This window comes from Dermacentor andersoni, chromosome 4, assembly GCF_023375885.2.
Source record: "Dermacentor andersoni chromosome 4, qqDerAnde1_hic_scaffold, whole genome shotgun sequence".
NCBI classification, from domain to species: domain Eukaryota; kingdom Metazoa; phylum Arthropoda; class Arachnida; order Ixodida; family Ixodidae; genus Dermacentor; species Dermacentor andersoni.
In genome coordinates, this window is record NC_092817.1 from 181,685,048 (window position 1) to 181,744,905 (window position 59,858).

Consider the following 59,858-nt stretch of genomic DNA (forward strand, 5'->3'; position numbering starts at 1 on the left):
ATGCCGTTTCAACCGTCTAAACACGTCATGTCTTTTGTAATTTTCTTGCATTTTTTCTAAAAGGTAAAGAATTTCAGTGGTTCCAATTTCTTTACAATACTTACTACTGTATAACATGCAAAAACGTTTACAATGTTATTATGCTATTATGTTGTTGTTTACCATTTATTGTTATTGCTCTACATATTGTATTTGCTTATGTAATAATTTTCCATGTTCTGTGCGTACTCCTTTCATTATGCTGATGTTTATTTCTTTCCCGATTCCATACTAATATGTTACCGTATTTCCCCATTTACACTATACCTTCTCGAAGGCCTGTAAGGTACATGTAAATAAATAAATAAATATTTAGGATGTTTGCAGATGACTGTGTAGTATATAGGGTCATCAACAGCGAATCTGACCAACAAGCACTACAACACGATTTGGATTTGATTGCCACATGGTGTGAAAAATGGAAAATGTCACTGAATGAGAAAAAGAGTGTCCACGTCACCTTTACCGGGAAGAGCTCATACGACAGCAATCGTAACACTATAAATAATGCTACTCTTGAACAAGTGTCAGAATATAAATACTTAGGTGTATTTTTTTCTGCTGATCTAAGGTGGAACAGACACGTTACTCATGTTAGGAACAAGGCTGTCGGAGCATTAGATATTTTGAAACGTAACTTTAGTAGCTTGCCACAGAAACTTAGGGAGCAACTGTATTTCACACATGTGCGCAGTACACTGGAGTATGCGTGTGTTTGCTGGGATCCATATGCTACGGAACTTGTAGATAAACTAGAAAAAGTGCAGAACAGGGCAGTTCGGTTTGTCCTTGGCAATTATGACAGGATGCTTAGCATGACAGAAAGCAAAAAAGCATTAAATTGGCATCTTCTTGAACACCGTCGCCGAAATCTCAGATTAAAATTTCTTCATAACATATACCACTCTAATACGGGGATAGCCAGGTAATTGTATTTTCAGCCGCCCACATATGTTTCTAAAAGGCGAGATCACAAATTAAAAATATGAGATTCCTTTTGACCCTCTATTGCATGAATTATGAAAGTCATTTTTTCAGCTTTCATTATTGATTGAATGAACAAACACGACTGTAATAATAAAGATAAAGCTTTGTGCCAAATATGGCGCACCATGAAGATGGCTGAGCGCTCTTGCTGCCATGGGCGGAAAACAAAGCTTCAGTGACGGTGGTCTTTTTAGTGCGATGTGGGGAATGAAATGAAACAGTTGTTTGCTGCGTTCAGGCACAGATGAATGTTTCACTTCCTCTATCTTACCAACGACTTGTTTGTGCAAGGTGGCCGCTTACATCTTTGTTTCTTCTCGTCAAATTATGGCCAGTGGCTGACTTGGTCAGATCGGTCGTCTTTGGGTGGCATTGCGGGCGCTGGTCCCTGTGCTTTTTTGACTTGAACATGGAATTCGATGTCCTGACTAGAAGTCCTTCCTGGTCGCTAGTTGGGTAGGCACTTGTTATGCGAGGTAAGGCATTCTGCAATTTCTGCTTTTAATTGAGCCAGCGGTAGTACTTGTCTCCTCCTAAGCTGCTCCTGCACCCTCCTGTACAATACCCATGCTGTTACTACCGATAAGTCTAGCATAGGCGTAAAAATTCGAAAGTGGCATTTCTTCGACATCTTATATGTATGCAGTAAAGTCCAAACAGAGAGTCCAGCAGGTCGACACCACCCGTGTGCCTGTTATGGACCTTTACTACGCTGGGGCAATCAATTTCGCGAAACACCTTGGCGGAGGTAAACCAGCGCTTAGTCTTTTGGACTGGATCTCTCCCAACAAAGCTCGATAGAAATGTCACGGCGCGGTTATCGTATGAACGCACACACGATAACTCTACGTCATCTATCGCGCTTGTGAGTGCCTCTGAAGCACCACGTCCTTTACATTTCAGTTCCTTTTCGCTTTTCAGGCGGCTGTTTGGTAGACAATTCGCCCTCACCGTACCGATCGTCAAAATTACATGTTGTGATAGAGTGACCTGCAGCTTCGGGCTATTGAACAGATGGCAGCACGTTACCATATTTTGTATTTCAAGTTCATACTGTGCCAAATATGGCACACACCGATTTTGGTTTCTCTGCTGTAGTTGCAGGCACAATTGAGAAAACTAGTAACTGCCTTGAATTGGCGAGGCCAAAAAATATGCCAAAATAATTTTTCTGTGTTTCTGCGGTCGATCTTTTCAGAGAAAAAAAAAAACAATTGCTCGTGTTTGCCCCCTCCGAGTTTCACGTCGCATCCCAAAATCTACTTCACCTCTGTTTTGCGTATCACTCAAGAGATGGCAGCACTTGCCCATAATAAGTGCGCATAACTACGAGATTTACTCTGACGGTATCACATTCTCAACTGGGAATCTCACACACGCGAAAAAGAATGGTAACCGGTATGTGCCAAATATGGGACGCCATGCAATAGAGGGTTAAAAGCGACGCTTTCCGCTACTCTTTCTATGTTCGTAATATAAGAGACTGGAATACTCTACCACCTGACACTGTCCGTATTTGTTCAAATGATGATTTCTTCCATGCTTTATGAATGTAATTTTGAGTGTTCATTTATATGAGTTGTACCCTCCCTGCTGTAATGCCTGAATGGCGAAGCAGGTACCCAATGAATAAAATAAAGAAATGTTTCATTGTCATGATTTTGTTTATATTGTGTTATAGCGTAGTTGCACCTTGTTAAGCAGCAATTACGAGCATTATGTGAAATCATGCGTGAAAGAAATGCAATGTTGAAGCAACTCTTGAGTTTAAACAAAGCAGTAGTAAGCATGAGTGTCTGCTATTTAAAAAAATCCTGCTCCAAAAAGTGCTTGGCATGTCTCGTTTGTTGCTATAGGTTTTAATATGTGCTATACAGATTGCTCTGAACGACATTTCAGTTGCTGTGTAACTCGTGCTGTGCTTGCGTGTCACACATGAACAGACATTTTCAGCTTTGGAACAATGCATACTGCACAGTAAAATAGGCATCGCAAAGCAATATTCAACAATGCAAGGTTGGTTGCCATTCACCTTGGAAATAACCTTTATTTAAAGAAAATTCCCTGGCGAGACAATATTCAAAAGCACAGTGAACAAAGCAAAGGAGTAACATAATGGCACATGGTTATTTGTCACTGCATGTGTGTCTGTCATGCTCAACATAGACAAATCATGTGCTTTTCACTACTGCAGTATGCAGCATACTACGATTAGCCACATGTGAGCACACGCAATGTGTTATCTTGAAGTGCACGGCCTATTTACTTCATGAAAAGAAAAATAAAACATGTTACACCAGCACACGTCTCCGCCTCATTTGCCAGCGAATGCGCCGGCGCACACTTTGCAGGTAGGCAATCCGCAAATTTCTGGGCAGCCGAAACACACCAACTATGGATTCGCGCACCACACGGCCTCTTTGAAACAAAGCTTGAGAAGGCTGTACAGGGTGCGCCTGCGGTGGCACCTGTACTTGAAGCGGCACTTGTGCCTGGGCTGGCCCCTGTGCGCTGTCGTCATGTGCACCGTCGTCATCTGGGTCGTCTGGCAGAGGCACGCCTGCTGCAAGGCAGAGGTTATGCAGCGCTGCACAAGCTGCAACAATAGTGGCTGCTTTCTGAGGCGAGTAGTGGAGCGCCCGATACCTCTGCAGGCATCGGAAGCGGCTCTTGACGACTCCTATGCACCGCTCAACGGCATTTCGCATTGATGCGTGTGCCTCATTATAGCGCCCCTCTGCCGTGAGGCGATTTCGGTGACCAGGCACAGGAGTCATGATCCATGGCTCTAGCGGGTACCCAGAGTCCCCTGTAAAGTGTTGCATCTCAGTGAACGAAATGGATACATTAAGGCACAATGCAAGAACACAGTCTACGCCAGGGCCCTTTTACAACAGGAGCGGGTCTTGGATTTATTGTTGCAATATCTATCAAACATTGACCTTCCCGGAAAGTTGTAAAGAAAGTTCGACTCATTTTAAAGAAAAGCCCAATTTCACCTGTTGTCTTGGCTGCAAATCTCATTCTCAGGTTAAGTTGGACATGTAATATTTATTTCATACTCGTGGTTTTCTGCTCCGTTCATCCCATTTGCCCCTCCCTAAATGTACATCCTCCGCTAAAACTTATTAGCTCTTCTCTCTTCAGAAGTGTTATTTTATAAAACACTTCTAAGGTCTACTCTCGAATATGCTGCCAGTATCTGGGATCCTTGCTCTACCTTTCGTACCTCTTCTCATGAAGGTACCCAAAATCGAGCTACCCGTTTGATCCTTTCTAATCACTCCAGCACCACATGTCGCTGCAAGAAAAAGAATCGCACACATTGCGACACAAAGAAAAATAGCGCAACTTGCACCATTCTACAATATATACTCCACCGATCACTAACGTCGATGCCGAAAGTTTCACGCACACGCTTATTCCTTTGTTCCAAGGACAGTGACCAGGTCCCCGAGTCCATTGTCACCAACCCTTTTCCACCATACTTGAAAACTGCCATTTTGACGTGTTCTGTAGAATTCCACTCCTGCCTGAAACGCTCCACGTGGCATTCAGTGTATTGAAATTAATCAATAAACAGCATAACATGTCAGCTGTTGTATACATGCTGGTACAAATATCTGCCTTTTAAGAGAGACTTGTTTCTCTCGATAGTCGCTGCAGGTTCATTAGGTACTGCTGCATTCACAACACATTTCTAGCAAATCACGCTTTCTTAAAGCTTGCTAGGATGCAAAACTATTTGTCTGTGAATGTTTTACATGTGGAAGAAGCACTGCTACTTTAGGTGCACTTACCAAGCAAGACTTCTCCATGAAGTAACAGGCCACGAGTGAGGCGGCGGCGAAATGCAGAATACCTCCAGACGAAAGAATCGTGGCACGATCCCGGAAACCGTGGGTCAATTGCCAGGATATACAGCTTCGCGTCGCACACCTCATAAGGGAAAGCAAAGAGAAGGTGTCAGTGCCACTGCAACAAATATCTGGCACAACCTTTTGCTTACAACACTACTTGCCAATCAGTTACTGTTCAGTCAGCGAACACAATTACAGAAAAAGAGATATCAACATACGCAGTAGGCAGTTGAACTAATGATCAGCATAACAATGTCATCTTAACCTGCAAATGCAATGTTGGCATGTGTACACATGCTGATGTATGGCGTGCGGTCACAACACAATGTGCAAAATAATTCCTTTGGTTTCTTCCGTACATATTGTATAAGATTCTGCTAAAGAGTGCCACCTGTGTTTTTTTTTTTTTCAGACAAAGTGCCTATTACAAGCGAAAGAACGCGGAAACAGCATGTGCCGTATTAACAGCTAGTGCAAATGGGTGTCCACATATTCTCATTCTCCCTCACACCATTTTCATTGATGGGATGCTCCTTTTCACGTTTACAGTCTGTTGGCCACAATGCTTTAGTTTTACGTCGAATAAGAATCACAAGGGCTCGTCTTCTGTTAGGATCGCTCGCAGACGAAGACTCCCTTCACTGCTACGGCGTCTATTCCGGTTTAAATCGCGCGCAATGTGTTTACATTGTAGCATCGAAAAGGCTATTCAACTGTGATCGGAGAGCACTGAAAAAGTGCGGCCGTGTTCTATGCAAAGATCAAAGTCGTCATTACACAGACAACACAAACGCTACTTTCTCTCATAGGAACGCAAGTATTACCGGCAATTGATGAAAAATAACGAAACGAAGTTTTTTACAACGTGCACTCGCGCAATCACATATCGAAAATATTTGTCAATGAACAATACTCACGACCATGCAGTTGAGGGCGTAATACCCTTTACGGCTCCAGTACGATTCCGTTTCGCCGGGGCCGAGCTTCTTAGGGCGAACGATGGCTATCAGACTCCCGTCCACACATCCTAGAAATCCTGGAATTTTTCCACGGCTAAGAAAGCCTTCCTTGACGGCGGCTTTCTGCGCCGTGGATGGGAATCTAAGCCATCCTTTTTCTTTGCCCACAACCGTAATGGCCTTGGCGACGGCTGTAATGATCCGGCTGACCGAAGGCTGCGACAGTGCAATCGCTTCTTCATTCCCGACGCACTGTTCAAAGCTCCCGGTGGCAAAAAACCGCAGCGCGCACAGCACTTTCATCGTATCGTCGACACCACGAAATCTTTGAGGTCCGAGATGTCCTTCCAGCTCATCGCAAAGACGTCACACTATGTCTTTGGAGAGCCTAAAATGCCTTCGAAACTCTTCTTCGGCCATGCCGAACGCGTCGCGTCGTTGTCTTTCGGCACTCGCCAGCAACACAACCAAAGGAGCCGCCATTGCCGTCTCTGTCTCGTCTAGGTGCCGGCTCGTCAGCTGGCGCGAGATTAGCCGGCAGCCACGGTTGCCCTAGCAACCCTCGACATCATGCTCGCCCCCGCGCGCGACCCTCGAGAGAACCACTTCTCCGCGGTTCCTCTCCTAGCAGGGAACCGGTTCCTTTCCAGAAGATTGGCAACCTGTGTGACGTCATCAAAATTTGTCGTCCCGCCCACCAGGGATGACGACAACGAAGCGCCGACCAATGGCAACAGCCAAAAGGAACCGGTTCCAAAAGGAACCGCTACAGAATACGGCCCCAGGTGTTCGTCTAATATGTCAATACGACCCGGCCCAGTGGCGTTCGCGTAGCTACGCACGCATTGCGTCTCGTCGTGGCCGTAGCGGTGACGCAGCCCACAGCGCGGCACGCGACATTCGCGACGTATATGGCCAGTACAATGACACCGGAGGCAAAGCGGAGGCCTTCCTGGTACGATGACTAGTGCATGATCCTCCCCTACTCGCACCTTGTGCGACAGGTCTTCGACTGACGTCCCTGCCTTCAAATGCAACGACACTAGGCGTGTATGTGACCCCTTATCGTTGCAACCGGTAACACGCCATTTTTCTCTGGAGATTTCGGTCACGGTTCCGAATGGTGCCAGGGCTGCTTTGACACCTTCATCGGGCGTGGTGTGGAGAAGCCAGTACAACTTCATTCTCACATCTTGGTTGCAGGGGTCTATCACAGCACAACGGTAGTCTTTCACGCAGAAAGCTTTGGTAGACAAAAGCTTCTTCTTGCCTTGAGCGTCTTTGAAGGTGATGGCCCAGACGTGCTTCATTTGGTAGGCCCCGAGGGCAACCACTTCCGACGTGAGCTGATGGCGGACTAGTGCATCGCGCAAATGCTCGACGCGATAAGGCCTTGCCTTCAAGTCACCGTGTGAGAAGACGGTAGTAAGAACAGTAGTTCCTGATGGCAGCTGTGGCAAAACAAGTTGATAATCCTGTTGGGTCGTTTCCGAAAACCTGATTCCGCGGCTCGAACGGGCCGCAACAGCCGCTCCTGCGGAGCTCGACATTCCACGACCGTACCGGACGGAAGCCGGAAGTAGAGTCTGCTATACTAACGAGGAGCCATGGGAGGCGTCAGTTAAGGCACTATATACACAATGGGAATAAAAGCGCGAACGTTTTCGCACAACCTTACTCGCAAGCGCGCGAAAGATACAGACCGATACTGCAGATAATTGTCGCGGGTGCACCTAGAGCCATCCTTCGACGAATCGATCCTTACGGGGCAGATGCATTCTTCTTTGACGCCACCAAATATGGCAGCGAAGACAGGTTTGCAATCACGGTCGTTGACGCGCGCGGAACACTTATCAGCGCCGCATCAATTTACGCTAAACACGCCAACGAGGCGGAGGAAACCGAGATAGCCTTGGCTCTTCAAGCCGCAAAAGGCCCGGCGTCCATTTTCTCCGTCTCGCGCACGGCGGTCAGGGCTTTCTCGTCCGCTCTAGTTTGTAAACAGGCAGCCGACATCGTTAACAGATGCTTTCATATTAATACGCGAGAAGAAACCGCAGGTCATACTATAGCATGGTTCCCGGCCCACATGGATGATGTAACTAACCGAGCGGGTTGCAACCCTAACGAGCGGGCCAACTGCCTGGCGCGTGAATTCACGAACCGCGCCCGAGCTAGTGGTCCGGCTCTCCCGCAGGATTGCCCCTTCAAAGATATACTTACAACCTTTCACGAAATTACGTCACATTACAGACACAGCAGGAGAAAATTCCTTCCCCCTCAGCCCGAAACTGAACAGGGCTCAGGCTGTTACTTTCAGGCTTTTACAGACGAGATCGTACCTCACCCCGAGAGCGCTTAGTTGGATAGACCCGAACTTTCCGCAATCGTGCTCCAAATGCGGTCACGCGTGCTGCTCCTTCGACCACATGCTCTGGCTGTGCCCGTACAACGCGGGCTCCGACTTTCATAACCAGTCCAGGTGGGATGCCTTGCTGAAGAGCTCGGATTTCCCGAACCAACTACAGGCCGTCCAGAGGGCCCGCGACGTCGCGGAGAGTCACCATCTCCCTGTCCCGTCGTGGGCGGAGCCACCAACTTGATCGGGGAACCTTCGGTTCCCCCAATCAAGTTCCTCAGGACACTCTTAATAAAGTTCTTGTCACTGTCACTGTCATCTGCGTGTGTCTAAAAAAAAAAGAAGTAAAAACATTACTCCCCGTCGGGGAATCGAACCCCGGTCTCCCACGTGACAGGCGGGGATACTGGTCACCATAGAGTTTCTCACTATAACACCTAAAGGGTAATCTGGCGCCACAGTCTATGGGAGTTTCTTAAGGGGGCACCGTCCCGTCATGGGAATGACGGTATATGTGTCTGCGAGGCTCGTGTTGGCTGGTGTTGTAAGAGGCTTCGTCTAAAACGCAGATATGGCCACGTAAATAACGCGTTCTCAAAGTAAAATCTTCATAAAATATTTTCATTCATGCATATTACATATTTACTCACCCACGATGCACGACCAAGCGAAGAAAAGCAAGAACAGACGACCAACTGTTTCAAAGCGAGCGCGAACCTTGTCGTCTGTCCTCCAACTTTAGCAGCCCGCTGATACTTCTTACGTAACTTGTAGTTGTACACACAATAACAAGTTCTCATAGTTAAACAAAACATGTTTTCGCGTAATAATAAAGCTAAAACAGCTTTTCACGTGCTGTTCTAGTAGAAAACGAATCATTGTGACAGACGGAACGGTACTTGCCAAGCGCGTCTTCAAGGTGTCCTGTCTCTACGAGAACGATGCCAATACGAATCCACAATATACCGGCATTCCCATGCATACCACAGCGCAGCAGCGCCAGATTTCCCTCTAGGTAATGTAGTCAGAAACTCTATGCTGGCCACTATACTAACGAGGAGACATGGGAGGCGTCAGTTAAGGCACTATATACACGATGGGAATAAAAGCGCAAAAGTTTTCGCCCAACCTTACTCGCACGCGCGCGAAAGATACCGACAGATACAGCAGGTAATTGTCACGGGCGCACCTACGTGTGTCTAAAAAAAAGAAGTAAAAATGACCAGGCTTAGCTTGGTTAAGCTAAGAATGCGTTGCCAATTGCGCGGTCGGGTAAACTCATAACTTCTTCCTTCGCTTCCACCGTTGCTTCAGTAGAGGAACGTTGCCGCCGAGCTACATACTGAGCGCGCCGTTTAGCGAGTCGTTCTTCCCGTTCTTCTTCTGTCTCCGTGGACCGCTGAAGCTTTCGCTTTGCGCTCTGTCGAACTGCTTTACCCGTGGGCGGCATCTGGCTGTAAGACTGTCCCGGCGAAGGGGCGCAGCTCTTTTATGCGTATGCCGTGACGTCAATCATAGCGCAGCGCCCCTAGCGGGAGGAGCGGGAGTCAGGTGGTGGCTGCGGCCGCGCGCGACCACGCCAGTTGGGGCCCAGCTTTTCCTCCGTGACGTCACGCGCCGGCGCAGCGCCCCAAGCGGGAGGAGCGGGAGTCAGGTAGTGGCTGCGGCCGCGCGCGACCGCGTGAGTTGGGGCCCAGCTTTTCCTCCGTGACGCCACGCGCCGGCGCAGCGCCCCTAGCGGGAGGAGCGGGACACAGGTGGTGGCTGCGGCCGCGCGCGACCGCGCGAGTTGGGGCCCAGCTTTTCCTCCGGCTGTCGTGACGTCACGTCACGTGGTTGCGCTAAAGGTCAATAGTGGCTCAGCCCGGCTGTTCAATAGTTCAGCCCGGCCGCGCCCAAGGGCTGAACTGAGTGATTGCAATATGCAACGCATAAAAACATTACTCCCCGTCGGGGAATCGAACCCCCGTCTGCCGCGTGACAGGCGGGGATACTGGCCACTATACTAACGAGTTTTTTTTTCTTTATTGCCTGCTTAGACATTAACACACACACAAAAAAACAAATTCATATACACAGTGCACCCATATCACATCAGGTGGGATGGTCGCTAAAATTTCTTGAGGCACACCAGCTCATCAAGGATGCTAACCCAGTCTGGGGTTTCGCCTTGTGCACGATACACTTCTCGTAATAGTGACATACTTTCAATGAAGTTCTCTCGCGCAGAGCACACATTCACATCAGCATGACGTACAGCCATTCTTGTCTTCCACAAACTGTGGAGGCCCAGCAACATGAACATGTCGAACCGTGGCCCGTCATCACTTTCAACTGGAAGGAACCGAATTCCATAGGGGTTTATGGGGAGTTCTTTTTTAAGAGTGCGCTGCAAGATGTCCCAGTGAAAGACAGCGTCCCAACACTCGATGAAGGCGTGTTCAATTGTTTCAGTCTTTTTACACAGCAGGCAATTGGTAGTCCAGGGCACGAATATTCCTTTCTGTTCTAACCATACTTTAACGGGGAGGGTGTTCGTGTGTAGGTGGAAAAAGAAAGTTTTCGCAGCAGGTCTTACAGGCATCCTTTTGACTCGTTTCAGCACATCTTTTCCTGGGCCTCCACAGTGAACACTCCTATACAGTGGGATAGGTAGCATGCTGTCAACTAAGTCTGCGTACAGTTTCTTTCTTCTCACTGAACACGAATACTCCAGCGAAAAACGTGCGCAGAGTATTCTAAACGATGCAACGACTTCACAATAGTAACCAGTCGCTTTTCTACTGATAACACTAGATGTGGACACAACAAATTCAGGCAGTTCTGTTGCCATTCTCGCCTGAGTTACTGTACGGAGAAAAACATTTCTTTCATCTCGCAGGAAGAAGAACCGCGATACGATCTGTCTAATGAACAAGTGTGAGAGCCCAAGGCCCCCATTTCGAACTGTGCGAAAAAGATTTGTTCGGCTGGATCGCTCCCAAGTGGAGTTCCAGATGAAGGTAGCAAAGACTCGATGCATCCTTTGTACGTTTACACGGGACATGAACATTACTTGCAGTATGTACCAAACTTTGGCAATGAAAAAAACATTGCAAGCTGAAGCACGTGCAAACACTGACAATCCCCGGCCCTGCCATCCTTTTATCTTTTCTTTCATTGATTCTATTTGTCTGGTCCACAACTGCGTCGAGTCCCGATAGTGCTCAAGGGGCACTCCTAGATACAGTGAAGGCACTGTAGTCCACTGCATACCGGCGAATATTGTGGGTGTCGCGTCCCAGCTTCCATGCCATATCCCAACACTTTTTTCGAAGTTTATCTAGGTACAGTGTACCTACAAAAGGATCTTGCAAGGCCGACAGCCTCGACCACGCTTTCCCTGTCTTCACAAGAGACGGCGACGTCATCTGCGTAAGCTAGCATTTTAACTTCTGCGGCGTGCAGCCTAAAACCACGAATGTTTTCATCCCGTATGACTGCCATACAAAAGGGTTCGAGGTAAAGGGCAAAAAGCAAAGGAGACAAGGGACAGCCTTGCCGTACAGACGAGCGGACTGGTACCCGCGAACTAAGACACTTATTAACTATAAGCTGCGTGCAACAGTCTTCATAAGCCATTTTAACGCCATCTACAATGATGCTCCCAACATTACACTACTGCAGTATAGCGAAAAGCACCTCATGTGACACCCGGTCGAACGCCTTCGCAAGGTCTAGCTGCAACATTACCACCCGACCCCCAATGGCATCACAACATTCGAGCACATTCCTCGCAATGTGGGTGTTCGTGAAAATGGTGCGGCCTTTAATGCGACACGTCTGGTGTGGCCCTACAAGCTGCTGAATCACGCTTTGAAACCGTCGAGCCAGTACCTTCATAAATATTTTGTAATCTGTGTTGGTCAGACTTATCGGTCTGTATGAACCTACTGAAAGGAGCTTTTCCCGGTCATCAGTTTTCGGAATTATTACTATGTGTGAAGTCTGGAATGAGCGTGGTACTTTTTTAAATTCATACGCCTCTGAGAGTAGTCGGTGCCATATACACGCAAACTCCTGACTGAATGCCTTGTAAAAAGCGGCGCCTAGGCCATCCGGCCCTGGCGATTTGCTTGACGGCAGCTCCTCTATCGCCCTTTCGATCTCGGAAGCAGTTATTGGTCTCTCAAGACTTTCTCTAACGTCGTCATCCAACCTTGGCATTTCGCTCATGAATTCACTCTCGAGGCCCAGCCGCGAACGTGTCACATTGCCGAACAATTCGCGATAATGCTCCACAAAAGCTTTCTCGATCGACGAAGCGTCTGACGTCACCTCGCTTGGAAGACGTATCTGCTTAATCTCATTTTTTGACGCGTGACGCTTTTCATCGCTCATTGCCCGTTTGTTAGGTATCTCACCCATTCACAGGCGTTCGCTTCTAGCGCGTATAACTGCTGCTCTGTATCGCTCGGCGTCGATAACTTCAAGCTCGTGTCTTACTTTCTTTACGTTTTCAGCTAATTGATCGTTATCCGCATTTTGTGCGCTTGACAGATATTCTAGTTGTCTTTGCAGCTCTCTTTGTTTCTGTAATTTATCGTGCTGGGGGGAGGCTGCTTCCTCTTTCTATTGCAATGAACTTAACTTGAATCTTAAATTCCTCCCATGTAGCCATAAAATATTCATCCTCATTTGTCATCAACTCTGTTATCTTTTCCTTAACTCTGCGCACAAATGGTTCATCATCAAGCAGCTTTTCGTTGAATTTCCACATGTTCCAGTTGAGTCGTGTTCTTTTAACTTTTTCCCCAATCGAGAAGCTTACCAAGCTATGGTCCGTGAACGATTGCGGTGCGACGTTATAACTATTACAAAGGGTGATCAAGTCGTCAGAAACATACACTCTGTCCAGCCTTGCTCGGCTATTTCGCTGAATGTGCGTGTACTGCGGAATCATACCATCAGTGAGGACTCGGCCCACATCTTCTAAGTTGTGGTCTTCAATTAATCTGCTCAAAAGCAGAGCACTTTTATCGCGAACCCTTTCCCTTTTTAGTCGGTCTTCCGGAGAACACACACAGTTAAAATCACCAAGAAATATGACGAAGCGATCACACTTTAGATATTGTTCGATACATTCAAAAAACAAAAATCGATCATTCACATTGTTTGGCGCATAAACGCATACGAGCCGCCATAAATCGTGCGAAAAAGAAACATCTACAATAAGCAAGCGACAACTTTCACAAACAGTTACACTTTCTTCAATAATACCAGCACTCTTCCGTATTAACAACGCACATCCGCCTGATGTGCCATTCGCATGGCACACGCACACATTGTAATGCGCCGGGAAAGGCATCACCATGCGATCGGTCTGCTCTTGGGTTTCGACTTTAGTTTCTTGCAAGGCAACTACATCGAGTTCCTTCTCGATACACAGGCGGCAAAGTTGATATTGCCTCCTTCGCGCTCCAAGGCCCCGAACATTTAGCGTGGCAACTCAATGTTCTCTCTAGTTTTACCGCCATTTATCTGCAAAAGCAAGCCGATCGCATGGTGCCACTGAAAAACAAGCGATCCGGACAGGCTGAACAAGCGCCTGAACAAGACCCTCGCCGACATGCTAGCAATGTACGTCGACGTCGAACACAAGACGTGGGACGCGGTCCTGCCGTACGTAACCTTTGCGTACAACACGGCGGTGCAAGAAACAACACAGATCACGCCGTTCAAGCTGGTCTACGGCAGCTTGAACGACAGCTCGCCCGCCTGCGAATCAAGAGCCAGCAGAGGACCGACAGCCGACACTACAACCTCCGACGACGCTTCGTCGAGTACCAGCCTGGCGACCGTGTTTGGGTCTGGACCCCGATACGCCGACGAGGACTCAGTGAGAAACTACTCCGACGCTATTTCGGACCCTACAAGGTCATCCGACGTATTGGCGCTCTGGACTATGAGGTCGTGCCAGACGGCATTTCGCATTCACAGCGGCGCCGCGCACGATCTGAAGTGGTCCACGTGGTGCGCCTTAAACCCTTTTACGGACGCTGATTTTTGTTCTTTTCTTTGCTACGAGTGCTTTTGTTTATTAACTTCGTTTGTTTGCAGCATCGGGTCGATGCTTTTTAAGAGGGGGGTATTGACACGTGTACTTATCTTTATCGGGCGACCACGTTTCGTCGCTTAACAACTGTAATCGCACAGCGCGGGACGCGCCTGCATGTATCCGACATTTCTGGAAAGTTATCGATGCTTCTACCCGGCTGTCTGTTGTCGCCGAACCTCGCGTTATCTGATTTCATCGCTTGACGCGAATTGTGTAGAACTTTGTAGAAGGCATGCGGGTCCCAACGATTAGTCTGGAACATTCGCTGACTGCTGTATAAAAGCCGACGCGCTTGACCCGCTGATCAGATTTTCGACGATCGCCGACTGTGTTCGCCGTTTTTGTTGTGCTATAAGTGTAGCCTGTATTGTGGGCACAGGTTCGCCCAATAAAATCTAGTTTTGCCTTTCACAGTATTGCCACTGTGTTCTTAACGTCACCACCACGTGACAATATTGCATGCATAACTTTTCCACTGAAAACCGCTCGATCCACACGCGTACCTTTAGAGCGTACGCGAAGCCCGATTCCAAAAAGGGCGCCATCTCTTCACGACGTTAGTCCGGGCGCCCCAGTAGGCGCCGGGTCCTACTTAGGCAGTTTTGCCGCCGGCCGTCTGTCCGGCGGGATGTTTGGTTTCAGGCGCACGGGAACACGACGACCCGCCTGCGCTTTTGGCAGCGGCTCGTCTTTGGCCCCGTTGTCAAGGTTGCCGTCCAGGTTGCCGGTCGAGTCCCTCGCTCTTTTCATAGCCGCATTGCTTGCACTCGATTCTTCGACGCCCATCCAGGGAGTTGCCGGTCCGTGCTCCGTGGCGGTCTCCTCGGCAGTGGCGGATTTCGTGGCCGATTCTTCTTTGGTTCCTTCGTCGCATGCCCTTTGCACTGCATCTTTCGGGTCCGTAGGCAGCACATTTGCCACCTTCGTGGATTTAGCAGCCGGCACAGAAGGTGTTGCAACTGTGTCCACCGGTGATACTAGCACGCGGGAAGCCTCATCAACGTCAGCCTCGTCCCACTATACTAACGAGGAGACATGGGAGGCGTCAGTTAGAGCACTATATACACGATGGGAATAAAAGTGCAAAAGTTTGCGCACAACTTCGTTCGCAAGCGCGTGAAAGATACAGACAGATACTGCAAATAATGGTCGCGGGTGCACCTAGGTGTGTCTAAAAAAAAAAGAAGTAAAAAAAACATTACTCCCCTTCGGGGAATCGAACCCCGGTCTCCCGCGTGACAGGCAGGGATACTGGCCACTACTAACGAGGATTTTTTTTTTCTTTCATGGTATTTATTATAGTTGCATTCAACCAGACGTTCACCAGTTCTGCATAGTCAGAGAATGGAGGGCACAATAAAAGTCACACACAGAAAAGGCAGCGTTCATACTGTGAGTAGAAACGTTCTTGTCACTTTAGAAGGGTGGCAAGGATAAGCACCTCACCAACATAGGGTACCAGTCCGGTTGTACACCGAGTCCATCATAAACCTGCTTTAGGTGCAGTGTCATTTGGATGAAATTTGCCCTTGTAGGTACAACCGTTTCAGCGTTTCTGTCCATCATTCGCGTTTTCCACAAACTGTGCATTCCCATGACAAAAAACATATCGAAAGGTGCACTATTATCAGAGGTTGGCAGCAGGTATCGCACAGTATGAGCGTTAATTTCAAAGTCTTTCTTTAAAGTCCGTTGGAGGACATCCCAAAAAAGGATGGCGTCAGTGCAGCTAATAAAACAATGTTCAATTGTCTCTGGTACATCACAAAGGCGACAGTTAACAGAAGAGACAAAGATACCTTTTTTTTGTAGCCATGTTTTAACCGGTATGGTTTCACTATGAACATTATAAAAGAATGTTGTGCAGCAAGGGGATAAATACATTTTGCGAAATCGCTTTAGCACATCGTGGCCTGGCAATTTAATGTATATTGATCGGTAAAGTGGAGGTGGGAATAGCATGGATAGTAAGTCTTTGTACAACGTTTTGCGCGACACAGAATACAAGTATTCAGTGGAAAACCGAACTGTCAGGAAACGAACCGCCAAGTAAACTTCTTGCATGAACCCCCACAAGCATAAGCGTGAAGAAAAACTTGAAGAAACAACTAAATCAGGTAACGCATTAACAAGTGTGACTTGCATGTATGAACGAATTACAGGATGGGAAGTATCGCGAAAAAAGAAGAAACGAGACACTATCTGCCGCTCATAAAGATGTACTAAGCCCAGCCCACCTTCAATAACAGGCCTAAAAATATTGTCTCGCCTCATGGGCTCAAAAGTTGAAGACCATACGAAGGTTGCAAAGATACGGTGAAAGCGTTGGATGTATAGCCTAGCACAATGGATAACTTGCAATACATAGAAAATTTTTGTTCCCAAGAACTTATTGCAGGCTTCGGCTTTCCCAAAAATAGAAAGTCGTTGTGGAAAGAATGTCTGGGCGTAACTTTGCAGTACCGAAACCCGTTCTTTCCGATAGTGTGCGCTTAATTTATATGCGTTTAGCGGCACGCCAACATACTTTGGCGGGACATCAGTCCACTTAACGCCTGCAAACTGTTCTGGTGTATAGCACCATGAGCCAAACCATAAGCCTAAACTTTTTGAGGAGTTCATTCGCGCTCCTGATACGCTGACAAATTCTTCTATTTTCGATACTACTTTTCCAACACTGGACTTATCCGTGCAGAAGAACGCTACATCGTCTGCATAAGCGAAGACTTTAACTTCATTACCCAGTATATTGAAGCCATGGATGTGACTCGACTGAATTACGCTTAAGCATAGCGGTTCTAGGTAAAGGGCGAATAGTAGTGGGGACATCGGGCATCCTTGTTTTACTGATGAGCAAATAGAAATGGGTTGGGTGAGTTGGCCATTAATAACTAAACGAGTAGTACAACAGGTGTAGCAAAGCCTAACGCCTTTAAGCACAATCGAGCCAACATTGACATGCTCCAGAAGAGAAAATAAATAGGAGTGATTGACACGATCAAACAAAAGCTTTAGCAAGGTCTACCTGGAGCATTGCAAGCTGCTCAGTGAAACCATAACAGTATTGAAGAAGGGTACGGGCGATATGTATGTTGGTTTGAATTGATCGGCCCCTGATTCCACCCGTCTGATGGGAACCAATTAGAATTGACATCGCAAATTGCAATCTATTGGATAGAACTTTCGCAAAAATTTTGTAATCCACGTTTGACAACGTGATTGGTCGATAGCCTTCAACAGAACGCAGTTCCTCTTTATCTGAACTTTTGGGAATTAAAACTGTGTGGGTTTTGCAAAAAGACTGCGGAAGGGCGTCAACCTCTAAACTTGTAATAAAAATATCCAATAATATGGGGTGATAATTGATTTGAAAGCTTTGTAAAAATCACTTGATAGTCCATCGGGGCCGTGTGTTTTCGACAAAGGCAGCTGATCAATAGCTAGCTCAATTTCTTGAATCGTAAGGCTACCACTGATGACGGCACAGTCATCATCCTGTAATGGTTTGACAAGAGATACAAAACTCTCTAAAACTTTTGCATCGTGATCGTCCGGAGGTGCACTAAACAACATAGTGTAGAAAGTTTGGAACTGAGAAATTATGTCATTAGTATTTATTAGAAGACTACCTTCGGAGTATATTTCCGGAATTACTTTGGAAATACCGTGACGTCGCTCGTCAAGTAAAGCTTGACGTGTTGGTTGCTCAGATTGCAGAGCACGCCTGTTTCGAGATCGAATTCGCGCACCTCTGTAACGTAGTGCGTCATACTTTTGTAACTCACATTTAATGTTTTCTCTGTCGACAATGTAAGTGCCTGGCATTTCGCATTCAATCTCATAAAGGCTACATAGGCTCTTAAGAAGCGTTTTTTCTTCATTCTTTCTATAGAATGATTTCACCGATCCAATTTCTATAGCCACTGTACGAACCTCTTGTTTAAAGAGTTCCCAAGCAGCAAATAATGGCAAGTCACCAGAAAGGAAATTGGTTAGAGCCATGCGCACGCGATTAATAAATTCCTGATCATTTGGGAGCTCAGAGTTAAGCTTCCAGAGTGCCCACTGTGGTCGGAAATTAGTTACAGATTTTTCACCAATGTTTGCGATAACCATACAATGATCAGAGAATGAAACGGGGATAGTAATGCAGGATAATCCTCGAGAGAGGAGTGATGAAGAAACATAAATCCGATCAAGGCGGGCGTAGGAATGACCTTGAATTCTTGTATAAGAGCGAGCTCCCTGTCCCGACACTCCTACATCAGCGAGCCCTGAATTTTCTATTATGTTAGACAAAACTTCACCACTCCTGTCCTGCTGAGTGTTAATGCCGCTTCGATCGTTCGGATCACATACACAATTGAAATCTCCCATTAAAACAATGCAGCGATCACATTCCAATAGACTAGACACAGTATCAAATAAAAGAGTTCGTTTTGCAGCGTCATTAAATGCATAGAGGTTGACTATGCGCCATGGCACACCCTGCAACACAAAATCACAACATATATATCGACCTTCAGTGTCGACATGATAACTAAGTGCTGAATAAAGTAGGCTCTTTTTCAGAAACAGGAAACAGCTCGCGGATAAACCAAGAGCGTGTGAAACGCAAACATTATACTCAGACAGAAAAGGTCGCAAAGCCCTTTCTGTCTCGTCGTCACTCTCAATCTTCGTCTCCTGCACGGCGACGAAGTCGAGGCGCCTCCTAGACAAAAGCCGGCGAAGCTGCGCCTGTTTCTGCAAAGACCTAAGGCCTCGTACGTTCAAGGTTGCGAATAGAAGTTGCTGGGACAGGGCCATTGTGACTACCAACTATTTGGACCTAATGATCTATGTGATCGGTCCTAGAGGGCAACGGTGAGGCTCCCTCCGAAACCCCACCTGGCCTTCTGGACCGTGATCGTCGGCACTTTCCTGAGTGTTTCGACGTTTTGCGGCGACGTGATTTTCTTGTGGTACTGGTCGTCTCGCTGTCTGTGCTTGATCCCGATCTGTTAGTCGCACGGTGCTTCGGAACTGAAGTATCCGCGTTACTTCGTCTGTCCTCTGCCGGCTCAGGGCACGTGTCGAGATGCTTGGGTGCATCAGATGAGTCATCTCCGTCTCCCTCATTCGCTTGCTGGGAAGCAGCTGGCTCCGTGGTAGCGGGTGCTCCTTTGGGTTGTTGCTTCTGTTGGTCATCTTTCTCTTCGCTACTTTCTTTTTTCACGGGCAGTTCTGCGATGCCATTGTGACTGTCTTTAACAGGCAGAGGGGCCTTACTGGCACAGCGGGTCTCCGCAGAAGAGGGAACGTCTCCCGTCGCGTCAAGAACCTCCGTAACGTCCATTACGTGTTCTTGCAAGCTTTCATCCCTAGACTTTGTTCTGTGTCGTAACTTATCGGCGTATGTTACGACACATTCTTCAGCTGTGTGGCCAAAGCGCCGGTAGGTTTCACAACATGGGGTTCTGCAGTTTCGACGAATGTGCCCCACCTTGTTACAGCGCAGACAAAGTGGGGGCCGGCCTGGAATTAATACGAGGCTCTGCACTCCACAAACAGGTAGTAGATGTGGAACGTCTCCCACGCTCACTCCATCGGCAAGAGTCAACACCACGTCCCGATTTAACGTACGCATCTCTTCCATCTCCGATACTCTCCAGCTTTCTGCTGATATAGACTTGACTTTCCCGTAAGCCTGGAGCGCATCTCGAATGTAGTCATCTTCCAAACGCTCAGGAAGCCACAAAAGCTTCATTTTAACTTCCGTGGGCTCAGGATCAATGACGACGCAGCGTCTACCTTTTATGGATAATTCCCCGCATGGGACTAGCTTTGATTTTGTTATCCCTGATTTGCACGTCACCATCCGCACGTGCGACATCTGAAATTGTCCGATGGAACTTATTTCCTTCCGGTCAATAACGTTCCGAAGGGCGTCTCTGAAGTCGTGGGCTCTGTACGGTCGACCACTTAAGTCAGCATGCAGGAAAACGGAGTCCACAACCAGCTTACCGCTAGGAAGACGGGGTAACACAACACGGTAGTCATTGCTGCTGGCTGAAGCCTGAGCAGCACCTCGGCCTGGGGCCGATAAATCCTTTGAAGCGGAGAACATGAGAAAAGCGATCGTTCGGAACGCCGTCTCGCTATACTAACGAGGAGACATGCAAGGCGCCAGCTAAAGCAGTATATAGACGATCTGAAAAAAAAATATACGCAAAAGCGTTCGCGCAATCTTACCCACAAGTGGAAAAAAATAGAGACAGCTACTGCGGAGGTGTATCGAGTGCGGCGCTGCGTGCGCCTACAAACAAGAAGAAAAAAAGAAACACTCCCCGTCGGGGAATCGAACCCCAGTCTCCCGCGTGACAGGCGGGGACACTGGCCACTATCATCATCATCATCCGCCTAGTTACGCCCACTGCAGGGCAAAGGCCTCTCCCATACTTCTCCAACTACCCCGGTCATGTACTAATTGTGGCCATGTTGTCCCTGCAAACGTCTTAATGTCATCTGCCCACCTAACTTTCTGCCACTATACTAACGAGGAAATATGGCGGGCATCAGTTAAAGCACTATATACACGATGGGAATAAAAGTGCAAATGTTTTCGCACAACTTCGTTCGCAAGCGCGCGAAAGATCCAGACAGATACTGCAGATAATTGTCGCGGGTGCACCTACGTGTGTCTAAAAAAAAGAAGTAAAAAATTACCGACGATTACGTTACTTCCTAATGCGAAATTTGAGCGCAGCAAATAAGCTGTTTCACCTTTTCGATAGATTGAGGCAAAGAAATCGAGCAACACATGTATGCGCTATCACAGAATTTTTTTTTTTATTTTTCACACATATTCCTTTAACAAAGACTCCACTAACAGTTCTTGACAGTCATGAAGGAAGCTTTGTGGTCGGAGAAATAGACTGATATATGTTCGACTTGGTACACCAATGCTTGATTCTCAAAGCCGAGATCTATACAAGTGCCTCGCGAGGTTGTCACAGCCGTGGGACGCGTTACGAGCGAGAGGAACGGGATGTTCTCCCGCATAAGTGTTAGGAAATTGCTGTTTGTCTTTATGTCAACATTAAAGTCCCCCACTACTAACATCGGTGTGGATCGATGGACGGTTAATGCGAGTTGCAGGAAGTGCACGACGTCTTTCGTGAGTGCGGTAGGGGCGAAGTAGGCAGCTACTACAAGCAAGCCGTTGGGCAACTTTGCGGCGCACAGTTCGCCAACTTCATGTGACGTGCCAAACATTTCGACTGGTATTGCTCGTTTAGCAGCAGCAGCAGCAGCAGCAGACGGAGGACTTCCATCGGTCGTCTCGCTCATGGCTCAGAAAGAACTGGCAGATAATTTCGCAGTGGCGAACGGCAGCGCCAATTTCGGCTCGGGCGGTGCACATATACAGATCCGCCGCCACCGATCTGGCTCTCTGATTGCCACCGCACAGGGCGAACGGCAGCGGCAATTTCGGCTCGGGCGGTGCACATATACAGATCCGCCGCCACCGATCTGGCTCTCTGATTGCCACCGCACAGGGGCTGCATTGGAGGAGGAGCGAAGAAAGGAATTAAGTTCGAGCCGGCGCTTTGACAACCGGAGACTCGCAGGAAGAGGGGGGAGGGGGGCGGCGTGTACACCCAGTGGCAAACGATGGGGGCAGAAGCGCGCGCAGCAAGCGGACAACACGATAAAGGGAGGAGGGAAGAGATAGCAGCGACTGACTGATGCCGCTGACGCCGATAGTGAGTCAACCCCAGCTGCGGAGTTGGTTTCAGGGACAACGCCGCCGATGCCGACACAAACAATATGATACCCTCGCTTCCGCAGCGCTAAGAACCAGGTCTAGCCGTGGGAAGGTGGTCACGTATTCGTCGACGTGCCGGGGCCTACGTGAAATAACCGGCGCGTCGGCAACTGAAGAGCACCCTATCCGCCACACAAGAACAGGGGGGGGGGGGGGGACCCTTTCCTCCTCTTTCTGCATGGCGGCGACGGTGTTCTATGCAGTCACGTTATCTTGACTCTCTAGCGGCGTCAGCGGCATCCAGTGGTATCAGTCGGTCGCTGCTAGCGCTGGGGGGATGAAAGGGGGGCGGAGCTGGTTACGAGGCCGACGACAACGCCGATGACGACGCGAAACCCAGGAACGGACGCCAAAGAGCTGCGCTCTAAAACATCACTCCCCGTCGGGGAATCGGACACCGGTCTCCCGCGTGACAGGCAGGGATACTGGCCACTATACTAACGAGGAGACATTCGAGGTGCCAGCTAAAGCAGTATATACACGATGGGAATAAAAGCGCAAAAGTTTTCGCACAACCTTGTTCGCAAGCGCGCGAAAGATACAGACAGATACTGCAGATAATGGACGCGGGCGCACCTACGTGTGTCTAAAAAAAAAGTAAAAACATTACTCCCCGTCGGGGAATCGAACCCCGGTCTCCCGCGTGACAGGCTGGGATACTGGCCGCTATACTAAAGAGCAGATTTTTGTTTTTCGTTATTTCCGGTCATTGGCCCGGATAAAAAATACACATTCGACAGCTAACGAGGAGGCATAGGTAGCGTTGGCTAATGCACTCTCTACACGATGGGAATGAAAGCGTAAAAGTGTTTCGCAACAACCTTACTCTCAATCGTGCGGAAGACACGGCCCGATACTGAGGATAAGTGTCGTTGGCGCAGCTACGTGTGCCTAAAATAGAGGAGCAGTAAAAAAAAAAAAAAACTCCCCGTCGGGGAATCGAACCCCGGTCTCCCGCGTGACAGGCGGGGATACTGGCCACTATACTAACGAGGATTTTTTGTTCTTTATTTCCGGATTTCGTCAATTATACGTCACACAAGAATTCGAAACACTGAATTCAACATAACTGGACACATGTCGATACATACTGAAAACGGGACTTTCAGCTCGTGCCGTGTAGCTTGGTTAGCAAGGTTTAAGCTCCAATAACTTTTCGATTATGAGCAACCATTCAGGTAGCTCGTTAGGAGCCTTTAACACATCTCTAACATATGAAATATTTTCCGCAAAATATATCTTGGCTCGCTTGGGATCCACATGCTCGTGTCTGAAATCCATTCTTGTTTTCCAGACACTGTGCATTGTAACCAACATCATAACATCATATGGCACGTCCCCTGTTTGCGCAAATGGCAAGAACCGAATTCCGAATGGCGTTAGCGGAAAATCCTTTTTAAGCATCCTCTGTAGAACGTCCCACAAGAAAATTGAATCAGAGGAATCAAAGAAAATATGTTCAATTGTTTCTGGCTTCTTACATGCCATACAATTTACACCCCAAGGTGGATAGATACCTTTTTCTTTTAACCATGGTTTAACAGGGAGCGTGCCACTGTGCTGTAAGAAGAAAAATGTTTTAGTTGACGCTCTAATAGGCATTTCTTTAACACGTTTCAATACATCCTGTTCGGGTCATAATGCATACTTTGCACGATATAAAGTGTGGGAGATAGGTGGGGTTTCTCCTCCGTACCCTTGGGACAAAGGAACGTCAACACAGTAGTGCAAACAATCACAAGGGCATTTATTGCACCTTTCATAGATCAATGCCTGCTAGCCGAGTGGCTATCCACAAAACATGCCGATGGGCGCGCGACAAATCTAGAAGTCTGACTCACCGAGTGACCGGATAGCGAGCGAATATGTTCGCCCCATGCTGGATCCCAACGCCTGGTCGTTCGCGTGTACAGTCACGCGAATCGTTGCACGTTCGAAGGCGGCCACGCGAGACAGTCTCGCAGAAGCATCGGACGGCTCCCGCGCGGACGTCCGCGCCCGCCAACGATCTCGAACCAAAGAGGACGCGCCTTGTCGCTCGGCGCCCGAGTAACCCCGCCGCGGCGCGACACTCGCGCCATCTCTCGCACCGCGCTTGTACCACTCCGAAGACCGCGGGCGCCAGGCCACGCGAGCCGTGCGGGAAAACAGCATATCAGGGGATGCGTGAGAGTCGCGCATCCCCACAAAACGTACAGGGCATAGCACATCAACTAAACCCTTATACAATTGTTTTTTGCTTACTGATAACAAATAATCCCTAGAAAAATGCACTTCAAGAAAACGAGCAGCATAAACAACTTCTTTCAAAAATCCTTTTGCCGCTACATGCGGTGCACAAAAAGAGGATACAATGTACTGTGGTAGTGCTATATATACTAACGAGGAGGCATAGGTAGCGTTCGCTAATGCACACTCTACACGATGGGAATGAAAGCGTAAAAGTGTTTCGCAACAACCTTACTCTCAATCGTGCGGAAGACACGGCCCGATACTGAGGATAAGTGTCGTTGGCGCAGCTACGTGTGCCTAAAATAGAGGAGCAGTAAAAAAAAAAAAAAAAAAACTCCCCGTCGGGGAATCGAACCCCGGTCTACCGCGTGACAGGCGGGGATACTGGCCACTATACCATAAATTTATCCATGTTACTGGTAGTGGAGTTAACTGGTCGGAGTGCCTCGGGCTGTGGCATGGATCGTGGCCAACGAAGCCAGATCTTTTTGCAAGCGTGCATTGGGTGACGACACCAGGCAAGTACTTGGGCGTCCCGCTCGATGCCTATCGTGATAGCGAGCAGTACTGGAAAGGGCAGGTCAAAGACACACGGGAGAGAGCTGAGAAGTAGAAAGGCACTAACCTTTCTATTTTTGCCAGAGCCACCGTTTGTAACCTTTTCTTTATCACCAAGCTTTGGTACGTAATGCAAGTATTGCACTGTTCACGGTCAAATGTTCAGAAGCTACACAGGATTTTCGCCGTCTTTGTCTGGGCGTCGGAATGGGAGCGCTGCAGCCGGACCAACTTGTTCCGGCGGGTAAAAGACGGGGGACTGGGATTGGGCCATCTCTTTGTACGGCAGTTGGTAAACCGGTTCTTGTTCTTTAGGGACGCAACTGACCCTTTCTTGCGCACGGTATGTGAAATGAGGCTGAGTAGACGGCTGCCAGAGTATGTGGTTTCAACCGAAGAGTTTTCGGGAGGGATTCGAGGGTTTTACAATGAAGTTGTATCGAGTGTCCGATTTCTTTCAGTGCGCTTCTCGAATGATTACCTGTCCGGTGTGAACAAAAAGAAACTGTACTGTGCTTTGTGCGATGTACTTTTTCCAGTGCCATTGTACAGGTCCTTGTACGGAGGAGGCCCAAGCAGCGATGTTTTAAAGAGAGTAAAGAAAATGCAGGTCCCGCCAAGAACCAAAACCTTCTTTTTCAAATTACACACGGAAACGTTACCAGTTAAGAAGTTTTTGGAGAGAAAAGGAGTTTATTTACCGTGGGGAACGCACTGTTTAATTTGCAAGCAGCCAGAGACAATAGATCATGTTTTTTTAATCTGTTGGGAAGGCGTGTTTTTCTGGGATGTATTGCAGAGGACACTAAAGAAAGAATTTTCACTAGACCCGTATGGCATTCGTTACTTAAGCATAGATAATGAGGACGGGGTGCCTTTTGACCTAATTATGCTCTTGGGCCTCCACTGCATTTGGCGCGCGAGAATGGCAGGATACCATGTCGATAAAGATGCGCAGCCTGCACGAATGTATTTCAGAGAACAAATGCACTGGTTTGTCGCCCTCCATAAAGCGAGAGAGGAACCACCCGAGTGGCTCCCAAGAGTAGAGCCGTTGGTGTATTTGCGCGCATTTTGATTAGACTGAGACAGTACGATACTGGTTGAATACGTGCACACACAGCAAATGTATATTGTACTTTGGTTTTCGTTACAGTGGTTACTCTCTGTTGTGAAAAGTTATGAACCAGAAACCTGGCAATAAAGAAAAAAAAAGTTAGTATAGTGGTATAAGTATATAGTAGTATAACGAGGATGGCGGTCAGAAATGCGGATGTCAACGCAAGATCGGGTATGCAAAACTTCAGTGAAAACTGTGTGTACATACGAGATGTTCTCAAAATCCAGAGGAACCCACCGGATTGGATACCTGTGCTTGATAAGCTGGCTTCTCTGAAGCCATTTTAGCTTCACACTCCAGCCATGAAAAGGCTCACGCGTCTTTTATTGTACTTTTAAAATTGTATTTATGAGTTCTGTTTTTGGAAGTGCCAAACCGGCAATAAAGAAAAAAAAATCCTCGTTAGTATAGTGGCCAGTATCCCGGCCTGTCACGCGGGAGACCAGGGTTCGATTCCCGGAAGGGGAGTAATGTTTTTACTTCTTTTTTTTTTTAGACACACGTAGGTGCACCCGCGACAATTATCTGCAGTATCTGCCTGTATCTTTCGCGCGCTTGCGAAGGAAGTCGTGCGAAAACTTTTGCACTTTTATTCCCATCGTGTATATAGTGCTTTAACTGACGCCTGCCATGTCTCCTCGTTAGTATGGTGGCCAGTATCCCTGCCTGTCACGCGGGAGACCGGTGTCCGATTCCCCGACGGGGAGTGATGTTTTAGAGCGCAGCTCTTTGGCGTCCGTTCCTGGGTTTCGCGTCGTCGTCGGCGTTGTCGTCGGCCTCGTAACCAGCTCCGCCCCCCTTTCATCCCCCCAGCGCTAGCAGCGACCGACTGATACCGCTGGATGCCGCTGACGCCGCTAGAGAGTCAAGATAACGTGACTGCATAGAACACCGTCGCCGCCATGCAGAAAGAGGAGGAAAGGGTCCCCCCCCCCCCTGTTCTTGTGTGGCGGATAGGGTGCTCTTCAGTTGCCGACGCGCCGGTTATTTCACGTAGGCCCCGGCACGTCGACGAATACGTGACCACCTTCCCACGGCTAGACCTGGTTCTTAGCGCTGCGGAAGCGAGGCTATCATATTGTTTGTGTCGGCATCGGCGGCGTTGTCCCTGAAACCAACTCCGCAGCTGGGGTTGACTCACTATCGGCGTCAGCGGCATCAGTCAGTCGCTGCTATCTCTTCCCTCCTCCCTTTATCGTGTTGTCCGCTTGCTGCGCGCACTTCTGCCCCCATCGTTTGCCGCTGGGTGTACACGCCGCCCCCCTCCCCCCTCTTCCTGCGAGTCTCCGGTTGTCAAAGCGCCGGCTCGAACTTAATTCCTTTCTTCGCTCCTCCTCCAATGCAGCCCCTGTGCGGTGGCAATCAGAGAGCCAGATCGGTGGCGGCGGATCTGTATATGTGCACCGCCCGAGCCGAAATTGCCGCTGCCGTTCGCCCTGTGCGGTGGCAATCAGAGAGCCAGATCGGTGGCGGCGGATCTGTATATGTGCACCGCCCGAGCCGAAATTGGCGCTGCCGTTCGCCACTGCGAAATTATCTGCCAGTTCTTTCTGAGCCATGAGCGAGACGACCGATGGAAGTCCTCCGTCTGCTGCTGCTGCTGCTGCTGCTAAACGAGCAATACCAGTCGAAATGTTTGGCACGTCACATGAAGTTGGCGAACTGTGCGCCGCAAAGTTGCCCAACGGCTTGCTTGTAGTAGCTGCCTACTTCGCCCCTACCGCACTCACGAAAGACGTCGTGCACTTCCTGCAACTCGCATTAACCGTCCATCGATCCACACCGATGTTAGTAGTGGGGGACTTTAATGTTGACATAAAGACAAACAGCAATTTCCTAACACTTATGCGGGAGAACATCCCGTTCCTCTCGCTCGTAACGCGTCCCACGGCTGTGACAACCTCGCGAGGCACTTGTATAGATCTCGGCTTTGAGGATCAAGCATTGGTGTACCAAGTCGAACATATATCAGTCTATTTCTCCGACCACAAAGCTTCCTTCATGACTGTCAAGAACTGTTAGTGGAGTCTTTGTTAAAGGAATATGTGTGAAAAATAAAAAAAAAAATTCTGTGATAGCGCATACATGTGTTGCTCGATTTCTTTGCCTCAATCTATCGAAAAGGTGAAACAGCTTATTTGCTGCGCTCAAATTTCGCATTAGGAAGTAACGTAATCATCGGTAATTTTTTACTTCTTTTTTTTAGACACACGTAGGTGCACCCGCGACAATTATCTGCAGTATCTGTCTAGATCTTTCGCGCGCTTGCGAACGAAGTTGTGCGAAAACATTTGCACTTTTATTCCCATCGTGTATATAGTGCTTTAACTGATGCCCGCCATATTTCCTCGTTAGTATAGTGGCAGAAAGTTAGGTGGGCAGATGACATTAAGACGTTTGCAGGGACAACATGGCCACAATTAGTACATGACCGGGGTAGTTGGAGAAGTATGGGAGAGGCCTTTGCCCTGCAGTGGGCGTAACTAGGCGGATGATGATGATGATAGTGGCCAGTGTCCCCGCCTGTCACGCGGGAGACTGGGGTTCGATTCCCCGACGGGGAGTGTTTCTTTTTTTCTTCTTGTTTGTAGGCGCACGCAGCGCCGCACTTGATACACCTCCGCAGTAGCTGTCTCTATTTTTTTCCACTTGTGGGTAAGATTGCGCGAACGCTTTTGCGTATATTTTTTTTTCAGATCGTCTATATACTGCTTTAGCTGGCGCCTTGCATGTCTCCTCGTTAGTATAGCGAGACGGCGTTCCGAACGATCGCTTTTCTCATGTTCTCCGCTTCAAAGGATTTATCGGCCCCAGGCCGAGGTGCTGCTCAGGCTTCAGCCAGCAGCAATGACTACCGTGTTGTGTTACCCCGTCTTCCTAGCGGTAAGCTGGTTGTGGACTCCGTTTTCCTGCATGCTGACTTAAGTGGTCGACCGTACAGAGCCCACGACTTCAGAGACGCCCTTCGGAACGTTATTGACCTGAAGGAAATAAGTTCCATCGGACAATTTCAGATGTCGCACGTGCGGATGGTGACGTGCAAATCAGGGATAACAAAATCAAAGCTAGTCCCATGCGGGGAATTATCCATAAAAGGTAGACGCTGCGTCGTCATTGATCCTGAGCCCACGGAAGTTAAAATGAAGCTTTTGTGGCTTCCTGAGCGTTTGGAAGATGACTACATTCGAGATGCGCTCCAGGCTTACGGGAAAGTCAAGTCTATATCAGCAGAAAGCTGGAGAGTATCGGAGATGGAAGAGATGCGTACGTTAAATCGGGACGTGGTGTTGACTCTTGCCGATGGAGTGAGCGTGGGAGACGTTCCACATCTACTACCTGTTTGTGGAGTGCAGAGCCTCGTATTAATTCCAGGCCGGCCCCCACTTTGTCTGCGCTGTAACAAGGTGGGGCACATTCGTCGAAACTGCAGAACCCCACGTTGTGAAACCTACCGGCGCTTTGGCCACACAGCTGAAGAATGTGTCGTAACATACGCCGATAAGTTACGACACAGAACAAAGCCTAGGGATGAAAGCTTGCAAGAACACGTAATGGACGTTACGGAGGTTCTTGACGCGACGGGAGACGTTCCCTCTTCTGCGGAGACCCGCTGTGCCAGTAAGGCCCCTCTGCCTGTTAAAGACAGTCACAATGGCATCGCAGAACTGCCCGTGAAAAAAGAAAGTAGCGAAGAGAAAGATGACCAACAGAAGCAACAACCCAGAGGAGCACCCGCTACCACGGAGCCAGCTGCTTCCCAGCAAGCGAATGAGGGAGCCGGAGATGACTCATCTGATGCACCCAAGCATCTCGACACGTGCCCTGAGCCGGCAGAGGACAGACGAAGTAACGCGGATACTTCAGTTCCGAAGCACCGTGCGACTAACAGATCGGGATCAAGCACAGACAGCGAGACGACCAGTACCACAAGAAAATCACGTCGCCGCAAAACGTCGAAACACTCAGGAAAGTGCCGACGATCACGGTCCAGAAGGCCAGGTGGGGTTTCGGAGGGAGCCTCACCGTTGCCCTCTAGGACCGATCACATAGATCATTAGGTCCAAATAGTTGGTAGTCACAATGGCCCTGTCCCAGCAACTTCTATTCGCAACCTTGAACGTACGAGGCCTTAGGTCTTTGCAGAAACAGGCGCAGCTTCGCCGGCTTTTGTCTAGGAGGCGCCTCGACTTCGTCGCCGTGCAGGAGACGAAGATTGAGAGTGACGACGAGACAGAAAGGGCTTTGCGACCTTTTCTGTCTGAGTATAATGTTTGCGTTTCACACGCTCTTGGTTTATCCGCGAGCTGTTTCCTGTTTCTGAAAAAGAGCCTACTTTATTCAGCACTTAGTTATCATGTCGACACTGAAGGTCGATATATATGTTGTGATTTTGTGTTGCAGGGTGTGCCATGGCGCATAGTCAACCTCTATGCATTTAATGAGATTTCAACTGTGTCTGCAAAGTGGAAGACAGAGCCCGTAATCTGTCTCGTCTCGAAGGCAGTGCGCTCCTCTTGGCAGCACTCGTTGAAGAGCATAATTTAGAGGATATAGGCGACGTTTTAGCCAATAATGATACACCTCGGTTCACTCATTTTCAAGGGGACAGCCATGCCAGACTGGATCGTGTCTATGTTTCTGGGGAAGCGTTGCCATTGTGCAGTGATTATGAAGTCAAGCATGTTTATTTTAGCGACCACAGTTTGGTCCGTTTTTCGCTTGGTTCAAAGAAGCCGTCAAGCTTCAACTGGGATCTTTGGAAATTCAATGAAAAATTGCTGCAGGACGAAATATTTATAAAAAGAATTCAAGATAGCATTCAAGAGCTGTTATTGGGTGTTCACAGTGACTGCACGGAAAGGTGGGAGTGTTTTAAGCAAGAAACAAAGTTAATTGCCATAGAAAGGTCCAGCGTTTTACACCACCAAGAAAAAAGAAATGAAATAGAATTAGAAAGTGAGCTCAACTTTTATTTAAACTTGGAAAGCATCCGTCCTGGTTGTTTCGCTAAAGAAATACAGCGAACGAAAGCACAGTTGGAACTTGTCGATAAGGAAAAATATCGGGGCGCAATCATTCGCGCACGCGCAGAACATCTATGGTGCGGAGAACAACCTACAAAGCGATCGTTTTCGGATGAAAAAAGTTATGCCTCACGAAAGGAGATAAATGCGATAACATACCGTAATGAAATAGTACGTGATAAGAAAACCATCCAACTTGCCTTTGTAGAATATTACAGCGAACTCTTAGGACATGAAATGCAATGCGAACAGGGGTTCGAAAATGAATTCTTACACCTTTTGCCAAGTCTAGATGATGAACAACGAAATAGATTAGAAATGCCAATAAGCATCAAGGAAATAGAGCAGGCTATAGATGACCTGAGCCCTGGGAAAACGCCAGGACCTGATGGACTGGGTGGATCATTCTATAAAGCTTTCAAAACAGATATAGCTGCAGCTCTTTATTACGTTATCACAGAAGCCTATGAAAAGCGGGTACTGCCACCGTCGTTTCGCGAGAGTCATATTGTCCTGATACCCAAAACTACTGATCCCTCATCACTCCTATCCGTGCGAGCCTACCGACCAATCAGCTTAACAAACTCAGACTATAGGATATACACTAAAGTTTTGGGCAGAAGGCTACAGAGTATAATAACACGATTGATAGGGCCACATCAAACATGTGGCATTAAGGGGAGGTCAATAACTACAAACGTACACGTAGCAAGAACAGTACTTGAGCATTGTGACGACTTTTCTGGTAGGGTGGCCATGTTACAATTGGACCTAGAAAAAGCTTTCGATAGAGTGACACACACAATTCTTTTCAATGTTTTGGAGCACGTGAATGTGGGAACAATCTTAACAGAAGGGATCAGAATGTGCTATGCAGGCGTTTCCACAAAGGTAATCGTTGGTAGAACACTCTCTCCCAGCATTGCCGTCAGGTCTTCCGTAAGACAGGGATGTGGTTTATCGCCTCTACTGTTTGCCCTATATCTCGAGCCACTGTGTCTAAAGATAATAAAAGAGAGCCATGTCCGGGGTTTTAGGGTCGGTTACAGTGAGGTAAAATTGTTAGCATACGCGGATGACGTCGCTGTTTTTTGTGATGACAAGCAAAGTGTAAGCAATACCGTTAATGTTGTGACAAAGTATTGTAAAATGACGGGGAGTGCGATTAATTGGGGCAAGTCGATTGGGACATGGTATGGACAATGGGAAGACACGCCTTCACTTTTTGAAAAAATGCAGTGGACGAATATGCCTACCAAGTACCTTGGGGTACCTCTGTAACACCACCAGGACACCAAAGATTATTGGCAAGGAGAGGTCGCAGAAATTAAGGCGAAAACGGCAAGGATGGGTGGGAGAGAACTATCAATATTCACAAAAGCAACAGTGTGTAATGTGTTTTTAGTGGCCAAAATTTGGTATGTTTTACAAGCATTGTGCGCATCAAGAGTCAGCATACAAAGAATACACCGGCAGTTTGCCATCTTCATTTGGGGTTCCGTTTGGGAGCGCTCTAGTCGCACTAATTTGTTCAGAACAGTGAAAAGTGGAGGCCTAGGGTTGGTTCATCTCTTTTTAAGACAAGTCGTGTCGAGATTTTTGTTCCTACGTGATCAGAGAGATACATTCTTGTGCACAGTCCTTCAAAGACGTTTGAGCAACGCGTTGCCTCAATTCGTTGTGTCCTCCGATTACAGCACAGGACCTAGGCTCAGAGGCTTCCTGCGAGAAGTCGTATTGGCCTTTGACTTCCTACATACGCGCTTTTCATTGAATTACCTTGCATCTGTTAAACGCAAAAGACTGTACAAAGATTTACTTGATGTATCATTGCCTGTGCCTGTCTATCGTTCTATGTACCGCGTTGAATCCAGAGGAAGAAACGTGCTCAAGCGAGTGAAGCGGATGCCGATACGGTCATCCACAAAAACATTTTTCTTCCATTTACACAGTGGAACGCTCCCAGTGAAGCCATGGCTAAGAGAAAGGGGAATCTTTGTGCCGTGGTCAGTAAACTGCTCAAGATGCAGGCAACCAGAGACGATTGAGCATATCTTTCTTGATTGTTCAGATGCAATGTTCTTGTGGGACATCCTACAAAGAACGTTAAAAAAGGAATTACCGATAACACCGTACGGCATCCGCTTCTTGCCAACTGAGAACGCAGATATGCCATGTGACATGTTTATGGCAATATGTTTACATAGCCTGTGGAAAACAAGAATGGATGAGCGTCATGAGAGGCTTGTTATTCATCCTGCGAGAGAGCATTTCATTGAAAGCGTGCTATATTTGCGTGAAGCTTATAAAACGAGAACAGAACCACCCGAATGGATGCATATATTGGATGAACTAGCGGTAATCAAGTGTTTTTAACTATTCGCAACGGCCCAAGACGGTCATTGCTTTTACCATTATGAAGTGTATCTGTTTATGCCGTATGTGTATGTCGAAGACCGGCAATAAAGAAAAAAAAAAAAAATCCTCGTTAGTATAGTGGCCAGTATCCCCGCCTGTCACGCGGAAGACCGGGGTTCGATTCCCCGACGGGGAGTAATATTTTTACTTCTTTTTTTTTTTCAGACAGACGTAGGTGCACCCGCGACAATTATCTGCAGAATCTGTCTGTTTCTTTCGCGGGCTTGCGAGCAAAGTTGTGCGAAAACGTTTGCACTGTTATTCCCATCGTGGATATAGTGCTTTAACTGACGCCGGGCATGTCTCCTCGTTAGTATAGTGGCCAGTATCCCCGCCTGTCACGCGGGAGACCGGGGTTCGATTCCCCGACGGGGAGTAATATTTTTACTTCTTTTTTTTTTTCAGACAGACGTAGGTGCACCCACGACAATTATCTGCAGAATCTGTCTGTTTCTTTCGCGGGCTTGCGAGCAAAGTTGTGCGAAAACGTTTGCACTGTTATTCCCATCGTGGATATAGTGCTTTAACTGACGCCGGGCATGTCTCCTCGTTAGTATAGTGGCCAGTATCCCCGCCTGTCACGCGGGAGACCGGGGTTCGATTCCCCGACGGGGAGTAATATTTTTACTTCTTTTTTTTTTCAGACAGACGTAGGTGCACCCGCGACAATTATCTGCAGAATCTGTCTGTTTCTTTCGCGGGCTTGCGAGCAAGGTTGTGCGAAAACGTTTGCACTGTTATTCCCATCGTGGATATAGTGCTTTAACTGACGCCGGGCATGTCTCCTCGTTAGTATAGTGGCCAGTATCCCCGCCTGTCACGCGGGAGACCGGGGTTCGATTCCCCGACGGGGAGTAATATTTTTACTTCTTTTTTTTTTCAGACAGACGTAGGTGCACCCGCGACAATTATCTGCAGAATCTGTCTGTTTCTTTCGCGGGCTTGCGAGCAAGGTTGTGCGAAAACGTTTGCACTGTTATTCCCATCGTGGATATAGTGCTTTAACTGACGCCGGGCATGTCTCCTCGTTAGTATAGTGGCCAGTATCCCCGCCTGTCACGCGGGAGACCGGGGTTCGATTCCCCGACGGGGAGTAATATTTTTACTTCTTTTTTTTTTTCAGACAGACGTAGGTGCACCCGCGACAATTATCTGCAGAATCTGTCTGTTTCTTTCGCGGGCTTGCGAGCAAGGTTGTGCGAAAACGTTTGCACTGTTATTCCCATCGTGGATATAGTGCTTTAACTGACGCCGGGCATGTCTCCTCGTTAGTATAGTGGCCAGTATCCCCGCCTGTCACGCGGAAGACCGGGGTTCGATTCCCCGACGGGGTGCAATATTTTTACTTCTTTTTTTTTTTAGACACACGCCTGGCATGTCTCCTCGTTAGTATAGTGGCTAGTGTCCCGGATTCCACTTCCAGGAGCCGAGGCGAACGGACGTGCTATCATGTGCTCCGAAGGAACGGTATCAGCGGCCCATCTTGGCCGCGGAAACAGGAATGTTGATGAAGACAACCAGGATTACCAAGTGATGCTGCCCCAACTGCCGAAAGGTCGGATTGTTTTTAATACAGTTTTCTTGCATGGCGATATCCGTGATCGGCCGTACAGAGTTGAGAACTACCGTGACGCCCTGGCCAGCTTGAAAGTGCTCGCCGAGGTTTTCGCCTTGGGAGCCTTCCAAATGAACCACGTGTTGGCCGTAACATTTAAGAGCAAACTGCTAACCGCTGCAACAATTACTGTCAAGGGTCGGCGATGCCTGGTGGTTGATCCCAACAACCAAGACTTACGCCTTAAAATGCACTGGGTCCTCCATAACGTCAGCGATGAAGATGTACGCGAGGCCTTAGCGCCGTACGGCGAAGTTACGGAAGTTTCACGAGAGCGCTGGCGCGCTCAGGGCGTGACAGAAAAGGGCTCCACTACGCGTCTGGTGAACCTCAAGTTGAAGCCTGGTGTTAAAAGTGATGATATCCCGCTCCAGCTGCGTGTCGCCGGAGAGCCTGTTTTATTAATGGTGCCTGGAAGGCCACCGCTTTGTTTGCGCTGCCAGGGAAAAGGACACGTTAGCAGAGAGTGCCGGGTGCCACGATGCTCGCGCTGCAAACGTTTCGGTCATGACGAAAGTCAGTGTGCGCCTACATACGCGAACGTCACAGGGCCCATAAGGAGTACTGACTCTTCTGAGCTCGTCATGGACGAGGCAGAAGCTGAGGAAACGGCGGCAGTAGAAAGCACGAAGTTGGAACCACAACCAACGCCCCCGGCCACGGTCCCCGCCCCCTTGCAGCGGGCCGTTACTTCGTTGCCTAGCGAGCAGCAGCCACCGCAAGAAAGGCAGCCTGACCTGTCAAAGGACGCGCTGCACCGGTCGAAAGAAGGCAATGAAGGCTCAGCAGCAACGACGGATCGCAACGCGCCGAGCGCAATGGAGACCGACGTGACTACATCGTCGAATAAGCGGGCGCACATCGAGACGGTGAAAGTCGACGACCCGAATGGTGGCCTGAATGCCGAGGAGCCGCCTGCGAAAGCGGCACGGGTACGTCGCTCACCATTCAGGTCGAAGCCCATCGTTCCCCTGGATAAACGCGAGGCGGACAAGGCGCCGAAGTAGGCGCTCGGGTCTGCACTTCACGGGTGCCTGTACAACATGTCGCGTAAGACTTTTAAGCACACGGACGGCAATGAATTGTCGCGCTGCAACCATCCGTTGAAGAAGCTGCAGATGTGCCAGACATAACACTGCAAGGAATGGCCGACTGCAATGAAACGAATGCTGTGTGGTCATGTACAGAGGTGAGCGCTGTGCGACCCATTTGCTCCTCACATAATATGCACGGTGAAACTGAAAAGCCAATGCGAGTAGCCACACTGAATGTCAGGGGCTTAGCGGCCCGGAGAAGGCAGTACCAAGTGAGCCGCCTGTTTTCTGAAAATGACTTAGATCTAGTCGCAGTGCAAGAAACTAAAATCGAAAGTGAGGATCAGACGGCCCGCATGGTGGAAACCTTTCGAACGCGCTACAATGTTTGTATTTGTCATGCTGTGGGCACATCTGGTGGTTGCGCGATATTCATTCGTAATAACATAGTCATCTCGGATGTGAGCATTGTTGTATCGGAAGCAGGACGCTTGCTTATTATAGACTTTTTATTTTCTGGTCTGCCTTGAGAGTGATCTGTGTTTATGCACCGAATAGCGAGACTGAGCGCGTAGCCTTCTTCGAAAGAATCGAGTGTTATTTGCAGTGTTCGAAACGTATTGTTATGCTTGGTGATTTTAATTGTGTGCTGATGGCAGAGGACAGAGCTAAAGTTGTACCTAGCCGCGACAAAAGTGCGAAGGTACTGGATGCACTAATCCGCAAGAATGATTTGGAGGACCTGGGATGGCTGCTTTCGAATGGAAATCAACCCGTTTTCACACACTTCCAGCGTGGAAGCAGTGCGCGGCTCGATAGAGTACGCCACGGTTGACTTTGTGAGCATGTGCACTAAGTATGAATTAAAGCATGTCTCTTTTAGTGATCACAGTCTTGTAATGGTCACACTTGGTGGCAAGAAAAAGAAAACGCAAATCAACTGGCAGTTATGGAAGTTTAATGTTAAGCTACTGGGTGACGATATATTTAACGAAAAAGTAAAGAAAGAAATAGAAAGCATGGCCGGCATTGCAGCAAAGTCCCGTGCGGCTGAATGGGACCAATTCAAGAACGAAGTCAAACTGACAGCTATTGAAAGGGGAACACTGCTCCGTCATAAAGAAAGAAAAAAAACCGAGGAATTGCAATGCCAGCTTGATTTTATGATCAGCATGGAAGTCTCAAATCCCGCGATATACGGTAAAGATATACGTGAAGTTATGGGGAAGCTCGAGGCTATGGACGTCGAAAAGTATCGTTCAGCAGTAATAAGGGCGCGAGCCGAGAAGATCTGGATGGGCGAAACTCCTAATAAGCGCGCATTGTGTGACGAAAGGAGATACGCAACACAATATGAAATCCGAGAAATTACGTATCTGAACAATATTACCAGCGACATTAAAGAAATTGAACGTGCATTTGTCGAGCGCTATAGGTGTAGAAAGAAGCGGGAGCATTCTGTTGGGTCGGGATACCCTTGATTTAATGCCAAGGTTAGATGGTGATACTCGAGCGCTTTTGGAGAAACCCATTAGCGTAGACGAAATAAAACAGGCGATAACTGAACTAACACTGGGGAAGACACCTGGGCCAGACGGCCTCGGTGCCGCATTCTACAAAGCGTATGCCGATGAACTGGCGCCCATTTTACATGCGGTCATCACGGAAGCGTACGAAACGAAAGAAATGCCGCTTTCTTTTCGTGCTGCTCACGTGGTGCTGATTCCAGAAACTGACGACCACGCTACGCCGCTATCTGTCGGTGCGTACCGTCCGATAACGCTCACGAACACCGACTACAAAGTTTATATGAAAGTGTTGGCAAAACGACTGCAGAGCGTCATCAAATTTCTTGTTGGACCACACCAAACATGTGGCATAAAAGGTCGCTCTATCTGTACAAATGTGCATGTAGCCCGTAGTATTCTTGAGTGCTGTGAGATTTTTGGCGGGCGGGTCGCCATGTTGCAGCTAGATTTAGCAAAGGCATTCGATCGTGTGTCGCGTGAAGCTCTTTTTTGTATCCTTGAACATGCTAGCATAGGCACAGTCATACTCGATGGCCTAAAAATGATATACAATGACTGCATGGTAAACATCGTGCTGAATAAGACACTAACAGACAACATTAAACTCAGATCATCAGTGAGGCAAGGTTGTCCATTGTCACCGCTGATCTTTGCAATTTATTTAGAGCCTTTCTGTTTATCTCTAATAAGCAATGGAAAAATCAATGGTTATAAAGTTGAATCGTCGCATGTTAAAGTGCTTGCATTTGCTGATGACGTCGCAATCTTTTGTACAGATCGCCAAAGTGTACTAGAGGCGAGGCGATAAGCGAAGCTAAAAGATATTGCAGGCAAACCGGCTGCGAGATCAGTTGGGAGAAGTGCATCGGGTTTTGGCACGGAAGCTGGGACATCACGCCGTCTGCCTTTGCAAATTTACAATGGACCGTGTCTCCTCCGAAATATTTCGGGGTGCCGCTTGAGCACTACGAGAGTACCGTGCAATACTGGGAGGATGAGACGTCGCGTGCAAAAGAGAAAACCGGAGGATGGAAAGGTCGTGAGTTATCAATGTTTGTAAAGGCAACTGTTTGTAATTTATTTTTAATTGCCAAAGTGTGGTATGTCCTCCAATTTTTGTCGATGACCCGTGTGAATGTACAGAAAATGCACAGAGTATTTGCTGTTTTTATCTGGGGTCCCACTTGGGAAAGGGTCAGCCGAACCAACTTGTTTCGTCCTGTTCGAGATGGTGGTCTTGGATTGTCGCCTTTGTTCTTAGGACAGATTGTTTCTCATTTTGTCTTCTTACGAGATCAAAGTGATTCATTCTTGCGTACGATGATCTAGGTCCGTTTGAAAAGCATTTTGCCTGAATTTATTGTCTCTAGTGCACAGCCTGTAAACTATCGGCTTAAAGGCTACTCGCGAGAGGTAGTCGACTCCCTTCGAATACTAAAAGCTCGGTTTTCCGTTCAGTACCTGAGCATGGTAACAAGAAAGAAACTTTACAAGGATTTAGTTGAAGTTATGATGCCAGTCTTTGTACCGGATGAAATACTATGCAGGCCCAGGACATGATGTTTTGAAAAGAGTCAAAAAGATGCCTGTGAGAGCAAGCGTAAAGTCGTTCTTCTTTAAATTGCATACATCTACCCTTCCGGTCAAAACATGGATAGCCGACAAAGGAATATTTGTACTATGGACGACAAACTGTGCGCTATGTAACAAGCCGGAGACACTTGAGCACGCCTTCATTGAGTGCTGGGATGCAATATTTTATTGGGACGTCTTGCAAAGTACTCTTAAAAAGGAACTGCCGATAACAGCACAGGGTATACGTTTGTTGCCGGTAGACAGCGATCAGGGCTTACCGTACTATATGATAATGCTCCTGGGCCTCCATAGTCTTTGGAAGACACGGATGGCGGTCACCCACGGTGATGTGAATGTGCGCTCAGCACGAGAAAATTTTATTGAGAGGATTATTTTCACACGTGAGATATATCGTGTACAGGCAGATCCGCCTGACTGGTTGGGTATTCTTGATGATTTGGTGAATTTCAAGAAATTTTAGCTTATCACCTTGGTCCAAGTAGACCAACGTGTTTTTATATATGTATGTCATTATGTGAATAAAGAAAAAAAAATAGTGGCCAGTATCCCCGCCTGTCACGCGGGAGACCGGGGTTCGATTCCCCGACGGGGAGTAATGTTTTTTACAACTTTTTTTTTAGACACACTTAGGTGCGCCCGCGACAATTATCTGCAGTATCTGTTTGTATCTTTCGCGCGCTTGCGAGTAAGGTTGTGCGAAAACGTTTGCGCTTTTATTCCCATCGTGTACATAGTGCTTTAACTGACGCCTCCCGTGTCTCCTCGTTAGTATAGTGGCCTGTCACGCGGGAGACCGGGGTTCCATTGATTTTCCATTTCCGGCCACCGAAGCGAACGGTTGTGCGATGACGAGCTCCGTTGGGGCGGCTACAGCGGCTATTGCCAGCCGCGGCAACAGGAACTTTTCATCTGAAGAAGGCTACGAGTTGATTTTGCCGAATTTGCCAACAGGTCGTTTTGTTGTTAATACAGTTTTTCTTCACGGAGATGTTCAAGCGCGGCCTTACCGAGTGGAAGATTTTCGCGACGCGTTGTCTGGTTTATCGCTGCTTCCTGAAGTGATCGCCTTAGGGGCGTATCCGATGAGCCACGTGTGGGCCGTAACTTTCAGTAATGCCGAAGCCGTGAAGAAGTTACTCGCCGCGAGCGAATTGAAGGTCAAGGGCCGGCGCTGCGTCGTCATTGATCCTGGAAACCAAGATGTAAGGATGAAAGTGCACTGGCTGTTGCACAACGTTCCAGATGATGACGTGCGGGTGGCCTTCCTTCCTTATGGAAAAGTGACAGAAATTAGCAGAGAGTGGTGGCGAGTACACGGAATCACTGACGAGGGGTCCACAACCAGGTTGGTGTCCATGCGTCTCAAGGTAGGCGTTAAGCTGGAAGATCTACCACACCAGCTGAACGTCGCAGGTGAACAAGCTTTGGTGGTCGTATCAGGCCGTGCGCCGATGTGCCTGCGCTGTCATGCAACGGGGCACATTCGCCGCGACTGCCGGGTTCCAAAATGCAGTGCCTGCCGTAGATTCGGACATGAAGAAGGTCAATGCCCTAAGACGTACGCCAGCGTCGCCGGGCCTACGAGTGGCGAGGATTCATCCGAACTTCTCATGGATGAAAACGACGCTGAAGAAGCTTCGAAGCCGTCAAAGGACACCACAGTCCGCAAAATGGTAACGCTGGCAGCCAACAAACCCCTTTTGGAGGAAAGGCGTCAACCAACAGAGCGCGAACGGGATACCAAAGACCAGGCCGTGGAAAAAGCCATCACATCGAAGGACGCCTGTCAACCTACCAGCGAGGATACAAAAGGGGAAGAAACCCAAGAGACCTGCATGGACGTCGTCGAAAGCGTCAGTGGACAGCCCACCAAGCGGCCATTGGAGGAGAGCGTCGAGAAAGCAGACAATGGAGTTGAAGAGACAGAACCACCGCCGAAGGGACTTGGCATAAGACGGTCTTTATTCAAGCAGAGGCCGAATTTTTCCGCTGAGCGGCGGCCGGTGGAAAAACCTCCGTCTTGACGCCGACTCTCCGCGCAGCGCAACCTTTGGGGTCTTCGGGAAGACGTGGGGACTCTGAGCGAACTCACTTGCAAGTGTCGTGAAGCCTACCGGTTAGAAGATGCCTATAGCGCACATTGTACTGCATACGTGATGTGTCTGCAAGGTTCATCTTCGCTGTAAGTGTTATACTATGCTAACTAATTTTTCAGATTGTAAAGGGGTACTGTTATGCGATCATTTTGCAGAACATATAAAAAGAAATGGCTTTAAAATCAGGCACAGCACTACGCATAGCGACGATAAATATCAGAGGTCTGGCGTCTAGGAGACGACAGTACCAGCTTAGTCGCCCGCTATTAGAAAATGAGCTGGATATCGTAGCAGTTCAAGAGACAAAGGTAGAAACGCAGGAACAAAGTGATCGCATGGTATCACCTTTTAGAAATCGGTACAATCTTGCCATAAGTCATGCAGTAGGTTTGTCAGCAGGTTGTGCTCTATTTCTTCGAAATTCTATTGGGATTGTTGAGGAATCTGTGAATGTCAGTCAATATTGTTTGTGATTTCACCTTCGCAATGAAAAATTGGAGGGTTATTAACGTGTACGCACCAAACAAGGAACATGACCGGCGAGTGTTCTTTGAGGAAGTGGAAAAACACCTGCTATGCGATAAGCTGGTCATATTACTGGGTGATTTCAACTGTGTTTGTGAACCAGAAGATAGAGTGAACAAACGACCTATTCGAGATAAAAGTGCAATATTTTTAAGCGCAATAGTGGGTGAACACGAATTATATGACGTGCGGTCTTTGTTTTCATGTAACTTCCCCCAGTTCACTCATTTTCAAGGAAATAGCCACGCTAGACTAGATAGAGCTTATATATCGACAGCTCTTGTACCTTTGTGCAGTAATTACACAGTCAATCATGTTTCTTTCAGCGACCACAGCTTAGTCTCTTTCTCGCTTGGAGCAGAAAAAAGAAAAAGTACATTTACTTGCCAGCTCTGGAAACTGAATGACAATCTATTGGATGACAAACCTTTCGTAGAGTACGCAATGGAAAACCTTAATGATTTACTTGAAGATCACCAGAACATAATTGGCAGATGGGAGCGTTTCAAAGAAAAAATAAAGATTAAGGCGATAGAACGGGCTTCTGCACTTAAGCACAGTAAAATTAAACACGAAAAAGAACTGCAAGCCCAGTTAGACTTCTTGATCAGCCAAGAAAGTGTTACCCCCGGCCTGCGCAGTAAAGAAATTCGAGACGTCAAGCGACAACTTGAGCTCATCGATGTCGAAAATTATGGAGGAGCAGTGATACGGGCTCGTGCAGAGCATTTGTGGATGGGTGAAACGCCCAACAAACGCGCCCTTACTGACGAGAAAAGATACGCGACCAAAAAATAAATCAAAGAAATAAGGTACCGAGGTGCAGTCAAAGATAAGAAAAGTGATATAGAAGATGCTTTCGTAGAGCACTTTCGGAAATTGTTCGGTGAAAGGAAAGAAGTAAACAAGGGATTTGGAAACGCTTTTCTTCCACTTATGCCGCAACTAGATGAGAATGCAAAATCAGTCCTAGAAGCCTCAATTACATTAACAGAAATTGAAAAATCAATCGATGATTTGAACCCCGGAAAGTCGCCCGGTCCCGATGGACTGGGTTCAGCGTTTTATAAGAAATTTAAAACTCCTATAGTTAAAGTATTGCATGCGGTAATACAAGAGGCATATGACGTAGGAGAGCTTCCCCTCTCCTTCCGTCAATCACATATCATTCTCATTCCTAAAACGGACGACCGACTTAAGCAATTATTGGTAGGTTCTTACCGGCCAAAAACCCTCTCTAACATTGATTATAAGATATTCATGAAGGTCTTGGCAAGAAGACTACAAGGTTTTATTAAAGATATAGTCGGACCACACCAGACGTGCGGAATTAAAGGTAGGAGCATAACAACGAACATTCATATAGCAAGAAATATTTTAGTGTTGTGATGTTTTTTCCAACCACGTGGCAATGCTCCAAATAGATCTGGAAAAAGCTTTTGACCTTGTTAAGCATGAAATATTGTTTGCCTTTATGGAATATGTAAATGTAGGGAAAATAATACTGGAAGGTGTAAAAATGTCGTACACTGGATGCTCTGCCTCAATTATAGTTAACAAACAAGTCAGCAAAAGCATCCATGTCGTCTCTTCAGTGAAACAAGGGTGTCTTCTGTCGTCACTACTTTTTAGCAATTATTTAGAGCCATTTTGTTTAAAGATTATTCAAAATGAGGAAATAAGAGGCTTTCGTATTATGGCTTGTGAAGACAAAATATTATCTTACGCCGACGACATAGCTGTTTTCTGTACCGATAGAGAAAGTGTAACAAATACGATAAAAGATGCCACAGCTTTCTGTCAATACACAGGGAGCAGAATAAACTGGAATAAATGTCAGGGTTTCTGGCATGGTGAATGGGATAGTGTGCCTGTCACGTACGCCAACATTCAGTGGACGACTACTCCAAGTAAATACCTAGGCGTACCACTACAACATTACAAGGATACACAAGAATACTGGAAAGAACATACAGACAAGGCTCGAGAGAAAACACAAAAATGGGGAGGACGAGACCTATCAATGTTTTCCCGTGCCACAGTGTGTAACATTTTTATTATTGCTCGAGTATGGTATGTTTTGCGAGCGTTGCACATGTCGCGCATGAGTATTCAACGTCTGCATAGAGTGTTGGCTGTCTTTGTATGGAACTCGTCATGGGAAAGGATGAGCCGCACAAATTTGTTCATTCCAGTGCGATCGGGAGGACTGGGTTCGATTCATTTGTTCGTGAGACAAATTGTCTCTAGGTTCGTATATTATCGCAATCAAAGAAATCCTTTTTTAAGAAGTGTTATGCAAGTGAGATTGGCGAACGCATTGCCAGATGTCATTGTGTCATCATGCGCCCATATGCAACGCAATGTTCGCGGATGTATGCATGAAATTGTTGTGGCTGTCCAGTTTCTAAAAGTAAGATTTTCAATGGAATATCTCAGCGAGGTCAAGAGAAAACACCTCTACAAAGACCTAATTGATGTGATGATGCCTGTTCCCTTGTATCGAAGGATGTACAATCCTGGGCCAGGCAGCAATGTGTTAAAAAGGGTTAAAAGAATGACTATCCGATCGTCAGTCAAAATTTTCTTTTTCATGCTCCATAGTGGCACACTTTCTACAATACCGTGGCTAAAGGAAAAAGGGTTGTTGGTACCATAGTCGATAGACTGTGTAATATGCAAAAGGCCTGAAACAATCGAGCACATGTTTCTCGATTGTTGCGATGCCGTATTCCTATGGGACATCTTGCAAAGAACCCTGAAAAAGGAACTGCCGCTCACACCCTACGGCATTCGATTTCTTCCGGTCGAAAGCGAAGGTGTGCCGTACGATATGCTGATGATTCTAGTAATGCACAGTGTTTGGAAAACCAGAATGTCAGTGCGTAATGCGGACGTCAATGCGAGGTCAGCCCGGGACAACCTCAACGAAAGCATCGCATATTTACAAGATGTGTACAAACAGAAGGAAGAAAAGCCAGATTGGTGTGTTTATCTCGACAAACTGCTGACCGTAAAGCGTTTTTAACCCAATATGCTAGCCAGACACAAGCTAGCATATTTAATGTGATGTTATGATGTTGTTTTTCCACTGTATTGTGCCATGTTGGCAATAAAGAAAAAAAAAGTATCTGTCTGTATCTTTCGCGCGCTTGCAAACGAAGTTGTGCGAAAACTTTTGCACTTTTATTCCCATCGTGTATAGAGTGCTTTAACTGACGCCTGCCATGTCTCCTCATTAGTATAGTGGCATTCTACTTCTTGACGCGCTAGCGAACGGACGCAGGATCATGAGCTCCGCTGGAGCGGCGTTTGCGGCCCTTGCCGGCCGCGGAAACAGGAGCAGCGTCGAAGACGAAAAGGACTATGAAATCGTGCTGCCTACTCTGCCCACCGGTCGTGTTGTTTTAAACACGTTGTTTTTGCACGGCGACGTGCGGGTGAGGCCCTACAGGGTCGAAGATTTTCGAGACGCCCTCGCCAACGCTGGTGTGCTCCCCGAAGTCGTGGCGTTGGGAGCGTAGCAGATCAACCATGTGTGGGCGGTGACGTTCAACAGCGTGAAAGCCACAAGGAAACTGGCTGCTTTCAAGGAGCTGCAAGTTAAAGGCCGCCGCTGCATTGTTATTGACCCTGAGGACCAGCAGGTTAAACTGCGGCTGCATTGGATGCTCCACGGAGTGCAAGATGAAGACATCCGGACTGCTTTTGCGGCGTTCGGGAACGTAACCGAGGTGACGCGGGAGCGTTGGCGCGTCCAAGGCATGAGAGAGAAGGGTTCAACCACGAGAACCGTGCTGCTCAAGCTCAAGCCGGGAATGAAAGTGGACGACCTGCCCCACCAGGTTCGAGTCGCCGGTGAGTTGGCCCTTGTGGTGGTACCCGGGAGGCCGATGCAGTGCCTGCGCTGCCATGGCACGGGCCATGTTCGCCGTGACTGCAAGGTGCCCCGGTGCTCGATGTGCAGACGCTACGGACACGCGGACGCTGACTGCGTCCGTACCTACACGTCGGCTACCGGGCTGGGAAAGACGGACGAGAACGCGGAACTCATGGACGTCGTTGAAGCCGAGGATGCAGCGAGGGGAACGGACGAGGCGGGCAAGCAGACGGGGCCACTTGACTCGTCAGCGTTTACCGGCGGAGACGCCCTCACTGGGGACGGTTCAGCGAGTCAACAACCAGCGGATGAATTGACTAGGTCAAACAAGACAACCGGAAAGGATGGGGAGAACACTCCGGAGCCCAAGGTCGTCGAGCCCAAGGGTCCGAACGAGCTGCAATCGGACAAGAGTGATGCACGCACGCCGACCGGCGTCTCCGCTGCGGCGAAGCGTTCCCACGCCCGAACCAGCGCAAACGGTGACCAGACGGCTATGCCTGGAGCCGAGGAGCCCCCGGCAAAGGCGCCGCAAGGCCGGCGTTCATCGTTTCGGCCGCGCCCTAACGTTCCGGTAGACAAGCGTGCCGGAAATTCGGAGTCCCTAGGACACGCTCATGTTCTTCCGCCGGACCGCACTGGCGGCGATGGCGGCGTCTAGCCTCGTGCTAGACGCGAGAGGTAAGCACCACAAGCTAGCATATTTCTCTTGCCCTATTGTTAAAATGGCTCCAACGTGTCCGTTGAAAGTCGCCACTCTAAATGTTCGAGGACTGGCAGGGAAAAGAAAGCAAGGCCAACTTTACCGGCTTTTAACGGAGCACGACATTGATGTGCTAGCCGTGCAGGAGACGGAAGTCGATGGTGAAGAAGAGACCGGCATTATGGTGCGGCGTTTCACGTCTAGGTTTTTTGCCGTAGTCAGTCATGCGGTGGGCACATCCGCTGGCTGTGTCCTTTTTGTTAAGAAGTTGCCGGGGCTAGAGGTGCATGCAATTTATTCGTGTGTGTCGGGCCGGTGTGTTGTCGTCGATTTTTCGTTCAACAACAACGAGTGGCGAATTCTGTGCTTGTACGCACCCAATAAGGTGGATGAAAGGGCTCAGTTTTTTCACCACGTTGAAGAGCGTCTATGCAAGGGAAGACAGCTCATAGTAATGGGCGATTTCAACTGTGTCCTCAGTGCGCGGGATAAAACAAGCGTTCGTGGGTTTAGAGACAAAAGCACGGAAGTGTTGTCGCGAATTGTAGAGAACTGGGACCTTGTGGATGTGTCAGAGCGCCTCTAAGGAGCGCGTGCTGTGAAGTACACACGGTTTGAGGGCTCTAGTCACGCACGGCTGGACCGCATTTATGCGTCTGTTGACATCGTTCCAGCGGTGTTTTTCAGCGGTGGCGTAGAGGTAGAACACCCGCCTCGCGTGCAAGAGGTCCGGGGTTCGAATCCCGGTGCCGCGCAATTTTCCACCGGATTAAAAAAAAAATCCGCGTGTTGATAAAATTGCATAAACAGTCCTGGAGTGTGGCCTGATCCCGGTGACCAGAACCGGTAACGCATTCCCTCACAAGAGCAGGATTGGCCACCCTGGTGCAGTACTTGGCCATAACCTCCTATATGAACACAACAATCAAACCCCGGCCCTCAGTCCCCAGCAGCTGCGAAGCAACTGACCACGGCGGCGGTCAGACCTGCGACGCTGCAGAGGGTGCTAAGAATCCCTGGCTCCGGACAGGCCGCCATTGGAATATGAACCTGGAAACGTCTAACGCTAGAACGTTATCTAGTGAGGCGAGTCTAGCAGTGCTATTGGAAGAACTAGAGGGCAGTAAATGGGATATAATAGGGCTCAGTGAAGTTAGGAGGCCAAAAGAAGCATATACAGTGCTAAAAAGGGGGCACATCCTGTGCTACCGGGGCTTAGCGGAGAGACGAGAACTAGGAGTCGGATTCCTGATTAATAAGAACATAGCTGGTAACATACAGGAATTCTATAGCATTAACGAGAGAGTGGCAGGTCTTGTTGTAAAACTTAAGAAGTACAAAATGAAGGTTGTACAGGTCTACGCCCCTACATCCAGTCATGATGACCAGAAAGTCGAAAGCTTCTATGAAGACGTGGAATCGGCGTTGGGTAAAGTCAAAACAAAATACAGTATACTGATGGGCGACTTCAATGCCAAGGTAGGCAAGAAGCAGGCTGGAGACAAGGCAGTGGGGGAATATGGCATAGGCACTAGGAATAGCAGGGGAGAGTTATTAGTAGAGTTTGCGGAACAGAATAATATGCGGATAATGAATACCTTCTTCCGCAAGCGAGATAGCCGAAAGTGGACGTGGAGGAGCCCGAACGGCGAGACTAGCAATGAAATAGACCTCATACTCTGCGCTAACCCTGGCATCATACAACATGTGGACGTGCTCGGCAAAGTGCGCTGCAGGGACCATAGAATGGTAAGAACTCGAATTAGCCTAGACCTGAGGAAGGAACGGAAGAAACTGGTACGTAAGAAGCCGATCAATGAGTTAGCGGTAAGAGGGAAAATAGAGGAATTCCAGATCAAGCTACAGAACAGGTATTCGGCTTTAACTCAGGAAGAGGACCTTTGTGTTGAAGCAATGAACGACAATCTTGTGGGCATCATTAAGGAGTGTGCAATAGAAGTCGGTGGTAACTCCGTTAGACAGGATACCAGTAAGCTATCGCAGGAGACGAAAGATCTGATCAAGAAACGGCAATGTATGAAAGCCTCTAACCCTCCAGTTAGAATAGAACTGGCAGAACTTTCGCAGGTAATCAACAAGCGTAAGACAGCTGCCATAAGGAAGTTTAATATGGATAGAATTGAACATGCTCTCAGGAACGGAGGAAGCCTAAAAGCAGTGAAGAAGAAACTAGGAATTGGCAAGAATCAGGTATATGCGTTAAGAGACAAAGCCGGCAATATCATTACTAATATGGATGAGATAGTTGAAGTGGCTGAGGAGTTCTATAGAGATTTATACAGTACCAGTGGCACCCACGACGATAATGGAAGAGAGAATAGTCTAGAGGAATTCGAAATCCCACAGGTAACACCGGAAGAAGTAAAGAAAGCCTTGGGAGCTATGCAAAGGGGGAAGGCAGCTGGGGAGGATCAGGTAACAGCAGATTTGTTGAAGGATGGTGGGCAGATTGTTCTAGAGAAACTGGCCACCCTGTATACACAATGCCTCATGATTTCGAGCGTACCGGAATCTTGGAAAAACGCTAACATAATCCTAATTCATAAGAAAGGGGACGCCAAAGACTTGAAAAATTACAGACCGATCAGTTTACTGTCCGTTGCCTACAAAGTATTTACTAAGGTAATTGCAAATAGAATCAGGAACACCTTAGACTTCCGTCAACCAAAGGACCAGGCAGGATTCCGTAAAGGCTACTCAACAATAGACCATATTCGCACTATCAATCAGGTGATAGAAAAATGTGCGGAATATAACCAACCTTTATATATACCTTTCATTGATTACGAGAAAGCGTTTGATTCAGTCGAAACCTCAGCAGTCATGGAGGCATTGCGTAATCAGGGTGTAGACGAGCCGTATGTAAAAATACTGAAAGATATCTATAGCGGCTCCACAGCCACCGTAGTCCTCCATAAAGAAAGCAACAAAATCCCAATAAAGAAAGGCGTCAGGCAGGGAGATACGATCTCTCCGATGCTATTCACAGCGTGTGTACACGAGGTATTCAGAGACCTGGATTGGGAAGAATTGGGGATAAGAGTTAATGGAGAATACCTTAGTAACTTGCTATTCGCTGATGATATTGCCTTCCTTAGTAACTCAGGGTACCAACTGCAATGTATGCTCACTGACCTCGAGAGGCAAAGCCGAAGGGTGGGTCTAAAAATTAATCTGCAGAAAACTAAAGTAATGTTTAACAGTCTCGGAAGGGAGCAGCCGTTTACAATAGGTAGTGAGGCACTGGAAGTGGTAAGGGAATACATCTACTTAGGACAGGCAGTGACTGCGGATCCCGATCATGAGACTGAAATAATCAGAAGAATAAGAATGGGCTGGGGTGCGTTTGGCAGGCATTCTCAGATCATGAACAGCAGGTTGCCATTATCCCTCAAGAGAAAAGTTTATAACAGCTGTGTCTTACCAGTACTCACGTACGGGGCAGAAACCTGGAGGCTTACGAAAAGGGTTCTACTTAAATTGAGGACGACGCAACGAGCTATGGAAAGAAGAATTATTGGTATAACGTTAAAGGACAAGAAAAGAACAGATTGGGCGAGGGAACAAACGCGAGTTAATGATATGTTAGTTGAAATCAAGAAAAATAAATGGGCATAGGCAGGACACGTAATGAGGAGGGAAGATAACCGATGTTCATTAAGAGTTACGGAATGGATTCCAAGGGAAGGAAAGCGTAGCAGGGGGCGGCAGAAAGTTAGGTGGGCGGATGAGATTAAGAAGTTTGCAGGGAAAACGTGGCCACAATTAGTACATGACCGGGGTAGTTGGAGAAGTATGGGAGAGGCCTTTGCCCTGCAGTGGGCATAACCAGGCTGATGATGATGATGATGACATCGTTCCGCAGTGTAACAGTTACGAGGTAGTGTCAGTGTCTTTTTCTGACCATTGCTTGGTTCAATGCTGCATAGGAACTCCAAAGCGAGGTAATGCTTTCTCATGGGAAACGTGGAAATTAAATAACAAGCTTCTTCAGGATGAACCGTTTAACCGAGCAGTAAGAGAAGAAATAAGGAAAATAGACCCCAGTAATAACCTTCACGTATGGCGACAGTGGGAGCTGAGTAAGGAAACCCTAAAAATAAAGGCAATAGAGAGGGCCACCTGTATTCGTTTCGCAGAGAAACAAAAAGAGACTGAGTTAAAGACGCTTCTTCATAAACTGCTCAGGCAGGAATCTCAGGCACCGGGCAAATGGATAGAAGACATAAGAAAAGTGAAACAACAGTTAGAGCAACTTCAAGAGCAACGCTATCGGGGAGCCCTGGTCAGGGCAAGGGCTGAAGACACAGCTGCAGGTGAAGCGCCTTCGAAACGAGCGTTAGGGTTAGAAAAAGCACGTGCTGAAAGGAACCACATCGACGGAATAGAATGGCGCGGGACCTTATCAACAGACACAGATGACATCAAAGCAGCTTTTCATGAGCATTACCAGGTGCTATTCTCGCACCACAAAGTAGAGGCTACCACATTTGGGAATGAGTTCTTGCGTGCTATACCCCGACTGGACGACGACAGAAAACAAAGATTGGAACTAGTGATAACAGAATCCGAAGTTGAACAGGCCATAGACAACTTAAACCCCGGAAAATCGCCTGGACCAGACGGCTTTAGCGCCGGTTTTTATAAAGAATTTAAGCACGAAATTAGCCCTGTATTGAATGTAATCTTTAACGAAGCTTACAAATGGAACACATTGCCTCCGTCTTATGGGTCGTCACAAACAGTACTCATTCCTAAAACTGATGATACAGCGAAATTAAGATCTGTTACGGCGTATCGTCCCATAGCACTCGCCAATATCGAGTATAAAATCTTTATGAAGATATTGGCGCGAAGATTGCAGTCAGTGATACAGGACATCGTCGGGCCTCACCAGACATGTGGGATTAAAGGCCGGACTATTGTTACTAATATTCACAAAGCGCGCAGTGTACTTGAGTGCTGTGATGATTGTAATAGTCGGATTGCCATCTTACAGATTGACCCGAGAAGGCTTTTGATTGCGTCGCTCATGAAATCTTGTTTGCCATTTTAGACTATGCCAATCTCGGATCTGTAATCTGCGAGGGGGTCGCCCTGGCGTACCGTAACTGCACGACCAGATTGATCGTGAATAAGAGTTTGGGGGCTCCCATTAGGCTGCAACGTTCTGTGCGTCAGGGCTGCCCCCTCAGCCCTCTGTTGTTTTGTATCTACATTCAAACCCTGTGTATGACATTGATTGAAAACAATAGAATTACTGGATTTAAGCTTCAAGCAGTAGAAGTGAAGCTGCTGGCTTATGCAGATGATGTCGCTGTTTTTGCGGAGGATCAGGGGAGCATAATTGAGGCTGTCAAATGTGTCCGTAAATTTAGCCATGTCACTTGTAGTGGAGTTAACTGGTCGAAGTGCCTCGGGCTCTGGCATGGATCGTGGCCAACAAAGCCAGATCATTTTGCCAACGTGCATTGGGTGACGACCCCATACAATGTACTGTGGTAGTGCTATATATACTAACGAGGAGGCATAGGTAGCGTTCGCTAATGCACTCTCTACACGATGGGAATGAAAGCGTAAAAGTGTTTCGCAACAACCTTACTCTCAATCGTGCGAAAGAGACAGCCCGATACTGAGGATAAGTGTCGTTGGCGCAGCTACGTGTGCCTAAGAGGAGCAGTAAAAAAAAAAACTCCCCGTCGGGGAATCGAACCCCGGTCTACCGCGTGACAGGCGGGGATACTGGCCACTATACCGTAAATTTATCCATGTTACTGGTAGTGGAGTTAACTGGTCGGAGTGCCTCGGGCTCTGGCATGGATCGTGGCCAACAAAGCCAGATGATTTTGCCAACGTGCATTGGGTGACGACCCCAGGCAAGTACTTGGGCGTCCCGCTCGATGCCTATCGCGATAGCGAGCAATACTGGAAAGGGCAGGTCAAAGACGCACCGGAGAGAGCTGAGAAGTGGAAAGGCACTAATCTATCTATTTTTGCCAGAGCCACCGTTTGTAACCTTTTCTTTATCAGCAAGCTTTGGTACGTAATGCAAGTATTGCACTGTTCACGGTCAAATGTTCAGAAGCTACACAGGATTTTCGCCGTCTTTGTCTGGGCGTCGGAATGGGAGCGCTGCAGCCGGACCAACTTGTTCCGGCGGGTAAAAGACGGGGGACTGGGATTGGGCCATCTCTTTGTACGGCAGTTGGTAAACCGGTTCTTGTTCTTTAGGGACGCAACTGACCCTTTCTTGCGCACGGTATGTGAAATGAGGCTGAGTAGACGGCTGCCAGAGTATGTGGTTTCAACCGAAGAGTTTTCGGGAGGGATTCGAGGGTTTTACAATGAAGTTGTATCGAGTGTCCGATTTCTTTCAGTGCGCTTCTCGAATGATTACCTGTTCGGTGTGAACAAAAAGAAACTGTACTGTGCTTTGTGCGATGTACTTTTTCCAGTGCCATTGTACAGGTCCTTGTACGGAGGAGGCCCAAGCAGCGATGTTTTAAAGAGAGTAAAGAAAATGCTGGTCCCGCCAAGAACCAAAACTTCTTTTTCAAATTACACGCGGAAACGTTACCAGTTAAGAAGTTTTTGGAGAGAAAAGGAGTTTATTTACGGTGGGGAACACACTGTTTTATTTATTTATTTATTCATTTCCTCAAAGGTCTCTGTTGAGACATTACATGAGGGAGTGGGGAGTTAGTGACAAAGGTAGATACTACAAATTACAAAGGGATATTTTCGATGAGTCGCTTGAATGCAAGTGGGTCGATGATAGTGGCAACTTCGGCAGGCAGGCCATTCCAGTTTCGTGTTGTGCGCAGAAAAAATGATTGCTGAAAAGTAACGGTATGGGCTTGTGGGGGATATACTGTATTAGAGTGACTGGTGCGGGCAATGCGATGTGCTCTTTTTATGTACGGGTTGTCAAAAGGCAAGGAATGAAAGAATTTATGAAAAAGCTTAAGACGGGCTATTCTACGGCGTGAGGCTAGAGAGGGTAGGTTTATTTGGGCTTTTAGTGCCGAGATACTTGAATTGTATGAATAAGTTGACAGGATAAATCGTGTCGCGCGGTTCTGAACCGACTCGAGGGCATTAATAAGGTTATTGTGGTGGGGGTCAAAAATAGCTTCGGCATACTCAAGCTTGGGCCGCACAAAGGTTAGAAAAGCAAGTTGTTTAATAGAGGGAGGAGCGAGGTAAAGGTTACGGCGTAGATAACCTAGAGTACGATTAGCAGAGTTTATTATGTGGTTAACATGACAGGTCCAAGTTAAGTCACGCGAGATGTACACACCAAGATATTTGAATGAATCTGTTGTTGCAATCTGCGTGTTATTGATGCTATAATTAGGGATATCGTAATTACGACGACGATGAATAGACATTAACATGGTTTTAGCTACATTTAATGACATGAGCCAAGTGGTACACCAGTTTTGTATGAGCGATAGGTCATTTTGTAACGCCAAATGGTCGCTGGGGTTAGTAACTGCTCGGTAAATCACACAATCATCAGCGAAGAGTCGGATACGAGAAGAAATATTACAAGGTAGGTCATTGATGTATATTAAGAAAAGGAGGGGACCAAGAACGGTACCTTGAGGTACGCCTGAAAGCACGGGTGTTAAGGATGAAGACTGTGAGTTAGCGTATACGAATTGCTCACGGTTAGTTAAAAACCCTCGAATCCAGCTTAGAACACAAGGATGAATGTTAAGACGCGATAACTTTATTAAGAGACGACCGTGAGGGACCTTATCGAATGCTTTTTCGAAATCTAAAAATATTGTGTCAGTTAGGATGTTACGATCTAGGTTTAAATGTAAGTCGTGCAAGAAAAGAGCAAGTTGAGTGTCACAGGAATAATTTTTGCGGAAACCGTGTTGACTTGGGTGAAAAAAATTGACGGATGTTAGAAAGTTAGCAATATGCGAATATAAAATATGTTCCATTATTTTACAAGACACACTTGTTATGGAAATAGGGCGGTAGTTACTCGGTGATGATCGGCTTCCTTTCTTGAAGACTGGGATGACCTTGCCCACCTGCCAGTCATGTGGAATTGAAGCGCTGTTAAGTGATTCCTGAAATATGAGTGATAAAAACAGGCTACACACATGTTTAGTATTTTTTAGAACTTTGGCATTGATACCGTCTACTGCTGTAGATGACGAGTTCTTCAATGATTCAATTACTTTGACAATGCCGATGGGATCGAATGTGATATTTTGCATGAGCGGATATGCGAAGTATGGTGGATTGGGCAAGCCATCAAGTAATTCATTAGTAAAAACTGAACTAAATGTTATGTTAAGAAGATCCGCAGCCTCAGTCTCGGGGATCGGAAGCCCGGAGTTATTGATAAGTGATATCTCATTCCGCTGATTAGGAATAATAGTTTTCCAAAATCGCTTCGGGTTAGTTTGTAGCATAGCTGGTAAAGTGGTAGAAAGAAACTTGTGTTTAGTTTGAGAGGTTAACTTGTCATATTCTTTCTCGACTGCGTAATACTTCTGCCATGTGCAAGAAGAATTAGATCGTTTGGCTGATCGGAACAACCGTTTTTTCTTATTATTTAGTCGTTTGAGGGATACATTAAACCACGGTGATGTTGTTCTTTCTGTTATTGTAACGGTGGGGATGTAAAGACGTATAAGGCGATGCATCTCTGCTTTGAAAAGCAGCCAGTTCAACTCGAGAGAATTTAGTTGAAAGTTAGCGACGAACGTATCGAAGTACTCAGATAATTCTCGGTTCATGCTGACATAGTCCCCTTTATCATAGAGTGTAAGTGTTTTCCGATTTTTTTGTTTCTTTAGTACGTTGCAACGAAACGAAATATGTACTGTCAGGTGGTCGCTCAAACCGCGCAATAAGGTGACAGGGGTAAAGTTATCAGGGTGAGTCGTTAATACAAGATCTAAAACGTTGGACGAGTGAGCAGTGACGCGTGTTGAGTCAGTGACGAGCTGCGTTAAGCCGAATGTTATACACGTGTTTAAGAAGTCACTAGCGGGGCTGCTTTTAGATAATGTAGAGGCAGGATCGGACCAATCAATAGTTGGAAAATTAAAATCGCCAAACAGAAGGACAGGACTGTTAGGATATGTTTTTGTCAACGTATTTAAGGCTTCATGAAGTGAAGGCGTGAAAGAACTGTCGGTACTAGGAGACCGATAGCAAATACCAATCAGAATGTGCGGGTGTGTAGCAGTGCATCGAATCCAAATCATTTCCAGTTGTGAAGAGAGGTTTACAAGTGAACAATGTAGGTTACGCTTAGTGGCGATTAATACACCCCCACCGCGTGAGTTATCAGGTCTATCTTTCCGAAAAATGTCAAAATGCGAGAGGTAAGGGAGAATTTCGGTATCATCGATTGATGTGTTAAGCCATGTTTCTGTTAGCAGTAAGACATCGCAAGAAGATGAGCCTATTAGACTGCACAGTGCATCACGCTTGGGAACAACACTTCGAATGTTAGCGAGCAGGAATGATAAAGGCTGACTATTCTGTGGTTGCGGTGTACATTTTGGTCTCAATGATGGCTAAAGGTGTTCCTCAATGACCTGGTTAGTAGTGTGGTCGAAGTAGTAGGTTTTGTCACCTACTATAAGCTTTTCATGTCGGAACTTGAACCGCAGTTTACGGGCCCTTCCAAACTCGATGAGGCGTTTCTGGGCAAGGCGCGTGCTTGGGGCGAGATCTTGCGCAACGGCATAGTACGTACCTTTGAATTTACGAGCCGAAGAAAGGACAAGATCTTTGCTTTTAAAGTGAGTGAACCTCACAATTATAGGCCTGGACTTTCCAGTTTGGAAAGACGGTATAGTGGCCAGTATCCCCGCCTGTTACGCGGTAGACCGGGGTTCGATTCCCCGACGGGGAGTTTTTTTTTTTACTGCTCCTCTTAGGCACACGTAGCTGTGCCAACGACACTTATCCTCAGTATCGGGCTGTCTCTTTCGCACGATTGAGAGTAAGGTTGTTGCGAAACACTTACGCTTTCATTCCCATCGTGTAGAGAGTGCATTAGCGAAAGCTACCTATGCCTCCTCGTTAGTATATATAGCACTACCACAGTACATTGTATGGGGTCGTCACCCAATGCACGTTGGCAAAATGATCTGGCTTTGTTGGCCACGATCCATGCCAGAGCCCGAGGCACTTCGACCAGTTAACTCCACTACAAGTGACATGGCTAAATTTACGGACACATTTGACAGCCTCAATTATGCTCCCCTGATCCTCCGCAAATACAGCGACATCATCTGCATAAGCCAGCAGCTTCACTTCTACTGCTTGAAGCTTAAATCCAGTAATTCTATTGTTTTCAATCAATGTCATACACAGGGTTTGAATGTAGATACAAAACAACAGAGGGCTGAGGGGGCAGCCCTGACGCACAGAACGTTGCAGCCTAATGGGAGCCCCCAAACTCTTATTCACGATCAATCTGGTCGTGCAGTTACGGTACGCCAGGGCGACCCCCTCGCAGATTACAGATCCGAGATTGGCATAGTCTAAAATGGCAAACAAGATTTCATGAGCGACGCAATCAAAAGCCTTCTCGGGTCAATCTGTAAGATGGCAATCCGACTATTACAATCATCACAGCACTCAAGTACACTGCGCGCTTTGTGAATATTAGTAACAATAGTCCGGCCTTTAATCCCACATGTCTGGTGAGGCCCGACGATGTCCTGTATCACTGACTGCAATCTTCGCGCCAATATCTTCATAAAGATTTTATACTCGATATTGGCGAGTGCTATGGGACGATACGCCGTAACAGATCTTAATTTCGCTGTATCATCAGTTTTAGGAATGAGTACTGTTTGTGACGACCCATAAGACGGAGGCAATGTGTTCCATTTGTAAGCTTCGTTAAAGATTACATTCAATACGGGGCTAATTTCGTGCTTAAATTCTTTATAAAAACCGGCGCTAAAGCCGTCTGGTCCAGGCGATTTTCCGGGGTTTAAGTTGTCTATGGCCTGTTCAACTTCGGATTCTGTTATCACTAGTTCCAATCTTTGTTTTCTGTCGTCGTCCAGTCGGGGTATAGCACGCAAGAACTCATTCCCAAATGTGGTAGCCTCTACTTTGTGGTGCGAGAATAGCACCTGGTAATGCTCATGAAAAGCTGCTTTGATGTCATCTGTGTCTGTTGATAAGGTCCCGCGCCATTCTATTCCGTCGATGTGGTTCCTTTCAGCACGTGCTTTTTCTAACCCTAGCGCTCGTTTCGAAGGCGCTTCACCTGCAGCTGTGTCTTCAGCCCTTGCCCTGACCAGGGCTCCCCGATAGCGTTGCTCTTGAAGTTGCTCTAACTGTTGTTTCACTTTTCTTATGTCTTCTATCCATTTGCCCGGTGCCTGAGATTCCTGCCTGAGCAGTTTATGAAGAAGCGTCTTTAACTCAGTCTCTTTTTGTTTCTCTGCGAAACGAATACAGGTGGCCCTCTCTATTGCCTTTATTTTTAGGGTTTCCTTACTCAGCTCCCACTGTCGCCATACGTGAAGGTTATTACTGGGGTCTATTTTCCTTATTTCTTCTCTTACTGCTCGGTTAAACGGTTCATCCTGAAGAAGCTTGTTATTTAATTTCCACGTTTCCCATGAGAAAGCATTACCTCGCTTTGGAGTTCCTATGCAGCATTGAACCAAGCAATGGTCAGAAAAAGACACTGACACTACCTCGTAACTGTTACACTGCGGAACGATGTCATCATCATCATCATCAGCCTGGTTATGCCCACTGCAGGGCAAAGGCCTCTCCCATACTTCTCCAACTACCCCGGTCATGTACTAATTGTGGCCACGTTTTCCCTGCAAACTTCTTAATCTCATCCGCCCACCTAACTTTCTGCCGCCCCCTGCTACGCTTTCCTTCCCTTGGAATCCATTCCGTAACTCTTAATGAACATCGGTTATCTTCCCTCCTCATTACGTGTCCTGCCTATGCCCATTTATTTTTCTTGATTTCAACTAACATATCATTAACTCGCGTTTGTTCCCTCGCCCAATCTGCTCTTTTCTTGTCCTTTAACGTTATACCAATAATTCTTCTTTCCATAGCTCGTTGCGTCGTCCTCAATTTAAGTAGAACCCTTTTCGTAAGCCTCCAGGTTTCTGCCCCGTACGTGAGTACTGGTAAGACACAGCTGTTATAAACTTTTCTCTTGAGGGATAATGGCAACCTGCTGTTCATGATCTGAGAATGCCTGCCAAACGCACCCCAGCCCATTCTTATTCTTCTGATTATTTCAGTCTCATGATCGGGATCCGCAGTCACTGCCTGTCCTAAGTAGATGTATTCCCTTACCACTTCCAGTGCCTCACTACCTATTGTAAACGGCTGCTCCCTTCCGAGACTGTTAAACATTACTTTAGTTTTCTGCAGATTAATTTTTAGACCCACCCTTCGGCTTTGCCTCTCGAGGTCAGTGAGCATACATTGCAGTTGGTACCCTGAGTTACTAAGCAAGGCAATATCATCAGCGAATAGCAAGTTACTAAGGTATTCTCCATTAACTCTTATCCCCAATTCTTCCCAATCCAGGTCTCTGAATACCTCGTGTACACACGCTGTGAATAGCATCGGAGAGATCGTATCTCCCTGCCTGACGCCTTTCTTTATTGGGATTTTGTTGCTTTCTTTATGGAGGACTACGGTGGCTGTGGAGCCGCTATAGATATCTTTCAGTATTTTTACATACGGCTCGTCTACACCCTGATTACGCAATGCCTCCATGACTGCTGAGGTTTCGACTGAATCAAACGCTTTCTCGTAATCAATGAAAGGTATATATAAAGGTTGGTTATATTCCGCACATTTTTCTATCACCTGATTGATAGTGCGAATATGGTCTATTGTTGAGTAGCCTTTACGGAATCCTGCCTGGTCCTTTGGTTGACGGAAGTCTAAGGTGTTCCTGATTCTATTTGCAATTACCTTAGTAAATACTTTGTAGGCAACGGACAGTAAACTGATCGGTCTGTAATTTTTCAAGTCTTTGGCGTCCCCTTTCTTATGAATTAGGATTATGTTAGCGTTTTTCCAAGATTCCGGTACGCTCGAAGTCATGAGGCATTGTGTATACAGGGTGGCCAGTTTCTCTAGAACAATCTGCCCACCATCCTTCAACAAATCTGCTGTTACCTGATCCTCCCCAGCTGCCTTCCCCCTTTGCATAGCTCCCAAGGCTTTCTTTACTTCTTCCGGTGTTACCTGTGGGATTTCGAATTCCTCTAGACTATTCTCTCTTCCATTATCGTCGTGGGTGCCACTGGTACTGTATAAATCTCTATAGAACTCCTCAGCCACTTCAACTATCTCATCCATATTAGTAATGATATTGCCGGCTTTGTCTCTTAACGCATATACC

At 47.4% G+C, this 59,858-nt stretch overlaps 2 protein-coding genes, 1 long non-coding RNA gene and 6 other non-coding genes across 9 annotated transcripts; 6 read left to right on the plus strand and 3 right to left on the minus strand.

Annotated features, from left to right (window-relative positions):
• Positions 1-3,029: 3,029 nt before the first annotated feature.
• LOC129384737 (uncharacterized) lies at positions 3,030-6,116 on the minus strand. Its single transcript, XR_011893705.1, has 3 exons — positions 5,804-6,116; positions 4,827-4,965; positions 3,030-3,835 (listed from the first exon to the last, which is right to left on the minus strand). It is a non-coding gene; the product is annotated as an uncharacterized lncRNA (long non-coding RNA).
• A 9,463-nt stretch (positions 6,117-15,579) lies between these two features.
• LOC126531905 (uncharacterized) lies at positions 15,580-16,575 on the minus strand. The gene has a single exon (XM_055070451.2). It carries the CDS (start codon positions 16,573-16,575, stop codon positions 15,718-15,720), a length of 858 nt encoding a protein of 285 aa, XP_054926426.2. The 3' UTR covers positions 15,580-15,717.
• A 6,460-nt stretch (positions 16,576-23,035) lies between these two features.
• TRNAD-GUC (transfer RNA aspartic acid (anticodon GUC)) lies at positions 23,036-23,107 on the minus strand. The gene has a single exon. It is a non-coding gene; the product is annotated as a tRNA-Asp (tRNA).
• A 10,420-nt stretch (positions 23,108-33,527) lies between these two features.
• TRNAD-GUC (transfer RNA aspartic acid (anticodon GUC)) lies at positions 33,528-33,599 on the plus strand. The gene has a single exon. It is a non-coding gene; the product is annotated as a tRNA-Asp (tRNA).
• A 168-nt stretch (positions 33,600-33,767) lies between these two features.
• On the plus strand, positions 33,768-33,839 carry TRNAD-GUC (transfer RNA aspartic acid (anticodon GUC)). Its single transcript has one exon. It is a non-coding gene; the product is annotated as a tRNA-Asp (tRNA).
• A 168-nt stretch (positions 33,840-34,007) lies between these two features.
• On the plus strand, positions 34,008-34,079 carry TRNAD-GUC (transfer RNA aspartic acid (anticodon GUC)). Its single transcript has one exon. It is a non-coding gene; the product is annotated as a tRNA-Asp (tRNA).
• Positions 34,080-34,246: 167 nt separating this feature from the next.
• TRNAD-GUC (transfer RNA aspartic acid (anticodon GUC)) lies at positions 34,247-34,318 on the plus strand. The gene has a single exon. It is a non-coding gene; the product is annotated as a tRNA-Asp (tRNA).
• Positions 34,319-34,485: 167 nt separating this feature from the next.
• TRNAD-GUC (transfer RNA aspartic acid (anticodon GUC)) lies at positions 34,486-34,557 on the plus strand. Its single transcript has one exon. It is a non-coding gene; the product is annotated as a tRNA-Asp (tRNA).
• A 5,525-nt stretch (positions 34,558-40,082) lies between these two features.
• On the plus strand, positions 40,083-41,261 carry LOC126529378 (uncharacterized). The gene has a single exon (XM_050176978.1). It carries the CDS (start codon positions 40,083-40,085, stop codon positions 41,259-41,261), a length of 1,179 nt encoding a protein of 392 aa, XP_050032935.1.
• The last annotated feature ends 18,597 nt before the right edge of the window (positions 41,262-59,858 follow it).

Coding starts and splice junctions, on each gene's coding strand:
- LOC126531905 (XM_055070451.2), bottom strand. CDS start 16,575: ATGAGGCGAGACAATATTTTTAGGCCTGTTATTGAAGGTGGGCTGGGC.
- LOC126529378 (XM_050176978.1), top strand. CDS start 40,083: ATGACGAGCTCCGTTGGGGCGGCTACAGCGGCTATTGCCAGCCGCGGC.